Genomic DNA, 72,089 nt, shown 5'->3' on the forward strand with positions numbered 1-72,089 from the left:
CAACAAACATATGAAAGGATGCTCAACGTCACTAATCATTAGAGAAATGCAAATCAAAACTACATTGGGGTATCACCTCACACTGGTCAGAATGGCCATCATCAGAAAATCTACAAACAATAAATGCTGGAGAGGGTGTGGAGAAAAGGGAACCCTCTTGCACTGTTGGTGGGAATGTAAATTGATACAGCCACTATGGAGAACAGTATGGAGGTTCCTTAAAAAACTAAAAGCAGGGCTTCCCTGGTGGCGCAGTGGTTGAGAGTCTGCCTGCCAATGCAGGGGACACGGGTTCGAGCCCTGGTCTGGGAAGATCCCACATGCTGCAGAGCAGCAAAGCCCGTGAGCCACAACTACTGAGCCTGCGCATCTGGAGCCTGTGCTCTGCAACAAGAGAGGCCGCGACAGTGAGAGGCCCGCGCACCGCGATGAAGAGTGGCGCCCGCTCGCCGCGGCTAGAGAAAGCCCGCGCACAGAAACAAAGACCCAACACAGCCAAAAATAAATAAATAAATTAATTAATTAAAGAAAAAAAGAGCCTTATAAGTTTAAAAACAAAAAACAAAACAAAACAAAAAAACAAACTAAAAATAGAACTACCATACGACCTAGCAATCCCATTACTGGGCATATACCCTGAGGAAACCATAATTCAAAAAGAGTCATGTACCAAAATGTTCATTGCAGCTCTATTTACAATAGCCAGGACATGGAAGCAACCTAAGTGTCCATCATCAGATGAATGGATAAAGAAGATGTGGCACATATATACAATGGAATATTACTCAGCCATAAAAAGAAACAAAATTGAGTTATTTGTAGTCAGGTGGACGGAGTTAGAGTCTGTCATAGAGAGTGAAGTAAGTCAGAAAGAGAAAAACAAATGCAGTATGCTAACACATATATATGGAATCTAAGGGGGAAAAAAAAAAAAAGGCCATGAAGAACCTAGTGGTAAGACGGGAATAAAGACACAGACCTACTAGAGAATGGACTTGAGGATATGGGGAGGCGGAAGGGTAAGCTGTGACAAAGTGAGAGAGTGGCATGGACATATATACACTACCAAACGTAAAATAGATAGCTAGTGGGAAGCAACCGCATAGCACAGGGAGATCAGCTCGGTGCTTTGTGACTACCTTGAGGGGTGGGATAGGGAAGGTGGGAGGGAGGGAGATGCAAGAGGGAAGAGATATGGGAACATATGTATATGTATAACTGATTCACTTTGTTATAAAGCAGAAACTAACACACCACTGTAAAGCAATTATACTCCAAAAAAGATGTTTAAAAAAAAAAAAAAGGTCAAGCAGGAGTTGATTAGGCAGTGTGGCTGGACCACAGAAAAAAAGTCTGGGGAGGCAGGTTAAATAGACAGAGCCTGTGAGACCACATCAGGGGTTTGGGTCTGTGTGCTGAATAGAATAGGAAGCCACTAACTGTTTCTAAAGAAATGGGTTGAGGTGAGTGCGGAGCAGAAGTGAGGTGAAATTATTTGATTCAACCTGCATTTCAGAAGATCATTCTGGCTGAGGCAGTCAAGGACGTGGTGAGGCCGGCTAAATCTCTCCAGTTGTCTGGGTGAGAAATGTTGGTAACTGGGCCAAGAGGCAATACAGACAAAAGCGGATAGGTATCTTCAGAGACATGTAGGAAATAAAATTCAAAAGATTCAAAAATTTGGCACAGTGAAAATACAACTCCTTTATTATTATCATGGAGTTTATACCTTCAAATTTCTTTTTGAATTTATAGAATATTTGTTTCATTAATAGGACTGTATGGATGTCAGGAAATTAGTAAATAGTGCTCACTCACCCTTCTGGAATACCTACAGTGAAAATAAAGCCAGTAAGCCAGTTATTATTGTGACTCTTTCTTAACCTTTCCAGTGGATAGGAACTTTCCCCTCAGATAAAGAATGTATATTAATTAGCTCAGGAGTTTCTCGGAAAATATGAGACATCAATTTATCAGTCTTACTGGAGCCCTTTTGCACAGGAGTGAGGCCCTCCGGAGAAGGGCATAAACATTCACTTGAAGTTTGCCTGGAACCCTGAAGTGTGCTCCTGAGATCAGTTTCACAGATTACAACCTTAAATCCATCCAGTTACTCAGTAAATCTGAACATGGGTCAGGAGTCGAGTAAGTAATAAAAATGCGGTTAAGCAGAGCAAATCCAGTCCTGCTACTGGAGAAAACAAAAACAAAAGCAAAAAACAAAAACCCTGCAGGGTTTTTGTTCCAGTCACAGTAGATGGACTTCCTGCCATAAGTCAGCACACACGGGCAACAGGCAACGGGCCACTGAACATTATTATAGGGGGAGTCAAAGCACAGAACTTATTTTAACAGGCTTTTATTGAACTTCTGCTATATGTGAGACATGAGTTGGGGGTGGCAGGCTTAGTGATAAGACAGAGTGGTTCCTGCCTTCATGTGGCGGATAGTTTGGTTAATTAGAGTAATATAAATTGATGGATACGATAAAGTTACAAGGGGCTGCAAATATCTCTGATGGGTGTTCATTCTCCCTGGAGTTGGCGGTTAGTATCACGAAGCAGGTAATATTGTGCTGAGTCTTGCAAGGTGAGTATTTGATAACTGAAGGCAGTGGGGGCCGTGATTAAAGACAGAGAGATTAGGTTAGTGGGGCAAACACTTCCGCAGGACCCAAGCCATCGTCGTGATCTGGGATATGCTCATTTTCCAGTTTTGTTTTGTGTCGTTTTGCAAGTGATCGAAATATTTCACTGCTGTCCTCTTGGCCTTCGAAGTTTAGAGCTGGTTTTGTCTCTATAATCACATAGCTTCACTTAGCAGCTACGTAGATATAGCAGTCGTTGCAGTCTTATGATTTGTTGGATGATTTCCTTTGCTCTGTCACAGAAAGGACACAGGAGCACAAGAAGGCGGATGCAGAGAACACACACCCATGGTCGCTGGGGTGCCGTTGCCTGCGAGTGGGCTCGCAGGACGTGTATATTCCTAAACACAGCGCTTGGTTTCAAAGTGTGTTCAGTCCTGTTACTGCATCCTGTGGTGTGTCCAGTTTTTTGGAAGCAAAACCTCTAATGCTCTCCTACCTCTGTAGCCTGCCCTTTGCTTTATAAACAGAATAAGACAAGGGGGAACGTGTATGTTGGAGTGGAAACATGTATATTTCCTAACATGCACATAAAGTGGTAAATTTTAAAGCTATAACTAACGATTTCACACCAATCATTTTCCAAGAAGGCCCCTCCATTTTCCCCTATGGCAAAGAAAAGCAGCCAAGTTTCTCTTGTTCAGTATCTTGAAATGGGCTCAATTCTGATCCAGTGGTATGTAACTCTAATGCTTGTGGAATATTGCTTAACTTGCCAAGCAATCAAGCATAGCGAGTTGATTGTGTGGCGTGGGGCAGACCTTTTTTGGAGGCCTTATGTCGGGAGGGTGACTGTTCAGAGTCTCTTCTCTGACTCCCGTTCTTTTTCTTGTAACCTCCTCTTGTACCTGAATGTCGGAATGTCCACCAAGAAATAGATTCCTTCTCTTTCCTGACCAGAAATATTATTGCACGGATTTTTTTTTTTTCAAATCAAGAATTTAAAAGTTTTAGCAGAAGAAAAATCTCTCTGATCCCATTTTATTTGAGGCAGTTCAGTAAGAAGGAAGAGAGGCAGAGAAAAGGGGAAAGGAAACAAGGAAGAAAAGGAGGGAAGAAACTACCATTTATTGAGCAAATTCTGTGAAAAGCACTTTCCATAAGTCATATCTTCATACTTTTAACTCCCCCATGAAGTTTCAGTCAGTTTTGTCAATGAGTAAGCGAAGCTCAGAAAAGTTAAGCAAACTAGTCAAATAGCAAACTGGAATTCAACAATGATTTAATTGCCCCTCACACTGTGCCACCACACTCAACGAGTGTTATGATCTGTTTCAAACACCGTATTTTACCAGCACAAAAATATTCAGCTGACATACAAAATAACAAGAAAAATGATTGACATATTGAAGTAAGAACAGCTTGCTTGTGAACTGAGTTTTCTTTACTCCTCGACCAGTGGCTGTAGTGTTACGTACACACATTTAAGGCTTGGTTGGACATTCCAGAGTCATCTTCCCATTGCTCACTTCTAGCCTTCCCTCCTTCATTGTCACTCCAGTGGCAGTTCCAGTGCCAAAGCCAATCAGTCAATTTTCAAAGGACTCCAAGATTTTACATTCATTCAAACCGTCTTTCAAAGGGTGTTTATTGAGTTGTCAGGCAGAGTCCTGGCAGGAAAGAGAGCTCATCACAGATGGTACAAATGAAAAGATTTTGATGAAGGATCTACTTAATGCTATGTGGACAGGGTTACCAATAGAAACCTAGAGAAGATGCAGTACCCAGAGATTAGCAGCAGCTGGAAGCCATTACACCCCCGCAGTAGAAGGAATGAGAAGAGGGATTGCTTTTACCAGAGGATCAGAGCACCGGCAGCTCCGAGCTCCTTCATCCCTACGCCATTTTCACAGTGCCTCCCACTGGCTGGAAGAACCCGGAAGCCGTCTAGCAATGGATGCAGTCCCCCGGAGTTCACCTCCTGGGGCACAGAGCAGGGCACAGAAGGGCTGAAAATCGATCTGGGGTGAGTTGGGGATGAAGGATTACTTGTCCAAGTGCCCACCAAGTGCCTGGCTCTTGTCTATGCACTGGGGATAGAGGAATGAACACAAAAGACACGACGTCTGCCCTCAGAGAGCTGACATTCTAATGCAGGATAGAGACAAAATAGAAAAAAGACAGATGATGGGGAGAGATACAGTATGTTCCATCCTGATAAGCACTAAGAAGAAAACGGTGAAGCCAGGAAGGGGATTTTGAAGTGTGGTGGGGGTAGGGTTTTAGGGAGAGTGGCCAGAAGTGCCACCCTTCCCTGAGAAAGTTTCCCTGAAAGGCGGCATTGTTGGAAAGACCTGTAAGAGGAGGGAATGAGCTAGGCTGGGGAAGGGATATCGCAGTGGGAACAGCAGGTGCGGAGTCCCCGAGGGAGTCGGAAGCCAGGTGTGGGGAGTGTGTCTGGAGAGGAGTCCGTGAGGGGAGAGTCATGAGAGGTGAAGTCAGAGCTGGATTCACGACTTCCTTCTCCATCTCACGGCCTCTCCTTTGTTTTGTCTGTGACCAGATGCCATAAAGAGGAGGTAAGATGCTGATAGCAGAGGAAAGGAAGCTGAAAGGTGCAACGTGACTCATGCAGCACCATCCAGTAAGGGCCGATTCTCTTGTGCTAGACTAACTAATAGAATGCCTTCCTGTTTGTAGATTGATTTTTGTTGGGTGTGGTGTGTATTCCTATTAAAGTCAACCTTGGCCGGCGTATTAGGGCACGTGATAGAGCGTGATGACCAAGGTGCAGGGTACTCTTTAGAAGGGACTGTGGTATTAGTCACGGGGTCCCAGAAGAAGCCATGAAATCAGAGAGCACTTGACTTCACTTATCCTGTACCCTGGGCCTTTAGGTCTTCTTGATCTTTTAAGTAGTTTAGCTGCAAATTATAAATATAAATATTAAGTATATGTATTTTTTTTCATGACTAACCACCGTTCACCTCTCAGTATGTATATGTATGTATTCCATATGTATATATGTATACACATATTTGTATGTATGTGTATATGTATATATCTATATCTATGTATATGTATGTTTATAGATATATAGAGAGATAGATGTCTTTTATGTAGAGATAGATATTTCTTTATTATATATGTAAATGTCCTTCTCAACCTTCTTTCCCCTGACAAATTACTGTTCAGCTATAAACATTTCACAGCTCAGATATCCCCTCCTCTGTGAAACTTTCCCAGATTAATCCAAGAAGTCTCAACCAGACTCTTCTTCATGATCCCACAACCCTCAGTTCAGACATATGTTAGAGAACTATTGATGCTGCCTGTGGTTTATCTTTTTACAGGTCAGTGATACCAACTAGACTGTAAGCTTCTTATGCCCAAAGATGCATTATACTCTTTTGGGTCTCTTGTCTAAACAGAGGGTATGGTTGATTTTAGTTGCTTATAGCAGACTGTTTTTAAAGACAGACAAATGATAGATAGATAGATAGATAGATAGATAGATAGATAGATAGATAGATAGATAGATAGATAGAATGAGCAAGCCTTATTTAGGAAATACATATATATATATATATATATATTACATATATATATACGTAAATATACATAGCTTACGTTAACATGAATTTGCAGGACTGGTACCCTCAACAGTTCAGTACTGAGAGGATATGCCAGTTAGATCATGGGTAGTGGTGTGAAACTGGCTCTAGGTTTTAATTTAGTGAAAAATTCCAGAGAACTGACACCTTGAACATACTTTGTTGTTGACTATGGAAGCAGTCATGGAATACCCAGCTTCCCTCTAATCCTGTGGCTTTGCTGGACCTGTCATCTGGGAGGTCCTTGTGATTTTATCTTATCTCTATTTGAGAGTCATAAAGATGAGTAACTAAAATGTGGTTAATAAACCCCATCTGGGCATTTTCTAGGTGAATAAACACACCGGGTTTTCCACTGTTTTTTCATGTGGAAATGATGAATAGGACTCACAACTCTTGTTTTCATTATAAGTAGAAAAGTAGAAATAATATCGTTATGATACTTGAGGTTGTTATAAAGTGCTTTAGAGACACTCTGAAAGTTTCAAATAATTATAGCTCCAGTTAAATTTTTATGGCTGCCTGTGGATTTTCATGATCAAAGAAAAAGTAAACAGAGAACACTTTTAGGCTGAAAGATTTTCAGACCCTTATGATTTTTTTTTTGTTTTTGGCTCTCCTTCTATTCTTTAAAAGAGTGATTAATAGTTTCACAATGTAAAAGCACCCACATTTGGAATTAAGTAATTGAATGAAATTAATTCCTGAATCCAATCTTCGTGCACCCCAGGCATGCTGCATAACATATTATCTTGGTGATTAAAAATGCAATGAGCTAAATATAAGAGAAGGTCTTCAAAAACCGCTAGTTACCAATTTCATTCCAATCCGTTACATACATTTCAACTGTATGTTTTTTCTTTTGCTAAAAAGTACATTATTAGTACAAGTAGTGACATTTGAAAAGAACTATAGATCAGATTTTAGTACTGTAAATATTAACATCCTGATTTTAATACTTGTGTTATAGTAGTACAATTGAATATCCTTGGTTTTAGGAAATAAACTGAGTATATGAGTCAAGGGGCAGCATGTCTTTTCAAATGGCTAAGAAAAAAGACTGTGTATATATACAAACATACATATGCATACATATACATGTGCATATGCTTATGATGTATGTATGTGCATGTACACATATACATGTGTTCATGATGATGTACACATCTATATACATTGTATATAAATAGGTATATGCACACCTATATGCATGCATACATACATGCATTGTAAAACACATAATGAATATAAACATGTGAAAATATATATTTCATGTATATATAGATAGTATACATGTATGTACATATAAGGGTACATATGTATGCATATTTTACCCATTTTTTATCACTAAAACATGTTTTAGATTTTTTATGTTTTATAAAAAAATGTTTACATTTGGGGAATCTGAGTGAATAATGTATAAGAATTTTTTGCAACGTTTTGAAACTTTCCTATATGTCTATAATCACTTTAAAATTTAAAAATCAAAACATTTTAAAACATCCTTAAAAGTGCTGCATTCTACCAAGCGTGCTGAAATCATATGTGGAAGATTGAATCAGCATATGAAGGTTTAGCTTTGTGCTGAGGAAAATTGTGGTTTTGAGACATATAAATATATAAACATGTATTTATTTATTCATATAAACATATTATACACACATATATAATTCTGATCTAGAGTGGGTCCACTTATTTTTTAACTGAGGTGAAATTCATATAACAGAATTAACCATTTTAAATTATACAGTACATTGGTGTGTAGTGTATTCTCAATGTTATACAACAACCACAAATATCAAGTTCTAAACATTTTTATCACCCCTTCCGCTTCCCTAAAACAAAACTTATTCCCATTAAACAGTCACTTTTCAGCCCCTGACCACCACCAATCTGCTTTCTATCTCTATGTGTTTACCTATTCTGGATATTTCATAAAAATAGACTCATATACTCTGTGGCCTTTTGCATCTGGCTTCTTTCACTTTTTTTGAGTGAAATGTTTTTGAAGTTCATCCATGTTGTAACATGCATCAGTGCTTCATTCCTTTTTATGGCTGGACAATATTCTGTTGTATGTATATACCACATTTTGTTTTTCCGTTCATCCACTGGTAGATATCTGGGTTGTTTCCACCTTTGGTTATTGTGAATTATGCTGCTATGAACATACGAGTATTTGTTTGAGAACCACTTTTTAATTCTTTGGTGTATATGCCTAGGAGTGGAATTGCTGGGTCATATGGAAATTCTATGTTTAACTTTTTGAGGAACTGCCAGACTGTTTCCTTATTCCTATTTAATGTTAGGGGCAGATCACATGAACTCATAATGCAGAGATGTTCTCTGAATCTAGGCAGTTGATTTGTATGTTCAGTAATTGTTTAGGGGAACGTCTCACACAAACACCATGAGCAGGACCTGGAAAGAGTAGGCGGAGTTCACTGAAACCTGTACCAAGCCCTCAATACATTCTTATTTCAGTATCAAGAGATTTGAGGCAACATGAGGATTTACTTAAACAGAGGTGGAGATAAGGGAACATAGAATTACATCATTGTTTTTAAAGGATGCAATAGAGAAGAACAAAGAAAATGAGTGATCAGAAGTGAAGTATGAGCATCTATACATAATACAAACTCTCAAAGTTGCACGTGCTTGCTTTCTGAATCATTTTACGAGCCCCGTAAGGAAATCAATAGATTTCCATCTTAATCACACTTCACATGTTTCTGTTTGGTCCATTTTCTGTTGCTTTAGAGTTGGCTCCAAATGGTGTTTGGCCACTCTCTGTCCATGCCCACCCTCTCCCTGGCCCATCCCATCTTCCACTCCTGGCCCCCAACAAAACAGAAGATAAATCTCCTCTCCTGAGGAGATTCAGAAGTATGTCCTACCTGTTTGAGCAGTGGCCTTCTCGATCTTCATTTCAGTCTGTTTTGCTGGTCACACTGCATCTCCCCAACTTCTAATCATAGGAGTGTCCAAGGATTCATCTCTGAGGCTTGCCTGTATCTACTCACACTCTCTAGAAGTCATTAAGTTTCATGGCTTATAGGTACATCCCATACACAGACAACACTTAATTTTTTATATCCAACAGGATTTCTCCTCTAAACTCCAGAAATATCTGCCTACATACAAGACTCTTCCTTGAGTATCCAATTGACACCTAAAACTTAATTATGTCTAACACTGTGAACACCCGATTTTCCTTCCCAGACCTGCTTCCACCTCTGTCTTCACCGTCTCAACTGGGGACGCTTACCTGTCAGAGTCTAGGCCAAGTATTATGTCTTCTTCTCATACGTACATTTAATCTGTTAGCAAATCCATTGGCTCTGTCTTCCAAATACATTCAGATTCTAACATTTCTCATTGTCTGCACCATCCCTGCCTCTGTCCAAGCCACCATCATCTCTTACCCAGAATATTTCAATAGCCTTCTAGCAGGTCATCCTGCTTGGTTATTTTTTCAGTTTTCTGATCACATATAATCTTATCAGTGAGGTCTTCCCAAACGACCTTATTGCCTGTATGATGGTTTGAGATTTCTCACTTCTTTATTATTTTATTGAAGTATAGTTGATGTACAATATTATATAAGTTACAGGTATACAACATAATTCACAATTTTAGAGGTTATACTCCATTTATAGTTATCATAAAATATTGGCTATATTCCCTGTGTTGTACAATATATCCGTGTAGCTCATTTCATACATAATAGTTTGTATCATGTAATCCCCTACCCCTATCTTGCCCCTGCCCCATTCCCTCTCACCACTGGTAACTACTGATTTGTTCTCTATGTCTATGAATCTGTTTCTTTTTCGTTATATTCACTAGTTTGTTGTATTTTTCAGATTCCATAAGTGAGTGATACTGCACCGTATTTGTCTTTCTCTGACTTACTTTACTTAGCAAAATACCTTCCAAGTCCATCCATGTTGTTGCAGATAGCAAAATTTCATTCATTTTTATGGCTGGGTAGTATTCCTTTATCTTTATTTATTCATCTTATTGACGGACACTTAGGTTGCTTCCAAATCTTGGCAGTCATTGGGGTGCGTGTATCCTTTCAAATTAGTGCTCTTGTTTTATTTTATTTTTTTTTGGATATATACCCAGAAGTGGAATTGTTGGGTCATATGGTAGCTCTATTTTCAGTTTTTTGAGAAATCTCCATACATCCAAACAACCCTATTTAAAATAGCATCTCAGCAATCCCTAATCCTGTTCCCCCTTTGTTTTCTTCTATATACTTTACATCATTAGACAAATGTTATAGTGTACTTTTTGGATATCTCATCTCTCCTACTTAGAATGTAAGCTTCAAAAGATCAGAGATTATTTTTTCTGTTTTTCACTGTTGTATCTGTTTTTCACTGTTGTATCTACAGAGCCCAGAATACTGCCCAGTACAGAATAGAGGCTTATTTAAAATATTTTTATATGTATGAATGAATGGCAATATGTCTGGAATACTTGCAGAGTCTTCTTTGTGATAAATAATACTCACCTAAAGTGAAATTAGCATGGTTACTAAAAAAATACACATTTTGTGTATTTAAAAATATTTTAGAGCTGGAAGATTCTCAAAAACCCGGAGACTTTTATATAGGAAACATTTTCAGAGTCAAAAGATACCTCCCGAAGAGGTTTGGATTAAAGGATGCCTGCTCAAGATGATGTGTGGCCTTCAGCAGTATGATTATATACCCGCCTCTAATCCTCTGGTGAAATATCCCTGACTTGGTATCTGTAGTTCTGGGTTGTAATTGAGTTTTTGCAACACACCAGTGATGAGAAAACTGGGCAAGTTGCTTAATCCACTTTGAGCTTAAGCTGTAAGTTGGTGATGATAATAATAAAAAGGACCTCACAAGACTGTGGTGAGGATCAGCTGAGATCTTGGACATGTTTTATAAAATCTCAAACATGCCATAAATATAAGAAACCTAAAAAAAAATGCTACAAATATAAGGATAAGGACTATGTTTTCAGGCTATGAGAAAACATAAAAGTTAACAACTTCAATTCTATGATTCTCTTACCACCATATTTTTCTTTACTATCAGAGTCATTCAAAATCTGATCAAGGGAATTGTTTGAATCTGTTTGAGAGAATCCTTTAGGCAGCCTGAAAATATTTCAGTAATATTCAGGTTCCAAACATTATTCCCAAATTCTCTCAGCTGGATTGGCTTTTCAGCTATGAGTCACATCAAGGCTACTCTCTTCCTCCTCCGGCCAGGCTTACTCTGCCATTACCTTTAAAAATTAGTCTGGCAAATGCCCAGCAGGTGACTAAAGCAAAACACATACAGGATCGAATGAAAGTTTTGGGGATATTGATGCTGATCTAGGCCTCAAATCTGCTTTGGGACCTTAGTTAACTAAAATGACTATGCAAACTGATCAAGTGGGCTTTATTTCCTTCTTTATTATCATAGTCAGCATCACTTACCCATTACTGATTATCATCTTAGTGCTAAGAGTTCTACTTGGCCATTTGTGTGAGCTATTCCCTTTATACTTTATCTTGTCTCTACGAGGTAGGTATTATTATCTTTATTTTACAAAGGAGGAAATTGGAACTCAAGGGGGAGTAAAATTATTTTCCAATAAGGAGGTACAGAATCAGCCTTTAGATTCAAATCTGACTTCAAAACTTTTGTGATCATGCAATTCTCTTTTGTAATGGTCAGTCTCCTCCTCCACATTGATATGGATTTCCCCTAAAGGGGGGGAGCCTCAGAAAAAGTGGAGGAGGAAACAAAAGGACAAAACAATAGAACTGAACACAGCAGAAAGATTAAGGCTTGGAGGAAGAGGTATTACATTCTTATCACAGAGTTTTCTTTGGGCTCAGGCGTACTCTTCCCTGGTCTTGACCTAATTTTATTAAGACTTTGGCAGGTGAGTGTGATCGTTTCCCTGGCCTCCTGTGAGTTTACAGTTCGGTTGGGGTATTACCTAAAGTCCCTGTTACTATTGACTCTAAAGTGACTACAAAATATATAATCTGAAAATAAACAGGATTCTCACGTCCAAACATTCAATACAAAGGTTTGATGGATATACCCCTCTTTGTGTTTCTTTCAGACTCTTGGTAAAATCCTACTGGGTGATTTGTTCCTTTTGCACATATAATTCAGCACCGAATTAAAAGAATGTGAAGCCTTTATACACCATGGCCCGGCTTCTAGCTCACCTCTGGCCTTGCTGGTTCTTATTAATGATTCATTTCTTTTGACAGGAGCGGCCACACTTCAGGACTTCTTGGGGGGAAGAAAGTTGGCAGAGAGAAAGTCCACAGTGAGTAGTTAAACATTATATGAATTAATACCCCCGATCAATAGCTTAATGGATGAAATGCATTGATTGCTTTGAGAATTATGCTGAGGTCTACAGTAATAAGCAGAAATGTCTGATTTGACATCTTTTTTTTTTTTTAATATGTCTGCAACGTAATCTACTACCAATTACACAACAACCCCACCAAAGGAGTGCTGAGTGGTCTCACTACAGTAGTAACATGTTATAAAAGCTCAAGTTTCAGGACAATTAGCTTCTGGCTGCAGTTTATTACCCCATTTGAGATTTAAAAGATTTTTTTTCCATTGCATTCCAACAATGCTTATGTGTCTGGGGCTAACACTTTAAAACAATAATGGAATGGCAAATATCTGTCTGGCTGGAGTTTGCCCAAGAAGAAGTGTGTATTAGAGTTAAAAAAAAAAATCAAGGCAGAGTGGACAAAAAAAAAACCAAAAAAAACCCTCCGACTTCTTTAATTTCTCAAACTGCCCAGAGTTATAATGTTTTATGAAGAAAAAAATGCCTTTCATTGCTATTTTGTAGAAAATCCAAGAAATGCTTTGGAGAATATAAATATCCCTGTTTATTTAAACCAATTTCCACATGGTGGAAAAGCAGTCCCATCGATAATTCATATCCATCTATCTCTTGGGTGAGCATCACAAGATGTCTGGTCTGAGATACATGACTCCCGCCTTGAATTGCCTAGTACTACATAAAACTGGCAATCAGGGATTTTTTTAATGGTGGTGATGACAATGGAATTTATTGAGTCTATTCTGTGGCCAGGTACTGTGCTGAAACTTTATGTGAATGATCTTATTTGATTCTCCGAAACAACTCTTGAGTTAGCTCTTGAAAATAATAATGCTATTATTTTCGCCATTTTATAGATGAGAAAATTGAGACTTGGAGGGTCTAATAATTAGAGGGTTTCAAGGCTAACAGTAGGAAGTGCTTTGGAAAACTACTCTTGAGGCTTTAACCACTAGGCGGTACTACCTGATGATGGTGATGATGGTGATGATGGTGCCGGTAGTGGTGGTGATAAAGATGACAAAGGCAATAATAGACCTGGGGAAACTTCTTGTTAATCTCCTGTATGGTTTGTTACATAACTTTCTTTCCTCTAGCTCTCTGGGTCATTTTTTTTGCTGTCTCAGATACCTACTTCCTTTATCCCAATGTCCATTTTGAAATTTTTTTATCCTAATCTATTGTTTTCTCCTCCTGCCTCTCACACTCCGTGATCTCATACTTCCTGTGGTTATTCGGGAACTGAGTTGGGTGAGGTGATTCACTACAGGCCCCCACTTCTAGTGAAGGGTTGAGTGCATCACTGAGATGACTTACCTGTAGTCAATGTACGGTAGTGGTTCTGTGCAGCCTTTCTCAACTCAGGATTCCTAAACGTCTAATGGTGGATATGATCAGGCTTAGAGAGCAACCCACATCAGTGTAATGTTTTTCTATCTAAGACTGTGGTGAAACACGAATTTTGATATCCAGCATGTACTGATATCATTAAAATCCCAGCTTTTTTTACCCCTTGGAATAAGGAATGCTGTCTGTGAATTAAAATATTAATGTCCAAAAAATTACAAAAGGAACCTATGCAAAAATGAATCAAGCAAAATAAATAAAATAAGTGAATTAGCAAGGAAGCAATAATATGGCGTCGACCTAGAGTTTATAGTGCATTACTGGCTGTCTCCTGTTCTCAGCTCAGGTGAGGTATTTCCAACCTAGGTGCGTTGACACGTTAGCCACAGGGAAGGGCCCATCCCCTTCACACAGATGGCTTTCCTTTGTTTGTACTTTCCTGAGAGTCTTCAGAGCTCCTGGCATGTTGGCTTTCCACTCTGGAGTGGCTAGAGAGGGAAACAGTGCTTCTCTGCACTGTGCAGTAGTAGTGCCCTGGCCGAGGTCAGCTTTGGTTCTGTTCTTGCAGCACTTTTGTTATGTGGCTCCATTATCTCAATGGCATCAGAAGAGCTAGCATTTGTGTCTTCTGCCTGGAATGCGGTTCCCCATCCCATCTACTTGGAGAATACCTGCTCGCTCTTCAAGAGGCAGCTCCATTGTCTTCTATTCCCTGTAGCGTTCCCTTCACCCCTCTCTTACCCGCAGGTGGAATTGCTCCCTCATTCATGTTTTGCTATAACACTTTATGTATCGTATTGCACTATAAATATGTGTTTGGTATTTATCCTCTGTGAGACTGTATTCATGAGAGACTCTGGCTTATTCATTCTTTCTTTGTATCTGCAGCACAAAGCAAAATGCCAGGTCCGTATTAAGTTTATGATAAATGTTTCTTGTCCTGCACCAAGGTTCTATGTCGCTGACTCTGTGCTTCATCTCCCCAAAATCATTATAGTATTTATAATATACATACCACACAGTAGATACTGACCCAAGAGCCATGATGTTGGATTATTTGTCATTGTTCTGCAACTACTTGGATATCAATTTTATTATCTGTAAATTCAGAGGAATAGTTTAGACTTATTTGCTTTCATTCATTCATCAGCTCATGTATTAATTCATTCAAGATATATTTATCAAGTACTTTCCGTGCCCTAGACACTGGACTTTTTAAACATAAAATCCCATATTTTTTAGTTAAAGCACTAAATACTTTAATTAAAAAAAACAATAAAGTTTGTACAGCCAGTAGAGTTAATTTCACAATGCTGCTTTATTTTTTTTAATTAGTTATCCGTTTTATACATACTAGTGTACATATGTCAATCCCAATCTCCCAATTCATCACACCACCACCGCCCCACCCCGCCACTTTCCCCCCTTGGTGTCCATATGTTTGTTCTGTACATCTGTGTCTCTTTTTCTGCCCTGCAAACCGGTTCATCTGTACCATTTTTCTAGGTTCCACATATATGCGTTAATATATGATATTTGTTTTTCTCTTTCTGACTTACTTCACTCTGTATGACAGTCTCTAGGTCCATCCACGTCTCTACAAATGACCCAATTTCATTCCTTTTTATGGCTGAGTAATATTCCGTTGTATATATGTACCACTTCTTCTTTATCCATTTGCCTGTCGATGAGCATTTAGGTTGCTTCCATGTCCTGGCTATTGTAAATAGTGCTGCAATGAACATTGGGGTGCATGTGTCTTTTTGAATTATGGTTTTCTCTGGGTATATGCCCAGTAGTGGGATTGCTGGGTCATATGGTAATTCTAGTGTTTGTCTTTTAAGGAACCTCCATACTGTTCTCCATAGTGGCTGTATCAATTTACATTCCCACCAACAGTGCAAGAGGGTTCCCTTTACTCCACACCCTCTCCAGCATTCATTGTTTGTAGATATTCTGATGATGCCCATACTAACTGGTGTGAGGTGATACCTCATTGTAGTTTTGATTTGCATTTCTCTAATAATTAATGATGTTGAGCAGCTTTTCATGTGCTTCGTGGCCATCTGTATGTCTTCTTTGGAGAAATGTCTATTTAGGTCTTCTGCCCATTTTTGGATTGGGTTCTTTGCTTTTTTAATATTGAGCTGCATGAGCTGTTTATATATTTTGGAGATTAATCCTTTGTCCGTTGCTTCATTTGCAAATATTTTCTCCCATTCTGAGGGTTGTCTTTTTATCTTGTTTATAGTTTCCTTTGCTGTGCAAAAGATTTTAAGTTTCATTAGGTCCCATTTGTTTATTTTTGTTTTTATTTCCATTACTCTAGGAGGTGGGTCAAAGAAGATCTTGCTGTGATTTATGTCAAAGAGTGTCCTGCCTATGTTTTCCTCTAAGAGTTTTATGGTGCCTGATCTTACATTTAGGTCTTTAATCCATTTTGAGTTTATGTTTGTGTATGGTGTTAGGGAGCATCCTAATTTCATTCTTTTACATGTAGCTGTCCAGGTTTCCCAGCACCACTTATTGAAGAGACTGTCTTTTCTCCACTGTAGATCCTTGCCTCCTTTGTCATAGATTAGTTGACCATAAGTGCGTAGATTTATCTCTGGGCTTTCTATCCTGTTCCATTGATCTATATTTCTGGTTTTGTGCCCGTACCATATTGTCTTGATTACTGTAGCTTTGTAGTATAGTCTGAAGTCAGGGAGTCTGATTCCTTCAGCTCCGTTTTTTTTCCCTCAAGATTGCTCTGGCTATTCGGGGTCTTTTGTGTCTCCATACAAATTTTAAGATTTTTTGTTCTAGTTCTGTAAAAAATGCCATTGGTAATTTGATAGGGATTACATTGAATCTATAGATTGCTTTGGGTAGTATAGTCATTTTCACAATATTGATTCTTCCAATCCAAGAACATGGTATATCTCTCCATCTGTTTGCATCATCTTTGATTTCTTTCATCAGTGTCATAGTTTTCTGAGTACAGCTCTTTTACCTCCTTACGTAGGTTTATTCCTAGGTATTTTATTCTTTTCATTGCAGTGGTGAATGTGATTGTTTCCTTAATTTCTCTTTCTGATCTTTCATTGTTAGTGTATAGGAATGCAAGAGACTTCTGTGCATTAATTTTGTATCCTGCAACTTTACCAAATTCATTGATTAGCTCTAGTAGTTTTCTGGTGGCATCTTTAGGATTCTCTATGTGTACTACCATGTCATCTGCAAACAGTGACCGTTTTACTTCTTCTTTTCCGATTTGTATTCCTTTTATTTCTTTTTCTTCTCTGATTGCCGTGGCTAGGACTTCCAAAACTATGTTGAATAATAGTGGCGAGATGGACATCCTTGTCTTGTTCCTGATCTTAGAGGAAATGCTTTCAGTTTTTCACCATTGAGAATGATGTTTGCTGTGGGTTTGTCGTATTTGGCCTTTATTATGTTGAGGTAGATCTGTGCCCATTTCCTGGAGAGTTTTTATCATAAATGGGTGTTGAATTTTGTCAAAAGCTTTTTCTGCATCTGTTGAGATGATCATATGTTTTTTATTCTTCAGTTTGTTAATATGGTGTATCACATTGATTGCTTTGTGTATATTGAAGAATCCTTGCAACCCTGTGATAAATCCCACTTGATCATGGTGTATGATCCTCCTAATTTGTTGTTGGATTCTGTTTGCTAGTATTTTGTTGAGGATTTTTGCATCTACATTCATCAGTGATATTGGTCTGTAATTTTCGTTTTTTGTCATATCTTTGTCTGGTTTTGGAATCAGGGTGATGGTGGCCTCATGGAATGAGTCTGGGAGTGTTCCTTCCTCTGCAATTTTTCGGAAGAGTTTGAGAAGGATGGGTGTTAGCTTTTCTCTAAATGTTTGATAGAATTCACCTGTGAAGCCATCTGGTCCTGGACTTTTGTTTGTTGGAAGATTTTTAATCACAGTTTCAACTTCATTCCTTGTGATTGGACTGTTCATATTTTCTATTTCTTCCTGGTTCAGTCTTGGAAGGTTATACCTTTCTAAGAATTTGTCCATTTCTTCCAGGTTGTTCATTTTATTGGCATAGAGGTGCTTGTAGTAGTCTCATATAATGCTTTGTATTTCTGTGGTGTCCGTTGTAACTTCTCCTTTTTCATTTCTAATTTTATTGATTTGAGTCCTCTCCCTCTTTTTCTTGATGAGTCTGGCTAAAGGTTTGTTAATTTTGTTTATCTTCTCAAAGAACCAGCTTTTAGTTTTATTGATCTCTGCTATTGTTTTCTTAGTTTCTATTTCATTTATTTCTGCTCTGATCTTTATGATTTCTTTCCTTCTACTTACTTTGGGTTTTGTTTTGTTCTTCTTTCTCTACTTCCTTTAGGTGTAAGGTTAGATTGTTTATTTGAGATATTTCTTGTTTCTTCAGGTAGGTTTGTATTGCAATAAACTTCCCTCTTAGAACTGCTTTTGCTGCATCCCATAGGTTTTGGATCATCGTGTTTTCATTGTCATTTGTCTCTAGGTATTTTTTGATTTCCTCTTTGATTTCTTCAGTGATCTCTTGGTTATTTAGTAGTGTATTGTTTAGCCTCCATGTGTTTGTGTTTTTTACGTTTTTTTCCCTATAATTCATTTCTAATCTCATAGCGTTGTGGTCAGAAAAGATGCTTGATATGATTTCAATATTCTTAAATTTACTGAGGCTTGATTTGTGACCCAAGATGTGATCTATCCTGGAGAATGTTCCGTGCGCACTTGAGAGGAAAATGTATTCTGCTGTTTTTGGATGGAATGTCCTATAAATATCAATTAAATCTATCTGGTCTATTGTGTCATTTAAAGCTTTTGTTTCCTTATTTATTTTCATTTTGGATGATCTGTCCATTGGTGTAAGTGAGGTGTTAAAGTCCCCCACTATTGTTGTGTTACTGTCGATTTCCTCTTTTATAGCTGTTAGCAGTTGCCTTATGTATTGAGGTGCTCCTATGTTGGGTGCATATATATTTATAATTGTTATATCTTCTTCTTGGATTGATCCCTTGATCATTATGTAGTGTCCTTCCTTGTCTCTTATAACATTCTTTATTTTAAAGTCTATTTTATCTGATATGAGTCTTGCTACTCCAGCTTTCTTTTGATTTCCATTTGCATGGAATATCTTTTTCCATCCCCTCACTTTCAGTCTGTATGTGTCCCTAGGTCTGAAGTGGGTCTCTTGTAGACAGAATACATGTGGGTCTTGTTTTTGTATCCATTCAGCGAGCCTGTGTCTTTTGGTTGGAGCATTTAATCCATTCACGTTTAAGGTAATTATCGATATGTATGTTCCTATTACCATTTTCTTAATTGCTATGGGTTTGTTTTTGTAGGTCCTTTTCTTCTCTTGTGTTTCCCACTTAGAGAAGTTCCTTTAGCATTTGTTGTAGACCTGGTTTGGTGGTGTGAATTCTCTTAGGTTTTGCTTGTCTGTAAAGCTTTTGATTTCTCGGTCACATATGAATGAGATCCTTGCCGGGTAGAGTAATCTTGGTTGTAGGTTCTTCTCTTTCATCACTTTAAATATATCATGCCACTCCCTTCTGGATTGTAGAGTTTCTTCTGAGAAATCCGCTGTTAACCTTATGGGAGTTCCCTTGTATGTTATTTGTCATTTTTCCCTTGTAGCTTTCCATAATTTTTCTTTGTCTCTAATTTTTGTCAATTTGATTACTATGTGTCTCGGCATGTTTCTCCTTGGGTTTATCCTGCCTGGGACTCTCTGTGCTTCCTGGACTTAGGTGGCTATTTCCTTTCTCATGTTAGGGAAATTTTCGACTATAATCTCTTCAGATATTTTCTTGGGTCCTTTCTCTCTCTCTCTTCTCCTTCTGGGACCCCTATAATGTGAATGTTGTTGTGTTTAATGTTGTCCCAGAGGTCTCTTAGGCCGTCTTCATTTCTTTTCATTCTTTTTTCTTTATTTTGTTCCATGGCAGTGAATTCCACCATTCTGTCTTCCAGGTCGCTTATCCGTTCTTCTGCCTTAGTTATTCTGCTATTGATTCCTTCTTGTGTATTTTTCATTTCAGTTATTGTATTGTTCATCTCTGTTTGTTTGTTCTTTAATTCTTCTAGGTTTTTGTTCTTTAATTCTTCTAGGTCTTTGTTAAACATTTCTTACATCTTCTGGATCTTAGCCTCCATTCTTTTTCTGAGGTCCCGGATTATCTTCACTATCATTCTTCTGAATTCTTTTTCTGGAAGGTTGCCTATCTCCACTTCATTTAGTTGTTTTTCTGGGGTTTTATCTTGTTCCTTCGTCTGGTACAAAGTCCTCTGCCTTTTCATTTTGTCTATCTTTCTGTGAATGTGGTTTTCCTTCCACAGGCTGCAGCATTGTAGTTCTTCTTGCTTCTGCTGTCTGCCCTCTCAACTCAGTTTTGAATATAATTCAAACTAAGATAACAACAGTTAGCTTCTGAATCACATTTATTCCTCAAATTATACTATTTTTTATCAACTAATTAAAAAAAATCAGTTCCCCCAGTGATCACAGATCAGAATTTCTGGGTTCCATCTCAGTGTTTGTTTTACCTTTATAAATCAGTCAGAATACTGATTAATGTGTATTACATAAATTTAAACAAATGGGGAGAGTCTTTGGACTGAAAGAAATCTCTGCATTTGTTCAACAGATATTTACCGAATGCCTAATATGTGCCTCCTCTTGTCGCATATGCCCAGGATAAGAAGATCAACAAAATAGGTCTCTGCCTTTGAGAGGTTGATAGATTTATGGGGAGAAACATGGATGTAAACTTGTCAGTGTTAGAAGAAGGGCTCTGATGGAGTATTCAGGTACATTTACAGCCAACAGGAAGAAATGTGCTCAGGTGTGGCTGAGGGCAGGATGGAGATAGGAGGCTTGTCAGAAAAAGATTTCATAGACTCTCCTGGCTTCTAGGCTTGGTTCTTCATGTCAGCAGATGGCCCTTGAGGTGAATCTCAGGAAATATGTGTGTTCCTGCAGTCAGACAAAACTGGGGAGAGGGAGAACTTTCCAAAACAGAGAAGCAGGGTGAGCATGAGCAGATAAACGTGAAATACTACGTCATATTTAGGCAACTAGAAATATACGAGTATATGGTGAGAGAGAACGGGACAAGCTGGGTTTCAAGGAGACCTGAGGCCGTGGAGTCAGCCTGGGCAGCAGCATGTCACCTCTTGGCTAAGATGCAAGAATAGCAACTTTATCCTGAACCTGGAGGGAAATCCAGGAAGGTCTTATGCAGCAGAGCAACTTCATCATTTTTCAAAAACTGCTAGACACTTAAATGTGATTTAAAATATTTACTACATTTTAAAATCCAAATTTGGAAACTTAGAAACATTTGGGTTCTCTTCTATAAGCATTTTTGCTAAATTATTATTTTTTCAACAAATGGGAATTTAATACTCAAATGAGATCACACTTTAAACATGAAAAAGGGAATGGGATCTTTCATTCTATCGACATCTCCTTTCCATACTTGAGATTAGACCTATACTAAATTACTAAATTCTACTTTTTACCCCTAGAGAGATAGTGATTCAGTATTGACGATCTCTTGTTAATGGAGTTCAAAACAAAGGCTTGGCTTTTGCTCCTCAGACTTCAGTTTATGAATCTGAGGAAGAAGAAAACAAAAACATACAGATTGAGATTTTTAGTCAGGAAGGTGAAGGTTGATTGTTATATTAGTGTCGAGTGAAAATACATTGATTGTTGACTTTTTTAAAATGCAAAAACCACAGCACCTGATCTAGCATAAATTGTTTGGTTTTTTCCTAGCAATTGTTCAAGGGTTATTTACAAATCAATAATAAATGGGAAACACCAAACTTGAGAGTCCTTCTGAACTAATACTGCCAACTCTGTTGACCGTATGTTGAGAGATTGTATCAGGAAAATATGTGAAAACTTTCTGAATCTTTCTTCAAGAGGGAAAAGAAAAACAGTAATAGAATTTCATCATAATGCCTTTCATTGGGACAATGTTGTGTCTTCCTAACTGGTTTGCTACTTTAAATCTTTTCCTATTCAACTGTATCCACACTGTGTTACCTACAGATCTTATCAATTTGAAGGCACACTAATCTTTTTTAATCTTGGCTCTGCAGGTTTCTTACTCTGTGGTTCTGCTCTGCTATCTGTAAGACTGAAATAACAATGCCCATTTCAGAAGAATGAGAGGTGCTGAAAGGATTAAATGGAAACTTAGATGTAGGGTCTTGTGCTTAGTAGGTCTCCAATACCTATTTATTAAGTTTAACAATGGCACACTTCAGTGAATGTTTAACTTTTCAACTAAGCTTATTATTTATGGTTCTGAGCTAATTGCACAAAATAAGATAGATCCAGGCATGAAAACAATTTCATTTCTAATAGCTGGATTGTAAAAATCCTCAACTTGTTGGATGTGGAACACTATGAATAGAAATATTTTCAGGACGTCCTGAAGCTCTAAGGCTTAATATTAACACATGTGTACTTGTGGAAAATTCAACTGCTTCCAAAAAGGAGAGCCAGAGCTATTCAGAAGTAGGAGAAAGCACTTCAAACAAGTGATGCCCTCAGTAGCTGTCAAGGCAAACTGGCTTTGTTTTTGATGGATTGTGGGGAATATCCCCTGCCTTTTACAAAACAATATGTAATTGTCATTAAGAAGCCAAATGGGAAAAGAAAAGGGAATTATGTACCCTTGGGAACTGGGGAAATTAGTACAAATACGATATTGAAAGCTGATTACCAGTAATTATAATGGTTTACTGCTAGATCCAGCCGGATTCAGTAATGAACCTGGTGAACCTTGAGCAAAGACTGAGTACTTGGACATCCATCCTCCAGGATGTCTTTGAATTCCCAGTGTCTTCTTCTAAGCTCTCTGTTAGTATTACCAACAGAGAGAAGAAGTAGAAACCATTCGCTTTAAAGTAGTGTTTCTCAAACTTCTTGGTCCTGGGACCCCTTTATACTCTTAAAAACCTTTGAGACCAAAGAGCTTTTTGTTTGTTTGGGCAATATCAATTAATATTCATCATGTTAGAAATTAAAAGAGAATCTTTTTTTTTTAAATTATTTATTTATTTATTTATGGCTGTGTTGGGTCTTCGTTTCTGTGCGAGGGCTTTCTCTAGTTGCAGCAAGCAGGGGCCACTCTTCATTGCGGTGCGCGGGCCTCTCACTATCGCGGCCTCTCTTGTTGCGGAGCACAGGCTCCAGACGCGCAGGCTCAGTAGTTGTGGCTCACGGGCCCAGTTGCTCCGCGGCATGTGGGATCTTCCCAGACCAGGGCTCGAACCCGTGTCCGCTGCATTGGCAGGCAGATTCTCAACCACTGCGCCACCAGGGAAGCCCTCAAAGAGAATCTTTATAAATATTTGTTAATGTATTTACAATAGCAATAACAAATATTTACATGCCAGACTATGTAACATATTTTTAATGAAAAATGACTATATTTTCCTCCCCAAATAAGAAGATGGCATTGTTTTACATTTTTGGAAATCTCTTTAATGTCTGGCTTAAAAGAAGACAGCTGAATTCTCACATCTGCTTCTGCGATCATTCTGTTTCTACATTTTGTTTTGGTTGAATTATAGGAAGAAAATCTGGCCACATAAAGATGGTATCTAGAAAGGGAGGAATAATTTAATAGCCTTGTCAGATAATTATGGGTATTTCTTCTTTGATACTATACCAAGACTCTAGAAGAGGTAGTGTCTTAAAATTTGATTGCAACATAGAGTGTGAAATAGTATCAATAAAATTTTTGTACAGTGTTCTATAAAAAAAATCATTGAATAAGACCTTCTAGCCCTCCAGGATTTTCTAACATTGTAGATTGGTCATAAGGAGAACATTGGTTCACCAAGTTATGTGGATCCTCTAAACAATGACATATTTTATTATATTAAATAATCACATCTGTTACTATTATCACTGATCACATCAAAAGAGTATTGAAATATTGGGAAACTGACATGCTCATGATGATGGAAATAAGTATTCCAAAATTCTACTTCTTGTTTGAGAGCTTACATTTTATCGTTGACAACAGATACCACCTTTTGTTTTTCTTGAAGTGACAGGTTCACTTAACAATACAATACAATACAATAACAGTGTTGTTATATATAGGTACAATGTTGTACAGCAAATCTGTAGAAGTTATTCGTCTCATTTAACTGAAATTTGATTAGCAAGCCCGTATTTTCACCTCTTCCTAGCCCATGGCAACCAGCAATTTATTCTTTGCTTTTATGATTTTGACTATTTTTAGAACATGGAATGATGCAGTGTTTCTCCTTCTGTGACTGGTTTATTTCACTTAGCATAATGTTCCTAAGATTTATCCATATTGCAGGATTTTTTTTTAAGGCTGAATAATATTCCATTGTATGTATATATCACATTTTCTTTATCCTCTCATGCATCAATGGACAATTAGGTTGTTACCACATCTTGGCTATTGTGAATAGCACTGCAGTGCACATGGGATTGCTAATATCTCTTTGAGATCCCAATTTCAATTATTTTGGATAAAGACCCAGAAGTAGGACTGCTGGGTCATATGGTTGTTCTATTTTTAATTTGTTGAGAAACCACCATGCTATTTTCCCTTGTGGCTGCACCATTTTGTATCCTCAACAAAAGTGTATAAGGGTTCCAGTGTCTCCACATCCTTGCCAACACTTGTTGTCTTGTGTTTGTTTGTTTGTTTTGTTGTTGTTGTTGTTGTGGTTTGATAATAGCCATTCTACAGACTTGGGATAAAATTAGACCCTTTTCTTACACCATAACACAAAAATCAACTCAAAATGGAGTAAAGACTCAAAGAAAAGACCTCAAACTTTAAAACTCCTAGCTGAAAACGTAACAGAAAATCTTCATAACACTGGTCTTGACAATGATTTCATGGATATGACACCAAAAGCAGAGAGAACAAAAGCAAAATAGATGTGGGACTATATCAAACTGAAAAGTTTCTACACAACAAAGGAAACGAAGGCAACCTTCAGAATGAGGTAAAATACCTGATAAGGGATTAGTTTCCAAAATATATAAGGAACTCCTGCAACTCAGTAGCAAAACAAACAAACAAGCCAACAAAAACTAACTAAAAACTTGATTTAACAATGGGCTAAAGGCTTGAATAGACATCTCTCCAAAGAAGACATACAAATAGCCAATGGACACATAAAATGATGCCCAGTTCACTAGTCATTAGGGAAATGCAAATCAAAATCACGAGATATTGCTTCATTCATTTTTTGACAAATTGTCTGACAAATACTCAAGTCCGAATGGTCATATTTTTAAGCCTTTTTTCAAGTAAAAATGGTGTTTATAAAAACTAGTGACTAGTTCGGCTCATAACTCAGAGAATCATACAAGGGTATTTCCTTTCCTCTGTAGACAGAAGGCTTTATGCCTACCTCCTATTTCATCATACACATTATTAAAAAGACATGTTTGCCAAATTCTAGATTTAATAAAATTAATAATTTTTATTGCTTCATGAAGGATTTCTTAAATGATCCTGGCCTTTTCTCTTTCTTTTTTTTATTATGAACCCGTGGCAGGGAAAAGTATGATAAGTATGGTTTGATGCCACTGTCTGGACGGTTCACATTTAGGTGCCAGCGCTGCTTCTGCACTGTCAAAACAAATGGCGACACAGGCGGAAGAGGCCAGTCATTTCTTTACATTATCATAAAAAATACTTTTGCTTTCTCAGACAACTCCAAATGGTCTCAGGGACCCCTAGGACACTGAGCACCCTAATTTAAGAACTGCTGCTTTAATTTGCAAAGCCATTTCACAAAACTGTATTATTCCTTCTTTACGTCTGGTCATTTTATAGATGAGGATGGAGTACTGGCAGAGTTAAGGGATATTTTAGCAATTAGTATATATTAGGAGCTTAAAAATCTTTGTGATAAGAGTGAATAAGCTAGGCATACTTAAAAGGCAGGTCTCCTGACTTCTGGCTCTGTGTTCCTTCGACTGAAGATTTAACTTCTTTTAGATTTGGGGGGGTACAAGGAATAGGAGACACCTAACTGAAGTTAGGAGTGAAGCAGGAATACCTAAATCTCTAACCCTCACACTGTACCACAACCCTGAATCAACTTGTATGGTAGTAGTTACCTTGACTTGTTACATACAGAACTTTCTGGGGTGATTTCAGTTCAATTGGCTTCAATCTAAGGTAGACCATGCTCTCTGTGATACCAATTTCTTTGTTCCCAGCTGGCCTCCCACTAATCTCCTGTGAAAACACAGGCACCTCTCCTGAGAAAGGAGCTCTTAGAACTTTAAGTGTAACTCCTTAAAGAAAGCAGGGGGCAGGGATGAGACAGCAGGCCAGGGGGCAGATTCAAGTCAAATTGGCTTAGGACAAATACTCTTAAGTATCACACAGGTGCTTTCCCTATTCCCAGGAGGTACTGTCCGCATGAAGACAAAGCAATGCTTGCCAATGGTTGTCCCCAGAGGGAAGCCAGAGGACTACAAAATAAATTATCTTCCACTGCTAGTTCAGCCAAATCAGAACTGTAGAAAGTCCAAACTGTGGTAGGGTGAATTAGCGTATACTTGTTCTGTGAACACGTGGAAAACTTAAGTTTCCAGAGAGGTGCTTTTGGCACCTTACGTGAAAGCCAAATTAACTCAGGGAAAAGCTGATAGTGACTAACAATTCCTACAAAAGACTATTTTTAGAAGCAAACCTGGTGAAATCATAATGGTCAGTCAAGAGAAGGACTGGCCCAATGACCTAATTACCACTTGGTGGGAAAACTGAAACCAGCCCTGGAAAATTGCGTCAATATTATGTCCTTTAATGGGCACCATTTTTAAAAATACCCATGGCTATCCTAAAAATTTTCCCTTTCTTTATGAGTAACCGCATACTGAGAGCCCGTTTCATTTCGAAAAAAAATAATAATAGTGAAGTTCTTCAAATTTCATGACAGTCCCACCAAAAGCTCTAGTCTTGAAATGTTAATCAGGTAATTAATTAAATGAGCAATCATGCTCCTCCTTCTGATACATCTCTTGGACCCAGATGCCTGTGAACTTCTCATTAGTTAATTTAATGCCAAGTAAGTGAGTCCCTCCATATTTGAAGGTCAGAGCTTTCTTAGAGATGCATTTTTGTATACTGCTACATCTAAATGCTCTAGTAGTTGCCTCTGCTCTTGACAGATGCCTTTAAATTTCTTTTCTTAGCTGCAAAAAAAAAAAAAAAAAAGAAAAAGAAAAAAAATGCTACTTAAATAGAGTGAGAAGTTACCAAATGGACTTGCCTCAATTTTAGTGTGCATTTGTGGTCATAGTTCCAGAACCTCATAGGGAAATTCATCTAATTAAAGGAGATGTAAATCTGGAAAACACATGGACTGGCAATGAAAACTAATTAATCAATTTATTCATTCAATCAACGGTTCTATAGTAAGCGTGTACTACATCGTCCTTATTGAGAGGACACATCATGAACAAAACCAGAGATGACCTCAGCTATTCAAGAGTTTAGGATCTAGAATCATTCTGTAAATGCTTGCTAATTTTATTTGACTAATTCAGTATATTCCAGGCATAAATTATTTGGCTGAAAAAGAAAGATAACAGGGCAAATGTTTTAAGTGAGTTTAATTACAAGAATAATAGCCTAAACCCAATCATTTAGCCAAAGCCAAAGTTGCTGGATATGAAATGTTGGTGGGAAATAAATCATTCAACTTAAATTTCTACTTTGATTCTTCAAACAGTTTGCTTAGCTTTTCTTCGTCTTCTGCCCAAAGCCCCTCCCCAAGGTACAGCTTTCATCAAGACCTAAGCAGTTATTCACAGTGAGAAAGCACACTGTTTCAGCCTCCCTGTCTCTCATGGCTGATTAGAACAATTGGAACTTCTCAGACATCCTTACACTCCCTTCCAGCTGCTTGTTGTAAACGGGATCCTACAGCTGTTCACAGGGGCTTCCCCTTTCAATTCTGCACCATCGTTCTGATACATTTCTTTTTCACTGACTATCTTACTCTCCCACAAGCCCCAGAATCCCTTTTGTTCGAAGATATGTTTGTCTGGGCATAAAGGCAATGTGCATGATTTCAGAGCATATAGTTTGAAGTATAAAGATTCTTTCAGAGTTTTTATCAAAGTCCTTATTGTTGTGGTCTGTTTTCACAAGCCAAGATGGCCTTCTAATTCCTCAGCTATCTGCCTGCAGTTGCAACAAACTTTTCTATTGGCGTTTTTGAATTGTAGAGGCCCAGTTAAAGGTTCAGCTTAGAGTCTTATCTTTTAACTAGTAGCACTTCTGAAACGTTATCAGTAAAGCAGATTATTTCTATGAATTCGAGTACCTCTAGATCCAGCTTTTTCATATTTAATGTCTGTTTCCATTTTACCACTGCTCTTTTATTCCCTTTCATCTCGTAAATGGGTCAACCTCACCAGATTTTGCCTAACTGTTATGGTGATGAAAAGAAAGAGAAGTTACTTGTTAAATCGTATTTTTCAGGGACTAAGGCAGAAAGGGGAAGCCTCTTGACGTAGGTGACACAAATGCTCAGGATAGTGGGTCAGTTCACTGGAGCTTGGGCCCTACTGCCCCCTTCCTTTATAGAAAATTGAAAACTGTTCTTATAGTTCATCAAGGCCATGGGTAATGTTCATGTTGCCTCTGGGTGAGGCTCACAGGGGACAATCCTAAAGCCATCTCTATATTAGTCAAGCCTAGTATTGCTTGATCTGGAATATTTTTCTCTTTATATACTATTTGTTCCGTGTTACTCCAGATAAGAGTTTAATATAACAATAAAGAGATCTTCACTCCTCTCTACACTAGATATCACTAGATTTCAGCTCGACTTTCTGAAAGATATGGTTTTTACTTCCTGTTAAGGGTTGAGAACACATATACCAACATTCCTGAATGGTCGGTGATTACATTCCAGCAGAGGCCAGCAATAAACATGTAATCAAATAAATGTTAAGGTAATTTCAGATGACGATAAATTTTAGGAGAAAAATAAAGCCAGATAATGGGGTTGAGGGTGAGCCATAGGGAATATGGGTGTGGGTGGGTGAAAACTTTGGCTGGGAGGACAAGATGAGAAACTTTCTCTGAGGGGGGACATTTGAGCTAAAAGCGTATCAGATGATAGGTAGGCACCAGATGTGGAAAATTTGTGGGGGGAACATTCTAGGGAGAAAGATGGCAAATACAAAATCTTGAAGCTAGAAGAGAAGTGGCAGAAAACCAAAGTGGCTGAACGGTAGTGAACGAAGTGGAAAACTTTTGGGAAAAGAGGCAAGAGAGGGAAAATGTATTTTCTAGACTCTAGTAAGGATTGGGGATATTTTGGCAACTGCAATGGGAAACCACTGATCCTTGAAGCATGTATGATATCCTGTGAAATTTCTCTCTATGAAGTCCTCAATATTTTGCTTATAAATTATCTTCTCTAGTTAACTGAATACAGCAGTAACACCAGCTTTATATTGTATCTGCTGATTAGGAGTCATGCTGCTTCTCCTTAATTCTCGGTGTCTTGCTTGGGTTCCCGGTAGCCATTGGTCAAGTCCAGCGATGCCAGAATGCAACCCATGTGCTCCATTTTTAATTTTCCATAAACTGACATTGAATAACTGAAACTTCTAGCGAGCTTATAAACTAGCTAATAACATAGATGGTCTTATAAACTTGCCTTCTGTTTCCCATTTTCATAGCACATACACACACATAAAAGTTTAGTGACGATCTCTCATTTAAGAAATGTGAGGATGAACTCTTGTGATATCAAATTGCTGCAGATTTGGTGTTAGGGCCTCCCTGAGGAAAAGTATGAGAAGGACAGTCCCAGACAGTCCCTTATATCTTTTGGTAGTAAAGAAATTTTGTCCTGTCTTCAAATATCAGTGGCACATGGTTTTGGTGAAAAGCTGCTGCTTTCTTTTTTTTTTTTTTTCATTTTCTAAAACAGCTTTATTCACACACTATACAAATCTACCCATTTAAAATGTACAATTCGATGGCTTTTAAAAAATTTTATATTGGAGTATAGTTGATTAACAATGTTGTGTTAGTTTCAGGTGTACAGAAAAGTGATTCAGTTATACATGTATCTATTCTTTTTCAAATTCTTTTCCCATTTAGGTTATTACAGAATACTGAGCAGGGCTCCCTGTGCTATACAGTAGGTCCTTGTTGGTTATCTATTTTAAATATAGCAGTGTGTACATGTCAACCCCGAATTCCCAAACTGTCCCTCCCCGCACCCTTCCCCCTGCTAACCAAAGAGTCTGCTTCTGTTTTGTAATCAGTGGCTTTCAATTTATTCACAGAGTTGTCTGTCTTGCTTAGGCTGCCATAACAAAACACCATAGACTGAGTGGCTTAAACAACAGAAATTAATTTTCTCATAGTTCTGGAGACTTGACGTCAAAGATCAAGGTGCCAACATTGTTGGTTTCTGCTGAGGGCTCTCTTCCTGGCTGATGGATGGCAGTCTTCTTGCTGTGTCTTCATGTCGCAGTGGGGGAGAAGACAGCAAGCTCTCTGGTGTCTCTCTTTTTTTTTTAAACATCTTTATTGGAGTATAATTGCTTTACAATGGTGTGTTACTTTCTGCTGTATAACAAAGTGAATCAGCTATATGTATACATACATCCCCATATCCCCTCCCTCTTGAGCCTCCCTCCCACCCTCCCTATCCCACCCCTCTAGGTGGTCACAAAGCACCGAGCTGATCTCCCTGTGCTATGTGGCTGCTTCCCACTAGCTAGCTGTTTTACATTTGGTAGTGTATATATGTGAATGTTACTCTCTCACTTTGTTCCAGCTTCCCCTTCCCCCCGCTGTGTCCTCAAGTCCATTCTCTGTGTCTGCATCTTTATTCCTGTCCTGACCCTAGTTTCATCAGAACCATTTTTTTTAGATTCCATTTATATGTGTTAGCATACGGTATTTGTTTTTCTCTTTCTGACTTACTTCACTCTGTATGACAGACTCTAGGTCCATCCACTTCACTACAAATAACTCAATTTCATTTCTTTTTATGGCTGAGTGATATTCCATTGTATATACGTGCCACATCTTCTTTATCCATTCATCTGTTGATGGGCACTTAGGTTGCTTCCATGTCCTGGCTATTGTAAACAGAGCTGCAATGAACATTGTGGTACACGACTCTTTTTGAATTATGGTTTTCTCAGGGTATATGCCCAGTAGTGGGATTGCTGGGTCGTATAGTAATTCTATTTTTAGTTTTTTAAGGAGCCTCCATACTGTTCTCCATAGTGGCTGTATCAATTTACATTCCCACCAACAGTACAAGAGGGTTCCCTTTTCTCCACACCCTCTTCAGCGTTTATTGTTTGTAGATTTTTTGATGATGGCCATTCTGACTGGTGTGAGGTGATACCTCATTGTAGTTTTGATGTGCATTTCTCTAATGATTAGTGGTGTTGAGCATTCTTTTATGTGTTTGTTGGCAATCTGTATATTTTCTTTGGAGAAATGTCTGTTTAGGTCTTCTGCCCATTTTTGGATTGGGTTGTTTGTTTTTTTGATATTGAGCTGCATGAGCTGCTTGTAAATTTTGGAGATTAATCCTTTGTCCGTTGCTTCATTTGCAAATATTTTCTCCCATTCTGAGGGTTGTCTTTTCATCTTCTTTATGGTTTCCTTTGCTGTGCAAAAGCTTTTAAGTTTCATTAGGTCCCATTTGTTTATTTTTGTTTTTATTTCCATTTCTCTAGGAGGTGGGTCAAAACGGATCTTGCTGTGATTTATGTCATAGAGTGTTCTGCCTATGTTTTCCTCTAAGAGTTTGATAGTGTCCGGCCTTACATTTAGGACTTTAATCCATTTTGAGTTTATTTTTGTGTATGGTGTTAGGGAGTGTTCTAATTTCATTCTTTTACATGTAACTGTCCAGTTTTCCCAGCACCACTTACTGAAGAGGCTGTCTTTTCTCCATTGTATATTCTTGCCTCCTTTATCAAAGATAAGGTGACCATATGTGCGTGGGTTTATCTCTGGGCTTTCTATCCTGTTCCATTGATCTATATTTCTGTTTTTGTGCCAGTACCATACTGTCTCGACTCTAATGGATATTATACTTCCTGCCTAGGACTCTTCAAATGGAAAGTCATGGGGTTCCTAGCTAGGTTTTCCTGTTTACCAAAATCAGCAAACATTTATTGAGCACTGTATTCTATGTGGAGCACTGCTGGGCATTGGGCCGGAAAAGAGATTGCATTCATCTGCAACAGCATTGCATTCCTAAAATATAGCTGAGATGTCAAGCACACAAGGAGAGCACGAGTACCCTTCCCTTCAGCCTTCAATTCACTTCACTCTTAGTGAGCCTCTTCTCAGCTCTCTTCTACAGTCCTCTCCAAGCTCCGTATCCCTACAAGCCATCTCTTAGAATCTGTGAATAACCAAGATAGTATTTTTGTTCATCTGGTTTGTTCTGTTTTAGTGTCACCTGAATTCTGCCTCTTCACTCTTAAAACTTGTTTGGATAAGGAGGCAGCAGCTTGTCCTTGGGAACCATGAGGTCTACTGTCAAAACCAGCACTTAGAATTTGCAGTTCACACTTCTTGCGAAATGTAAAGAGACCTTCAACTCAAGTCTTCTTAAAACGTGTTGAGCCTACTTTAAGGAGGTTGTCCTACTATGTATCTGCCCTCATCCAGTATTTTCTCTCTGAATTTTAATCTAATATCTCAAGTTGAAAAAAAACCCAATGCCATTTATGCTTACCTCTATACTCTTGGAAACACGGTGCCCGTAAACTTTTTTAGATGCATTTGTAAACTCCATCTCTAAAGACTTTGAGAAAAAACAGACAGAAAACACTTCTATTTTGTATTTCATTCAACTAGTGGTCCTCAACTGTAAGTGATTTTGCTCCCTAGGGGATGTTTGGCAACTAGAGACATTTTTGTTGCCACAGCTTGGGGTGGAGGAGGGGCATTGCTGGCATCTTCTGGGCAGAGACTAGGGTGACTGCTGCTGTTTACAGTGCACAGGGCAGCCCTCTACAACAGAGAGTGCTATTAGTGCCCAGGATGAGAAACCCTGAACGAGACTCATCCCTAGGAATCTCACAACCGATGTGTCTTTTACTGATCAATAGTCACAAGGCTTTAGTGTAGAATTTGTCATTATGCCGAAATACTGAAATTTTGTTAAATAATTTGTTAACAATCTGTTAAAGATTTTAAATATAATACTTTAATACTTAAATCACTCTACAGTATTGCAGGTTGCATTTCCAGTGATATAATTTTGTTATGTAATAAAAATCATGGTGTTTACTCCAAGCCTGCTAAAAATCCTTTGCCAAAGAAGGCTAGTCTGAATATGTTTGAAAGATTTAAAGATGCTACTGGTGTTCTAATTAGAACTAAGTTGTGTGTAAACACACACTCATGCTCACACAAATATATGTGAGTGCCGTATTTCCATCAGTAATCTTGCATTAAAAGGTATTTATAACCTTTATGGTTGATGGCAGGGAAACCAGATCAACTGTTGAAATCTACAGGATGAATCACAAAACTCTCTAATACCTAAGTTCAAATATTTTCCTAGTTTTATTTGTCATTTGAAAACAAAACAAAGCAAACAAATAAACAAACAAAAAGTTCTTATAACATTGGTTTGTCCGCAGCTCATGTGTAACTGTCATCATGAGAGAAAGAGGGAGAGAAGGGATGAGTCATCAACTTGAAATGTACTTTCCCAGGTCTTGTTAATTGGGTTCTTTTCCATTGCTTGTTTTCAGTAAATAAGTCAATTTTCAACATAAAATGTCAGGAATAGCCTAATGTTTATTATATGAATGTGTTTGGGGGTTGGCTTTTCAGAAGGGTTGGTTTACCTTAAAGGGTATAATTTCATTTTCTGCGTAGCCCTACAATAACCAAAGAGACCAAAAGACTTCTGACCAGGGTGCAAACTTCTTGAGAAATCCCCAGAATACCACAAATGATATTGTTGATCATTTCTACCTCTTAGCCCCATGTTACTTGTGCCCTGTGAACAACCACTGTTGCCAATATTGTTTCAGGACTATGGTTAAGCCATCAGAAATAGAGCATGATGGTACAGAAATGGTGGCATTCAAGACTTGGTATTTACAATAAGCCATTTCCCTGGAGGCAGATTCCAACCTCCTGTGTGGATCTATTTTCCCAGTGGTCATCTCTCCTTCCCTCAATGTATTCTTGTGTTTGCTGGACTGGTTTGAAGTGTGAGGGTTAATGCACTGGGTGTGTATGTGGGAAGAAGTCCACACCACTACCTAGAAGCTGTTAATCATTCTGATTATTATTTTAACACTGAGAATATACTCTATCTCAGAGAGTAGAGCCTGCACACAGGAAGCAGGCAACCAATGTTTCAAGATTGGACTATACAATCTTATGAGCCAGTCAGCCTTTTTCTTGTCTTAATGATGAGGCTACAAGATCAGCTCTTTGAACATTACTGTGTACTCAATTTGTATACATGACATAGATTTGTATAACAAATTGGTTACCTGAATTTATTAAATTTATAAGATGCTTATATATTGCCAGCAGAGACAGTTGCTTGATCTTTTGGCTTCAATAAAGCTAAAGAGAGTAGAAGATAATCGTGGTATTAATGTTGTTAGGTTTTTCTCTTTTTTATTTCAATATCCTTCATCCAAAGAGGTATTGATATATATGTGCTTTGGGTCACATGTCTCACTCTTTTGATACCAAAAGTTATTTCGACGTTAGTTATATCACTAAGTTTTACCAACTGCCTGTGGTTGGACCTGATACCGACTCTCAGTGCTTGGTTAAATAGGCTATGTACATATGATATGTGTATATTCTTTTCAGAACTAATTTACTTTTATTTCCAACTTGTTTCTGGGAGAAGAGAGAGCTACTTGTCCCTTTGGTCCAAATACCTTAACTCTGGTTTTTTTGGTCCCCTTTCAATACTGACTGCTCCCTTGAACCTCATATACTCTCAAGGACCCAGTAGCAAATGATCAACGTTGCATATTTATATCCCATTCCAAGGGGATGTTAGAGGACAACAAGATGAAGGGGTGAATGGGGGGCTTGCTTATGATAAATGGTGGCTTCTTGGCTAAAGTATATTTACTAGAATTATTAAGTACTTTAGTAAAAGATAACTTTATAACTGAAGAGGCAGTTGAAAGTGTACATACATGGATAAAATCTGGGCAAATTATAATCTACCTTGCACTATAAAAAATGTAAACAGGGACTTCCCTGGTGGCGCAGTGGTTAAGAATCTGCCTGCCAACGCAGGGGGCACGGGTTCGAGCCCTGATCCGGGAAGATCCCACATGCCGCGGAGCAACTAAGCCCGTGCGCCACAACTACTGAGCCTGCGCTCTAGAGCCCACGAGCCACAACTACTGAGCCCTTGCACCACAACTACTGAAGCCCATGTGCCTAGAGCCCTTGCTCCGCAACAAGAGACGCCACCGCAATGAGAAGCCCGCGCACCGCAACGAAGAGTAGCCCCCGCTTGCCGCAACTAGAGAAAGCCCGTGTGCAGCAACGAAGACCCAACGCAGCCAAAAATAAATAAATAAATAAATTTATTTATTTATTTATTTATTTTAAAAAATGTAAACAGAAAATACCTGATATGACACCATGAGCTCAGGAAACAAGCCTTTATGCCATCTCTCAGTGCTATTGGCTGGATTCTTTCAGGGGCAAGACAGTTACTCTGAGATACCAAGCCTGCTGACACACACCTGCAGACAACACATTAGAAATGGATGACGTTAAAATATTTGCAGGTAAAAGTTTGAAAATTTATAGTGGAGTGCTAAAACAGTGTTTCTGTTTTTTCTGGAAAGCTTACCACTCCCAGTGAGGAAAACTTGATATGTATGATGAAATGGAAAATACTGGCGAAAATTCACCCTGTGTCACTGTATATGTGTATGTGTGTATGTGTGCACACACACGTGTGTGTATGTTTGTATGATTGAGGGGTGCTTTTAACACCTCCTTCTAAGACACATGTATCTTGGATTTAACCACAGTTGGACTGGTTAACAAAATAATTTAGTGGAGCCCTTGCATTTTTCTTTCTTTTTGCTATTGTTCAAGGAAAGACATTCCCCGATATATGAAGGTAAGGGGTGTTTGATGAAATGTACCAAATGCTAAAGTTTGACTCTGTATTCAGTCTTTCAATAGTGGTAGAGTTTGTGGAAGTGTCACTGTAACCGAGGGTAGGGACTTGAAGGAGGCATTCTGTTGTCTATGGAAAGAGTAATTGATGAGCCATCTAGGGCTGGCTGCTGGGATACTTGATCTATAAAGGGAAGTATGGCATTCTAATGCTAACACTGAGTAGAGGCAGGGACCAAAGAATGGGCCAGCTGCTCTTATTGGGAGGACGTGGTATCATAGGCCTTTCAGAAGAGTGATCAGACCTCAAGGGAATTTTGTGCCTCCTGGTTGGGCTCTGGATATGGTCTAGAAGCTTGACCTCTATACTGCTCTTTCAAATGCTAGCTATTAAAGTGCGACAACTTATCTGTTATCTACCTTGCAATGTGTATCATAAAACCTGTCTCAGGAAGAGAATTTTGAGAAAGGATGGACAGATGGAAAGATTGGAAGATGGGCTCATGCATGAAGGAAATGGCCAGTTTGTTCTATAGCTTACAAACATACACAAGAGCAAACATGAGTTCTAGACTCATATTAGCTGTAAACCCCAAGTCCTTTATAGGAAAGAGGCCTCAAGAGCACACTGACCATCTACTTAATAACAATATTAGCATCAGTTCGGAAAAGCAACCTTAGACATAACATTTAAGAATGAGATTTTCTGGAGCATAAAATTACAATTGTTTTTCTAGTAAAAGGATAAAATAAATGTCTATTCAAGCTAATTACTGTCCAACTTGTGCTTTTGTTGTTGTTGTTAGCATGTAATAAACCCAACTCATTTTATTATAAAGGGCTATGAAACAGTTCCTGTATAATATTATAAAACCTGCAAAGATATGACAGCAGCAAATTTTTTTTTCTGGCCATGTTCACTTTAACTCAAAACGTCTGTAGTCAGAGACCAAAAAGTAAATACACTGAGAAAATGAAAGCCATCTAGTTCAATACTAGTTTTACTTTAGGATTTAAGCAATTTTTAGAACGTGGATTTCCAGGTGATAATGAAAAATATAGGGACCATGGGAAATGGAATAACATATTCCTGGGATAGAAAATCATTATTGGAAGGACTGGAGCCATGGAGTTAACAGCTGAGAGGTGATGATTGTGACACCAGACCATTAGGATGACTTTTTTGCCATATTATTTCTAGAGCTCAATTTGATCTAGTCAAGCTGTCAGGGCCTCATCTTAGTTTGCCCAGGACTTCCCCAGTTTTCAGACTGAAAGTCTTGTGACTCAAGAACCCCACAATCCTGGGCAAACCAGATCTTTCTTCACTCTAACCCTGGGGAAAGCAGCTAGCTTCTTTGGAAGCAAAATGCCTTAGAAGAACACATGCCTTTCTGCATTAGACGCTCTCTGAAGCCGAGAAATGAATAATGTGCTTCTCACTTTCAGGATACCAGAATTCCTTTGGTACCTGAAATTAGTTATTTTTATTAGTATTGCTCCAGAAGGAGTTTCTTTGCCGTTCAAATATTCATTCCTTGGTCCTAAAGACTATCTACTCATCTCAGCTCAAGTTGAGGTTTTGACCTAGACATTTGAAGTATCCTCCATAAGTTACTTTCTAGGTTCAGCTTAAGTGGAACAAGGTTATATGTTATCTACCCTCCCAACTGACAAAGGGCACTTTGTATTCAGTGGATGAAATGGATATCCTCACACCTTTCAAAGCCTCTCTTTGCTTTGATACAGTGGTACCCACGGGAGGGGGAGGAGACTAGCAAAGATAATCCCCAGGATAATACTTTTTATTTCAGGAGTAGCACGCAGTTTTTATTATGTGAGCGTATTATGTTTGCTTGGAACAAAAGCTGCCGCCAAGAACCGGACAACCCCAACTCTAGGCATCTCACTTGGGAGGGAAGACTCAGTCTGCGGGGGGTGGGGGGGGCAGGTCACCAGAGGCAAAGTGCAACGTGCCGTTTCTAAGTCAGCTCACTGTTGAGGTATCCGTGCAATCTGGGGTTACGGCATGATCCACCGTGTACCAATTATGCCGTTAATATGCTTCATTTACTAGATACACACATCAGAACCAGAGTTTTTCTCAAGGGCAAAACCCAAGTCAGGCCGCCAAAGCCACAAATCACGTAAGCCTGCACCAAACACCCACAGAAAACAGTGCAGCATGCGTGTGTGCCTGTGTACGTATATTTGTATCAAAAGCTAAAAGAATGGCCTGGACTGAAGTTAGGGGGAGATCAAGACAGTAAAGAAGACCCCAGATAGTTGTCATCTTGGAGGTAAAATTGGACAGACACAGTTAGAAACCAGAAATGCAGTCTCACCCATTCACCTAGGAATTTTTGACAAATCCTGAAAGATATTGGTATTATGTCCTTACACTATGAGCTTTGAGTTGTGCGTCTTTTTAAATGTACTCTTTCACTCTTGTCCTTTTATCCGAACGTCAGTGCCTTCGATTGCCCTACCTTATTCTTTTAACTAATAAGTCATCAAGCTCTTCATTTGTGTTAAGTTTCAAATGACTAAGGACACTATAAAATTATGTTCCTCATATATATCAAAACCTGTGAGAAAAGGAAAGAGTTTAGGAAAGTGGAGTTTCAGACATTAATTAGGAGATGAGACGGGGTTTATTCGGCCATGGAGATCCCTGGCGCCAAGAGTTGAAGCCCTAAGTGGCTAGTCCCTCGCCGCCGGTTCTGAGGGTGAAGGGGCTGCATCTGAGAAAGCATGCTGAAGGGCTTCGGAGAGTTTCCCTTTTAGCTTGAGTCAGATGCTCTTTATTTTCTAGGTGGAGGAGGTGAGAATAAGGTGTTGACTACAATTTTTGTATGATACTGACAACGTCTCAGGGACAAATTTGATTTCATAAAAGGAAGGTGGGATTGAGAGAGGACACGTGGAGGTTATCAATCTCCTTTATCCGTCAAATCTTTATTCTTAAAGATTTGATCTTTCTTTTATGAGCAAGTACTCTGTATTTGATAAAATTACCAAGACAAAAATATTTATTTTGTTCAAAAATTTAGAAAGCTGTATATCAATAAATTGGCACTGGTATTACTAAAATGTAAGAAAAAATTCTATACAATTGCCCATTTCCAAGTCACTGACTGACACGATTCAGATTGGTCAGGTGAGATTTTTGTGAATTGGTGAGTGTGTGTATTCCTAATGGAAGCCGCTCTTATCTGTTTCTCAAATCATTCCTTATGTGAATACTACACCTGTATATGTTTGTAATCAATAAATGACACACCAGAACACCCAGAATATTAGAATAATGAGAATCAGATGCCTCTTTGTAATAAAGCAATGCCTTGTTAAAAGGTTTTAGAGGATGGTGCCACAAAATTTTGTGTCTTTTGTAATCATAGCTGATATTTACTGGGTGCTTGCTTATGATAGGCATTGTGTTAAGTGCTTCACATACATTGTCTCATTTTATTCCTAAAACAACCACATGAGAAACGTACCAATATTATTTTTTTATAAATGATAAAACAGGCTTAGAGCAGACATTTCCTCAGTTTAGCATGACATTAGTTTTAGTAAGTATAAATATTCAGTGACTAAAGTTACACTATGCTTCTAATGGATATATGAGTAAAAAAAAAGATGCAGTTTTAAATCTATATACAAAGCAATGATATAAAAACTGAATTTGTCCCAGAAAATTAGGGCACTCTGCATTAAAATTGAAATTTTAAAAGTGTAGTTATCAAATAAGGATACAATTTTTAACATTCATTTATGAATGAGACAAAGCACATTTCTTTTAAATAAAACAACATATTCTTAAATTACTCTTACAGTTGACCTAAGAGTATAGAGGTCACTTTTTGACTGTTGAAGAATGTAGGTCCATATAATGTTCATGATGTCTAATTGCACAATCATGCCAACAGAAAAACACACAGTCACAGTAGGCACTTTATGAGTATTAGGCGCTGGGGTTTATCAGTTGATAATTGGGTCTAAATTATTTGCAACTAAAATTTTTAAAAATTTTTATTTACTTGCAACTAAATTTTGAATCACTTGAGTCCTGCTGTTGCATAGAACAGATTAACTTTCCAACTTTGCATGTGTCCCTGGCCTGTAGCTGAGAACATGAGGAAGAGAGTTATCCTGCCCTCTAGGGGTGCCTTGGAGAAAAACGTCCCGAAGCACAGCTACCCCAAACAAGGCACTCTGCTCATTCCTCACCCAGCACGAAAGGGTGGGAGGGGACACCTGGGCTGGAGAGAGGCAGTGGAGTCCTCCTGCCTCTGGGGTGTGCCTCCACGGGCTCATTCTTGGAACTGTTCCATCATATCTTACAAGGATCCTAACTGTACCAAACCCTCAATTATTTTGTTATTGAAAGGGGAAGTTTACAGCATGCTGTCAGTGTTCAGCTGCATGTTATGTTATTTCTTTAGCCTTCATGTTCTAAAATGACTGTTAGTGGCTGGATTTCCACCTAGGAGGGCAGGATCCATACGGGGGCCACCCCCCACACCCAGTCTGCTGCTGAATACTGGGCAATGCCTGAAGCAGCCCCTCAAAATAACAACACGTGTTTCCTTATAAAGAGCTTGACTTTCTGAGAATCAGCCTCTCTTTTGAACATAAACAAGTTCCTAGGGAGAGATAAAGAGTAGGAGAGACTCATGGTTGCAGCAACATCAATTCAAAAATAGTTGTTGATGGCTGAAAATAAAACACAGAGCCTGCCCTGTACTGGGGATAAAAGTATGCATGGGGAGGTAACACTTACTGCACAGCATAACTGTCAGGGAGTACACTAAGCAAATTATATACAGTAGCTTTTTTAGTTACTGACTATACTCCTAAAAGGTGGTTTTTGTTATCACTATTTTTTTTACAGAATATAAAGGCAATTCTAAAACGATAACCTATTTAGGGTCACACAATTAGAAAATGGCAGAGAAAAATTTGATCTTTGATCTTCCTAACTCCATTTCCTGTGCTCTCTCCGATTACCATAACCTCCGCCTTATAACTTATAACTTTGTTGTGTTTGGGGAGAACAGAATAGTGTAAAGGAGAAGAGAGCTAATGATAACGTTTATAGCACCATCTAATTAAAGCTGTAAAAGAATGATATATAGAAGGAAGTGAGAGCTCTCAGTTTGCTGGGGAGTCAGAGGCTTCAGGGAAAAGAGAGAATCAGAATTAACATTAAAGGTCTTTAGAGAAACTAGGTAGGAATAGAGGAAGTAGGGAGACTTCAGGAAGAAAAGGGAGTGAGGGACTTCCCTGGCGGTCCAGTGATTAAGACTTCACCTTCCACTGCAGGGCGTACAGGTTCGATCCCTGGTTGGGGAGCTACGATCGCACACGCCTCTTGGCCAAAAAGAAGCCAAAACATAAAACAGAAGCAATATTGTAACAAATTCAATAAAGACTTTAAAAATGGTCTGCATCAAAGAAAATCTTAAGAAAGAAAACAGAGGGAGTGAAACGGCATGAGCTAACTCATGATTTATCATTTTTCATGTAATATTGCAGATGTGTTTAATCAGATTGCTGCTCTAGCTCTATGCTGTATGGTAGTTTCAAATCTGATTAGAAGGAAGGGATCAGATGAACAAAAAACGTGGCAAGAAAGATTTTTGAACTTGAGTAATACTGAAAGAGAGCAGCCGAGACAAGGCACTGCAATTAAGAACTCTGACTAGTTTAAAAAGTCACGGGGATCCTGTGAAATGGAAGAAATTAAGTGTCAGAAGCAAGAGTAGCTGAAGCACAAAAATATTATTGAGTGGGCTTCAGTCAAATTTGGCCTTTTCCCCAGTTTTACTTAAGAATTTGTTTTCTGAAATGTATAATTTAACATTTATCCTCACAATAATGTTTTGCCTCCCTGGAATGATGAAACAATTATAAAGTAGGGAAGAACATTTTACAAGGTGTTGGTGGCATAGTGTGTCTTGATGACAAACTCAGGAACGCAAGGCAGACCCAAGACTAGCCATGCCCATTAATAGAAAGTGTGCGTCAGGCTTGTTTAGTTTATGTCATGGCCAAGCCACACACATGCATGGTTTAAAGGGAACTATGGAAATAGTTCAAAGTTATCCCTCCTCCAAGTGGAAAAAATAAAAAAATCTTACTTGTCACTTCTTGCCAAATTTTAGCTGCCCTTCATGCATGCATGTAAAACCGATATTGTCAGTTGCTGGAGGCAAAGTACATATGATAGGCTTGGAAAGGAAGTATAAGAATGGTGCATAATATACAACAGTAAGATGCGTCAAACTATTTCACCCTTAGAAATGGGAGGAAAACAGGCTTCGATCTATGTAAGCAGATGGGCAAAAACTCTTAACTCCCAATAAGCAAATTTCTGCTTGTGCCATAGGAAGAAGAAAAATGTCCTTTCCGAGCACATGACCTAAAAGGAAACATAAAGATTGGGTTGATCCTTTGGAACTGTCACGATAGTGACACAATCACTTTGACCTTGGCATTTATGTATCTAGTTATCTGAAAGCTTATATAATTAAATTCCCTCTCCCCTGCCTTCAAAACTTACTTTTCCTTCATTATCAGTTTTGGAGCCTTGATTCTTTCGGATAATGTTGTGAATTCTCCCCTTTGTGTTGTCCATAATGACATTGCCTAAGAGAAAAATCAAGTTTCGGGCTTAGTGCACGTTTAAGAATTCACTTTCAAGATCTTGATGTGAGCCAGAGGTCTGCCTAACAACAACACAGATGAATGCAGAAGGAAATTTAGGTTGACAAATACCAGTCCCACCTGTGTTGGTTAATAAGCAAGACTCCAGCGCAGCCAGTAATCCTCTGTCATTTCCATGTATCCAATCAGTTGCCTGGGAATTATCCCAATAAAAAGAATACAGTGTGTCATTTATCAGGCAGCCAATTAAAGGGCCTCTGCAGTAGTAGGATAGCTGGAAGCCGGTTCTCACAAAGGAAGCAGGATGGGGCCAAGTCAGCATGGGCCTTGAGGGAATTCAAGAAAGTAAGTTGTGGCTGATTCATAGAGGGACCAGATTTACAAAATATTAGAAGGAGTTGGTAACGTCAATTATTTCTTCTTGACAAGAATTTATTTAGGACATCAGTGTGCAAAAAGGCAACGAATAGCCTCAGGTGATCTTACCAAAATGGGGCTTTAATTTTTGTAGCTATGAAATAGTTTTCATAGAGTATTTCCTTTGATCTCTAAGCCCTATTTAGCATTAGAAGTCTTGAAAACATGAAAGGAAAATAAATAAATAAATAAATGAAAATTAAGTACAAAAATTCCATGAGTTTATTGGGCATCTTTGACCCTCTCCTTAATGAAGGTAGTCAGCAGAATGAACAAGAATTGACAGGGACCTTCATAATCCCACTTTTGGAAAATGGAAACAATTCTATGTCCTCAAAACCCTGCTAAGTCACAGATTTCCACCCTCATGATCACCTTGGCTGGTGAAAGTTCCCTATAATAAAATTTTAAATCCAAAGATTAAACACTTTCTAGTCCCACTTTAGCCAGTTTACTAATCTACAACATTGATTCAGTATCTAGACATGTCAGGGAAAAAAAAAAAAACCATGTAAATGTATTTCATGGATGCCAGGATAGACTTTTTTCTTACATTTTAACATCTCTGAATCTGGGACAGATCTAACAATTGATGTGGTCATAAAGCATAGTACAATAAATTAATTGTTGGTATTTTTAATTGTTTAGCCCTAAATAAATTAATGATATGTCATGAAGTTTGGAGTATCACAGGGTGAAGAAGCATGGAGCCTTTGGTGCAGGGAATCAGCGGAAACTCTTTCTTGGAAGAGTTAAATTTTAAAATAGTTCAAAAAAAACCCCATGAATCTAGGGATCTGTGTCTTGGTTTTCATGAGATAGACCTCAAAAGCCAATGTATAGAAGAATCAACCTAAAGTGAGTTGTTCAATGAGCCCAGTCACTCATTTTCTGATTATCTTACTTAAACCAGAGGTAACTTAAAAACCATTTAAGGCTCATCTAATCTGTTGCATGGTATCGATTGTCTGTAAATTATTTCAATAAAGAAAACAACCGAATGTTTTAGGAGGCACTTACAGTTTAAATATTCAAAACAACTTCGCTCTTGGGAAGGATTGTATTAATTATAGAAGATAGTCATATAAATCAACATGTTTTAGTAGATACTATAAGATTTCGCTCTTAAAATGTGTCTCGTTAGTGTTCAATTGAAATCATCAAGAATTAGCTGAATACTTAATGTGTGCACTGGAATATATTAGATATAGCCTGAGATTTTGGTATTAGACAAACTTGAGTTCAAGTTCTAAGTGCGATATTTACCATCTGTGTGATCTTGGAACCTTACTTCGCCTCTCTGAGATCCAGTTTCTGTTTCTTTAAAAAGGAGACAATAACACTTGACTGAATCAGGTTTAGTTTCAAACAAATAAGATTCTATTGTGAAGTGCTTAGAAAAGTGCCTGGTACACAATACACTTTCAGTAAGTGACAGCTATAATAATACTTTTTATTACAATTAGCACCCTACTATTGGACAGCACCTGTGAATCTAATTCAGTTAAAGAAGTTGTTTCTCATTTCTTCTGCCCAGAACAAATTAAAGCCTGAGCATTGTGACTCTGTCCTGAGACAGTGTGTCTAACGTGACTTGGCAAACCACAGATGGGTTCCAATTTTATTAGCTGTACAGGAAATTTCTGATTGATTTAACCTCCAAAAGACAATACCATGTAATTAACATGTAACAAATGTCAACTCTTGTTATTGCTGGAACCGACAAGCCCTCCAGATCTCTGTCCTATTCCTCGCTTTACTATGCATCAATGCATTTTTTTCCCTCTTTCTTTTCTTTTCACTTTCCCATAGCGCCTCGTTGCACCCAGTTCCCTTTGAGTGATGTTGGGGACAATTTCAGTTGTAGTTCTTCCTGAGAGTCAGTTATTTTGAAACATAAAGAGACATAAAGAGATAAACACCACCTACCTCCTCTGTTTTGGATGGCCTAGAGCCAGAAGTGATGCAACTGGTGTGAAGCTTCATCAAGAGTGTTTTTTTGAGGATTTTTTTGTTTTTGTATTTGCATATCTTAGTAATTAAGGGATTGTTTTCCCCCCAGAAGCAATTTGTCTAAATCCTTTAAAACAGCATGATGGGAGGAGGGTCTCTCCTCGTTTAAAATTATGATATGATGGAGATTAAGACAGTGTGGTGTCAAAATATACTGTGCTTAGGGTTGAGACTGCTGAATCTACCACTGAGATCCCGGGCCAATCACTTTACCTCTCAAAGCTTCAAATTCATCTTTTTCAAAAGGATTCCCTGAAGTCCCGTTTAGTTTTTGTATTCTACGATGAGAAATATAGATTGTTGAGTGGCACTGCAAGTTCAGCATCCTCTTAGCAAGGTTATCAATGGGGAGAAGCCAAGACAGCTAAGGCATGCATTGCCCTTTCCCTGTAAAGATGCTGCTTCTGATCTGTAGTATGTGGGGTGTGCTTTTCAAACTTTTCCATTAATAGAGGTAGACCATTGGCTGGAGTTACGGCTGGAAATGATTTCCACTCTCGTAAGCAAATTTGCTTGCTTTTATCAGCACCAAACAGAGAACTTGGCCATATTAATACTGAATTCCATTGGATTGACTCAAACATTGAGTGCTGATGACAAATATAATGAAAAAGAAGCAGAAAACAATTTTTGAAAATTATGATGATTTAGTGATCTTAGTCTCTGTGCTGTTCCCCACTCTACTATTACCCCAGTTCATTGCTCTAGCCCTCCACTAACTACACACACACACACACACACACACACACACACACACATATACACCTCACTTTTACTTTTGTGTTTAGAGATTAGCTTTCATTCAGTTGTTCATGCGATAGATATTTATTGAGCCCTTGGCAAAACTTTTAGTAAGAAACCAGAAGAGATCCTAATAGTTAAGACAAAAAGATCAGAGAGCCATTCACAAAGAGCTTACTCTCCATAAGGAGAAATAGGCGACATACATAAATAACTAGAGTATAAGGTAAAGAAGAGAGATTACAAAGTGATATGAAAAAAGATATATTCATAATGAGATAGGAATTCAAGGAAGGGGAAATTACATAAGTGGTTTTAGAAAGAGTTTGTGGAGAGGATGGCATTTACCAAGGCTCTTGAAGGATGGGAGAATTTGGACACAAAAAAGTAGGGTTGAAGAAGCAGTCCATGAAGTTGGAACTATGTGAGAAACCCTACAGTCATGAACAAAGAACCCTAGTTAGGGTAGAGTCAAGAATTTTTACAGAAGCATCATGGGGGCTAAGGCTGGAGGGATATGTGATAATCAGACCATGGAGGGTTTGGATGACAGGACAGAGATTGGAAATGTATCTGGTAGGCACTGGGGAATTAAAAATAGGTCCAGCAGAGTCTTTGCAGGTATCAGCTTGGCTGGTTCCATCTGGCCTTCAGGTCTTAGGTCAGTGCTACCTCCTCAGCAAGACCTACTTAGATTAAAGCAGCCACTTGTATTTCTCCTCGGTTACCTTCATTACGTATTACATTGCTCTATTTTGATCTGTTAATAAAAATTACAATCTAATTGCCATGCTTCTGTGTTAATGTCTTTATGGTCTGCCAGTACCTTCCAGAGTGTGACTTTGATAACAGAGGTGCCTCCTCATCTTCGGTCATGGCTGTTACTCAAGACCTGGCACATAGTAGGTGCTCCAGAAATAATTGCCCACGGGGGTGAATGAATGAACTTGAACACATTTAATAAATCCTCAGCTACGGATATCCTCAGCCTACAGATATATACGTTTTTCTTGTCTTTGCAGAATCTGGTAGAGGGAATAAAAATGTTTTTAATAATAAAACTCAGCTGCTGCCAGCCTGAATTAGTGGTATCCCCAACTACTGTAAGGATCTCTGTATTTACCGCGACTCTTCTCCCAGATGTTGTTGATGCCTGCTTTTCCTTTCCAAGTACAACTCACACTTCTCATGTGTTCCAAACCACATGGAAGTGGAACGTTAAATCTGGGGGTGGGCATGTCTGTGTAATTTCCTTCATTTCTATAAGGTTTTGGTGGCTTTTTCTCCCCCTAGGCCACAGATTAGCTTAACAATTGCAAATCAGCTTCAGAGGTTTTCCCTTAAAGAAAAAGGAAAAAAAAAAAAAGATAGCATGTTTGAACAGGCTAGGCCTGGTGAAAGTCTCTTTGTTTTACATCTTAAACTGTTCTCTCAGCTTTTAGCTTTTCTCTTTTCTTTGAATAAGTAAAACTCTCTCTCTATATATAGTATATATATATACACAAACATGTATAGTTCTCGTATATGTAATATGAGATATGTGTCTGATATATGATACATAATCTGATATATATGTCTGGTCCCTACATATATACACTCATATATACATTTGCTCCTTCAAATTGTCACAGGAACCAGAGGACGTGATGCGCCCTTCCTTTATAATCCCTACCAAGACTGTCCTGCACGCGCACGCCGTGTGTGTGTGTGTGTGTGTGTGTGTGTTTGAATACAAACTCCCAAAGGAGGGAGGAAAAGAAGTGTAGTATAAATAAGCAAACAACCAATTGACTTAGCAAATCCTTATTTAGCTGGCCTCTGATTTTATTTTTGAGAACCACTTTCCTTGTTTTGATTTGAAATGATGCCACCCAAACATATTACAGAAACATTGAGCTTTGCAAAACAGAACAAGTTAAATGAGCCTCCCCAAGTGTAAACAGAAATCTTGTTTGGATGAACTGTTTTTAAGAATCCAAATTAAACCAAATGGCGTCCTTTTAAAGTGCATGTGTGTTCCTCTTAAGCGCTAAAACTGTATTATGTTCCTGCAATTCTTTTTTATCCCAAATGTTCCAGTTAGGCTGTGGTTTTTTTAAGTGTCCTGACTATAAATGGTTTTCATACATTCAGCAAACATGATTCTAGAGTGACCAGTGATAGCAGAAGGCATCTGGGTGTTTCAGCACCCTGGGAACTGACCTTGGTAACACACAGCTTGGTGGAAACCAGTTGGGTGCCACTGTGAGTAAAGATGGGCGAGTTCCTAGCATCTGTTGCCCAGTAATTAGATCAAGTCTGTGTTTTCCCACCCTGAGTACAATTTACTTAAGTACCTGTATCATGCCTTCCATCACACATATCGTGACTTTTCCCTTCTTTGCAAACCATTATTGGTGATAGCAACACATTTTGAGTTTAGGTTCCTGGGCGGAACATTACTTGTTGTTAACCTCTGAGAAGGTAAGCTGTGAGTAACAAGTCCAGGCGTGAACATATTCCAAAGAAGCCCAGTTGTCTTTTCTGGATTGACCGAAAATGGAGATAGGGTGTTCTTTTTTCAGCATTTTATCAAATCAGCTTGTGTCTTGAGAGTCAAAGGAATAGAAAATTAGTCTCTTTTGCAAAAGTCCATTGGTCTGTCTCTGCTTGTCTACTTCGCACTTGGAAAACAAATTTAGTTGCCTACTACACATGAGATTGATCCTCAGAATGAAGTGTGAGTGGAAACTATCCCTTTCCTTTCCTCACTGGCCCTCACTCTTCCACCCCCGCCCATCCCCACATACACAGCAAACACAGAGGGCTTAGCCCAGTGCTTTTAAGCAGAGCTTGTTATTTGGAGACCTACCGAGGTGGCGAATGGAATTTGCATGATGTTTCTCTGAGATAAATTTAGTTCTGGCTAATCCTGCCCGCCCCCCCCCCACCCCCCCCACCCCCCCCCCGCAATCTGAAGCTAGTTTAATGTTGAGCAAGGTCAGAGCGCAAGAACATAATTTCTGGCTGCCTTGTACGTGACTACTAGTGAGTGTGCCTAGTTAGCTTGCCCCCATACTTGTCTTTTGTGGACCAAATGGTATGAAAAGAGACATGGGGCAAGACTAAAAGGTAAATAAATCTAGTTATTTTAACAGACGTCACCAGCTACACATCCCCATGGGTGTCCTCACCTTCAATTCAGTCCCTTTGAAAGTTTATACAATTATTCATAAACATTTTGGACCTCCCCTTTTCAGAATTGCTCCTAGAGCCCAAAGCACATTCCTTAAATATTTAAATATTTGAGGGCGTATTTGACTTTGGCTGCAGTCAATTATCTTTCCCAGCCACAGCTGGGGAATACCATTTGGATCTCAAAATTGTAGCTGCAACTACAGAAAGTCATGGGACTAGTAGTTCTACGTGTGTAATAAAATGTTTCTTAAAATCCAAGAGAATTGTGAATGTGGACGTGTGAATGTCTGTGGTTTTTTCAACTGGCATCACTGACATAAATGCAGAGATTCTCTGTGTGATTAGTCTGGGACCTGAACACGCATTGGATGGGTACATGTCAGGTCAAGTCAGCTCTGCGAAGGTTCAGTTGTGTTTAGGGGTGGGGTCAGCACCTGTGGTAGGATAATGTCTTCCTGATATTCCTAAGTGCCTATGGGGATAATGATAGACACAAGGAAAGGGAAATAGGACACAAAGAAGAGAAGATGGAGAGAGAGAGAAGGCGGGGGCTTTGATAGCATGGCAGGGGGAAGGGGTGGATAAACGGATCAGCAACAAGCCTTTGGGTCTTACTCAGTAGCACTGCTTCCAAGCAGTCCTCCCAGGATTAGGGGAATGGTTTGTGTGATGGTTAATTTTATGTGTCAGTATGACTGGGCCACAGGGTTCCAGATGTTTGGTAAAACATTATTCTGGGTGTTTCCGTGAGCGTGTTTTTGGATGAGTTTAACATTTAAAGCAGATTGCCCTCCCTATTGTGGGTGGGCCTCATCTGATCAGTTAAAAGCCTGAACAGAACAAAAAAAGTTGACCTTCCCCTGAATAAGAGGGAACTCCTCTTACCTGACTGCCCTTAAGCAGGGACATCATTTTTGTTTTTGTTATTTTTCCTGCCTTAAGATTCAAACTGGAACATTAGCTCTTTCTGAGTTTCAAGCTTGCTGGACATCAGACTGTAACCACCCCGTCAGCTCTCCTGGGTCTAAAGCTTGCAGATTGCAGATCTTGGAACTTGTCAGCTTCCATAATCATGTGAGCCAATTCCTTATAACAACTCTCAGATATAGATATAGATATAGAGATGTATTATAGCTATAGCTATAGATATAGAGATGTATTATAGCTATAGCTATAGATATAGAGATGTATTATAGCTATAGCTATAGATATAGAGATGTATTATAGCTATAGATATAGATATAGAGATGTATTATAGCTATAGCTATAGATATAGAGATGTATTATAGCTATAGCTATAGATATAGAGATGTATTATAGCTATAGATATATTATAGATACAGATACAGATATAAATATCCTATTGGTTCTGATTCTCTGAAGAACTGACTAATACAGTTTGGCTACTTATGATGACCTTGTATTCTGGAGTTTTGCAGACCTTGCCTTTCATAAATCTCCATCACCATATTAACGAATCCTGACAGATGAGAAACTCTGATCTCAGTCAGAAGTGGATGCGGGGAGTGGGGAGACCGGCAGCAGCTTATGGTGGCTGCGTGTCTGTGCCTGAGGCTCCCGGGATTAGCACGATCCGCAGGTGGCTGGGGAAAGACATCTGATCCGGAAGAATCCTCTCCTTCCTCACTCTCACCCTCTGCACCTCTATTCTGTTGGGGATCGTTACAGATTTTTAAACTCTAACTGTGGAAACGAATGCAGCTGCTCTTTGCAGTTGTTTGTGAAACTGAGTTAAAGGGAGGTCGCTGTGGCGCTGCAGGTGCAATCATTAGACACATCTATGCTGTGTAATTAACCTCATTTCCATGTGAATGTCCACGGTTGGGCACTGCTTAGAGAACTCACGCCATGATCATTACACTTACAGTCAATCCAATTAGACAAAGGTTCCCACACTTAGAGAAGGATCAGGACAAACCAGAGGGTAGGCCTCTCTCAAGGTCTCTAGTTGAATGTCTCAAAATAAACAACTGTGGCCTAATCAATTGTAAGGCAGGCCAGAGGAACACGCCAAGGCGCTACTTATGTGTCTGGAGCCCAATCCCAGGGGCTGCTGAATAGAATCTCCTGTGTCCACACTTTCAGTACAGTTGGGGGAAGGAGGTCCGGTGGCTACCCTCCACCCTCTCTCTCATCACAAACTCCGGTTGTCCAAAAAGATATAAAATAGCTTTATTTTGGTTTATTTTATCCCCTTTATGTTCTTAGAACAGTTAGGAAAAAAAAAAAAAATCCACGCATGCTTCTCAAAGAAAGTTGGTGGAGCTGGCAAAGGTTTTCCACAATATTTTAGCAGAGCTGCAGCTAGAGGGCACCATCAGGGATATTTTCTCTGCATGTCCCAGATTTATTGACTCTTTTTTCTCCTAAAACTCTCTAATGCTGCAGATGGGACACCTTGTTCTAAACGTTTTGTCGTAAGGTATGTGCTATGCATGTCCGTCCTTTCTCAAGTTTGTAGTTAGTTCCTTGAAGGTAGACAGCATGTCTTAGAATTCTGTTATGTCCCCAGAGATGGTTAGCACCATGCTGGCCACTTCAGGGGAGCCCAGTCAACGCGTGGGGTGTAACCGACTAGATGGAAAGAACCACGGTTTGTCAAATAATGGCAAGAATCCACCCGGGCTTTGTATGTAAGTCTCTACACGGAACACATCAGTGACTGCACCTCAAAAAATGCAGATTAAAAATAAAGGAAGTTAGGAAAAAGCAAAAAGTTAGGTAATAAACTACAGTCCCTGAAAGAATAAAAGCACATGATATTTTTGTGCTAAACGTTACAACCTGGCTACTGAAAGTGTAATCCATGGACCAACTGCGTCCGTAATCACCTGGAGTTTGTTAGAAATCCAGAATCTCAGGTCCCGCCCCAAACCTACTGAGTGAAAACCAACACTTCATGAAGGGCCCCAGGTGCTTCTTACACACTTTCAAGTTTGAGACGCACTGCCTTAGCTACGAGTCAGCTCAGCACTGAGTGTCTCACAAGACTGCCGAGCTGTCCTGGTCCCTCACGGCTCTTGTTAACTGTTCTTTTCCTCTCCTCATCTTCTGCCGCCACTCTATAACTTTTCTTTCTTATCTCTTTTTTATTTAAACCTGAGACCATATTTCAAAGAAATCGATTTGGTATCTCCCCCTCTTTTTCTCCATTACTTTCCTGTGTCTGTACCCTCTTTCTTAGACTTCTGTACTGAACTCAGGGGTCCCTTCTTCTAGGAAGCATCTCCAAGTCTTTCAGGCTGGTTCAGTGCCAAATTTTTTTCTATTTCATTAATAGCACTTACTAGATACTATAAACACTTATTTACTTATTTAAATGTCTGCCTTCCTCATTAGACTTAGAAAACACAATGATTAACATGGCACCTGGCATATCAACGATTGTAGGGTGGGCGAAGGAAGGAAGAAGGCCCTTTGATTCCAAGCCTGGGATGCTGCACGTTCCACAGACAAATTAGTGTTCTTGGATGTTTTGATTGGCTGTAATATTTTCTTTCCTTCTTTCATGGATTCAAATGTTGACTGCAGGAAAAGATGTATAAAGTACAGCCTCTGTCCTCAAGGAAATTAAAAACTCATAGAGTTAGGCTCCAAATTTATTATTTTTTTTAGAGTTTTGGCAGGGTTTCTCAAAGCTAGCTCACTATATATTGAAATTATTTGTAGAGCTTTTAAAAAACACTGATTTCTAGGACCCACTCCAGAACAATTAAAATGGAATCTCTATAGATGAGGCCCAAACAGGCATTTTTAAAATCTCTCTAGGTGATTCTAAAGCACTTTTGGGAGGGAATCACTCACCGAAAATATTAATAGGAGTTAAACTATTATAATTAAAATAAGCTTGGACAGTAGTTTCTGACCATGCATCTCAGAGTTTTAGGGGTTCCATGGCTTGTGTCTCAGAGCCTGTGTGTTTCACAGGGTGGGCTCAGGAGGAGGCTGAATTGGCTCTGGACTCCTCACCCCCACTCTTAACTTGAACAGCATCAATTTTAAGGCTTGATGTATTCGATTTCTATGAAAGATTTCTTTGAAGAAAGGATTTTGCTGCTGTTGGGAAAAAAGACCCCTCAGAAGCACTAATGTAGAGAATATCCAAAGATGATATACTATAAATTAATTTATCACTTCCATTTGTATTGTTTTCCTTTGTCACTCTTCTGATTCAAGATGTTGTGTTCTTAAAAGAACAACTGCCTTTCCCATCACTCAGCTCTTGAGAGCTTATGGGAGGTTTAAATGACCCTTTCTCAGTCAGTGGTTTGAAGGAAAAGAATGCAAAGAACTGAGTTGATGTCAAACAAACAAAATGGTTCAGTGTAAAAACAGAGAATTAGGAATTAAATAATAATAACACAAGGTAGTTCATAAGCTATTCTATTTTAATTTATTTTTTCTATCAACAGTTAAGCAACCGTTTAATATATAAAGTATGAAACTGACTTTAAATGTACAGTCTTATATATAATATTATATAACTGATGTTATATGTGTACATATATACTATATAACATGTGTAATATATCGTATGTGTACACAATCTAAGCACAGTTGACTAGAAGTGAGGCTCTGTCCTACTGAGAGGAGGTATTTCCAAGAATCATACTTTCTCCATATTTCTTTCAGATACCTTTTTAAAGAATATTTTTGAGGTATCTGAAGCAAAAATGGCAGAAGTTTTTAAACTCCTGGTAGTCAGTAAAATGTGATTGTTGCATGATTTTCTAGATAGTTAAAATAAATAACAAAATAAGAGAAACAAAAGAGAAACAACCAAGGAAGATTTATACTGGCATAATATTGTTAAAAAAAAAGTTTAATCAGACCAGCCATGTTTATCCATCTAGTGTGACGACTGTCAGTTTCTGGCTGACTGAAAGTCTGTAACCTGCTGTTGAACCTCTCCACTTGTTCTGTCTGTGGGAATACTCTTCTGCAGGACAAGCCAAGGCAAGTCTAGGGTGATCCCTGTACAAGAGTTGAGGACTGACTGTAATTTAGGGAAGTCCGAACTCCCAGCCAGGCAGTGCAGTGCATGCCCGTTAGGAAGGAGAAGCATGGCATATGCTGGCTGTTCTCTGTTTCCCCTCCCTAGTAACTCGTTAGCCTGCTTCTCCATACTTTCGTGCCCCAGAAGGCAGCCCTTGTAGTGAACTTAAACAACTGGAGCACCGTTGTCCTCTGGAGAAGTCTATTAAGTCAGAAACTCAAGTATCCTATTAAATTTGATAATTCTTGTAAGGTGACCATATCCCCAACAAGGCTCAAAGGTGTTCTGCAACAATACCTTTAACTTGGGACTTAAGCCATGGAGAGTGTGAGGTCCAATTACTGAAAGTACTAATTACCTTCATAAACTAGTTGGGGTTCAGGGCAGGAAAGCTAAGGGTAGATATAATTTAGTTTCTTTCCATTGGCGCATGTAAGGCCCAACCTGGGAAAACATAAGCTAGGCATCAAGTCTCAGTGGGTCCTAATATTTCTTTCCTGATCCATAGTTGCTAATTCACTTAAGTAAAAACAATATTTGGTCTCACAGGTGCCAACCCAAGTAAGCTATTGCTTTGCTTGGAGGGGCTGAAAAAGTACAATTACATTACTGTCATGAGCATTTCTCCTTCTTGAAAGAATGCAATTAACATTGGAAAATGACTTGCTGCTGGATAATCTCCGTCTCTTAGGTGTAGGAAAAAAATGTCAATAATAAGACATACGTTTCTGAAAGCACAGAACTGTATCACATAGAGACCTGGTCTAGATATAAAAAAATCAGTATTAATCATAACTTTGGCCTGTTTTAGCTGAAACATCCTGATACCTCCTACTGCAATAATTTGTGAATGCATTGCGTCTGCCCGTCCACTCGGTCCAAAGAAACGTCCACTCCTTTAGGAAACAAATTCCCTCAAACAACAGCTGCTCCTATTGGTACTCTTATGGTAGAAGGTGTTATATTGCCTTTAGCACATGTCCCTAAAAGTCTGCATTTTATAAGTTGTATCACTTCATATGATAATTGGATCTGAAGTAAGATTGAGCAATAATGCTAGTATTAGTTCCTGGGTTAATAAAGCCATTTTGGAATTGGCATTCACAGAGAGGGAGCCGACATTTTAAAATAAGAATGTTTAAACAAGTTTGCTGGTTCTATTTTTAGACTAATACATTTATGTCTGTATTAAAACTGCATCTCTCATTAGGAAATAAATCGGGTATGAATTATGCATATGAAATTCTCTAAGAGCAATTAATTAGGAGAAAACAGACACTTTATTTGAGGAATGACCACATGAACATATATATTTTTTTCTAACCATAGCTTTGCTGTCTCATTGCTGGGTGATCTATCTATGTCCAAGTCTGTCTAATCTATGCCTATATTTGTATTAATAGGTAAATATACATATATATATATATATATATATATATATATATATATACTATTTTAAAACAAGAAAAACTAAATTCAATGTCATGAGTAGGAGGAAAAGGGATGAATTTTTAATTTCTTGTAATTACTTCATTATGTTCAGGCAGACAGTGAGAGCCAGCCTTCCACAGCAAATTCAAGTTCTGAATCAAATCAGAATAATTTACTGTATTAAGAAACCCTGTTCGAAGTACATTTATTCCTTGGCAAATCTGACACAAATGTTCAAAACACATGGGCCAATTTTTTAGCAAAGTAATATACTTATAGCATTATTTAAACAAGGCTTTCTGTAGATGAGGACAAGCAAACGAGAATAGGAAACTTCATCACTTTTATTCTGCGTTGCAGGCCAGGCGTGTATCTCCTATTCATGATCATGTATGTGTGTGATTATTGGTTAATGTGTGAATATTCACATTTGACCAATGGACTGAGAGTAAGTCTAGATGAGAACTGGAAAATTTATGCATAATCAAACAACGTCTCATGAACGGATTCATCTAGATACTTACTGCTGCGAAGGTAGGGTGGGGAGCCTTGTGTTTATCTTCTCAGAATCTCTATGAAAGCCTTGGGCAAACATTTAAGGATTTTAAAAAGAAGCATGTTTCAATGATTTTTCAAATTTATTTTTGATGAAAGATTTTGAAGCTAATTCCAGCCATCATTTTACTTATAAATACGTCAGTATTGTGTGCACATGTTTTTCAAGGCATTTAGTACCCTGGCAAATGCTTATGATATAATTCTAATGGACTATGCTAGCAGAGTATGGATTCTAATACTTAGGAAACATTGACAACTGGAAATTTGGAGAATCTGCTATTTCAATGTTACCACAAGGATCAGGTTCACTTTGGGGGGAAGACCGATTTTTGCAATGTGGAAAAGGAAACATACTTGCGTGGAATCTTAGGTGATGCTTCCTATGAAACAGACATCTCCAAGTGAGAAACATGTATCTAATATTTTCATATTTGTGGACTTCTATTGCTAATTTTGACAACGTCTTCCTCATTCCTGAGAAGCATTATTAAGAATATCCCAGTATTGTTCGCATGAACTATCAAAGTAGCCAGTTACCTTACATGTGAATTATCTCCATCAACATACTAATCATTCATTCGTTTAACATTTTTGAGGACTTTTGATGCAGAAAACTGTATTAGGGTCTAAGGAGGCAAAATAAAACATTGTTCCTGATAAAAGCACTTCATACTATACTGGTTATCAGAAGCATATAAGGAAATTATTATGACACTGTAGGCTTCATTCTGTTGTATTAATCGTTATAGAAACAAATGGTAACACAAGACAGGATTTTGACTCGACCTGGAAAGGGGAGTCCAGGAAAATCTTCCCAGAGAGATGTCATAGCTGATTTCAAATATACCGTACAGCACCTTTCATATAGTACAGAAGCAGTAAGTATTTGTTAAATTGATTTTCTTCTAGAATAATATAAAATGTATAAATTACATGTTATAACCAAGTCCATATGCAAGATTTGCCTGGTTCAACATTTTAAAAATGTGTTTTAAGATCAATAGCTTTGCAAATGGTTCAATGGGGTTTTCTCAGCATACATGATTTTAAATAAGGATGTGGTCAAATTTTATTGTTAAAAGTGTATTGGCTTTGGAATAACAAGACTGGCAGACTGAAGATAGAAATTTAAGATAGTGTTCTAAAAATGCAGTCAAAGGACTTGTGATTATTTTGTCAGTGAAGTGCTCTTTGTTGATTAATCCTAAACTCTAAACCTGGGACATTATACATTCTCATTTTGGTATCCTGGGTTCATCCTGATGTGCTTATTTTTCTGTGCACTAGGCTTGCAGCAGCTCTATTACACCTCCCCAAGAAAGAGCAACAGCTGAGCCTCATCATAACCCTGTGTTTTGTGTGTCGATTCTTGCATTAGTGACATGACATTTATTTGCTTGGTGAGCTTTTACCTGCAAGGTTAACAAGGTCAGTGCATGTCAAAAGCAGTTATTTTCATTTGCGATTTATTTCCCTATGGATAGCCTTAAGATATTCAAGTTACTAATGAGGGCATTGAAGTTAGGGCTTAAGTATATTATTAGGAGAAACATAACTACCTGGAGAATAGCCGTGATACATATTTCAGCCACATCAGTACCCTTTTAGGAAGGCAGGAAGCATAAGTGTATGAATCTGTGTGTGTGTGTGTGTGTGAGAGAGAGAGAGAGAGAGAGGAGAGAGAAACTCTTGTGTATGTATTCGTGAACATAAAACCAAAGATCTATACTTTACTTTTTGATTTGTTGATCTTTCTCTAAGACAGAAAGTTCTGTGTTGGTTTTACCCTATTCTAGCACTAACTTTAATCTGTCTAAAATTACAAGATGATTTTATTCTTATTTTATCTACCAGGTTTGATCTAAATAGATCTGTCTACATCACTAGACTACACGCTACTAAGAGATGAATGTGTCACTTTGGAATATTTATATCCCTTATTTTATCCCTTCATACCCTCCTTCTCTGTCCTTCACAGTCTTGACTTGCATATTGTAAACATTCAAACTTGAAGCACTGTGAGTGGTGCTTCTCAAACTTTCTGTGCACGCAGAGTACCTGGAAATCTTGGTTCTGTGAAGATCTGGACTCAGGAGGTTTGGGATGGGGTCCATTTCTAACAAACAAGCAGGTCACGCTGATGCTGCTTAGCTATGTTTTCAGGAGCAAAGGTCTACAGTGTACCCCACTCTGGGCTCCCTGATTAGCTCAGGTCCATTTCTACCATGAAAATGAAATCATTCATGAAAGGGAGTGTAATTGTTTGGGATAAGATTTGGATTTATTAAGTTTGGGTGTTAATATGACTTAAAAATAATTATATCAGGATTCACATATGAATATTAGTGTTGTTCCCTTCAAAACAATGACCAACTATTTTTCCAGCGTGTAAACTCTGCTTTTAGAATTGTCCACAAAGACTCAAAGATGAGGATACACTCATTCATTCGCTCACATTATGATTCAACGAATAGCTAAGAAGTACCTAAAAAGTCCTAAGTGCTGTACTGATGAACATGGGAAAGCTGATGTCCTTAAGTGCTCAGAGAGGTCAGAGAGGAGACAAGTAGCAAACAAATAATTATGTTTGAACATAATAAATAAAAATGTGTGTGCTTTGAGTGTATATGTTTTCTTAAACCAAATAAAAGCCACTTAAACTTGGTATCAAGTCTGGTAATACAGTTTCTGATTGAAAATAAACGTGGATATCAAGTAATGAAATTTTTTCTTGAATATCTTATAACTGGGTCAGCATGCACTTAGAGCTGTGTTAGGAATGGCTTATGGAATATGTATATAATGCCCCCAAATAACTTCTTTAAAGAAATCTAACCATGAGTAGCCGTGTAATTGTGGCAGGATTAACTCCATCATTTCGTATTTAAATATATTTATCTCACAAGCTATGGATTTGGATGCATGTGTGTCTGCACACACACACACACATAATGTCTTATACCAAATTTAATAATATTTAATAGTTCATTCTATATATTACTGGTTTATACAAATAAAAGACTAAACTTCAGGAATTCTTAACCCACACCTCATATATAGCTTAAAGGTGGGCAGCCATATAATTTACTATCCAGACTGAGATCCTTGAGAGTGGAAAGCAGCACTATTAATAGTTACTCCAGGATAAGAGGCATAAATGGGGACTATTCTGGGGAAACCAGGACATAAGGTCATCTAACAGAAAGGCCAAAAAATACTAAATAAAAATATTCTCTGCTCTTTTAGCTTTTAGAATTAAGTTCCTAAAACATTATATTTTTTCTGATTATATTTGATAAACTTCTGTCTATATTTCAGAAAAATGATGCTGGTGGGGGAGTTCTGAATCTTACTGGTTTTCCTTACTGTCCTAAGGAATGAATTTTGTCACGAAGTACGGGTACTGGGGCTTTCTGTAGACAAGACTGCTTTTTTGGAAACAATAAAAAGGCTTGATAGGGGAAAAAATCTCCTGCATTTAGCAATTTGTGCTTTGAATTTAGTAGTCACTCTTTGGAATATGAGTACTGGCTTAAAAGTACTCATTTCTTAAAAAGAAATACTTTTTTTTAGGAAAAAATCTACAGTTTTTAAAAGTTAGAGGATGCTTCTTAAGGATATATATATATGAATATATATTTAATGGTTTAAGCAACCTATCTGGAAGACTCATTTGATCAGTGGTTATATTTTTTATATTTATGTGTGAACGGTTTTATGAATGCAGGGCATTATTTTATAATTTACAGCTGCATTTGGCCAGACATTCTTGAAAAGGGGTGGGGTATGGATTGTACAGCTCTTTCATTAAATCTTGAAAAAAATTATATTGAAATACATTGAAAGAAAGAAAAAAGAATAATTCACTTGGGTTTAATACTTTATTTCTGTGGGTATAGAAAGAAAAAAAATGTTGAGGCTAGTTTTCCCCAGACTCTGAATACACAAAAGAATGAAACCTACATTTTCAATTGAAATTGAAATTCAAATTTCAGTTGAAAAGTTGTTTTGCTTTTAGTTCTAAATGGCCTTGCCTTTTACAACCTTCTATTTGATACTAATTTTTCAGAAAATTAAATTCCCCCGTTATTTGAATTTTCTGTTTGTCCCTCTGCTGTAATGGGACTGTGATACTTAAACAGATTATTTTTCACTTTTACTTTTGAAAAAGTGCTACCCTTATGTGGTTTCCTCTATTTAAAACAAAACAGATTAAATAAATGATTAATTAAAAATACCAACACATAATTAACATCAAAAAGACTCTGTTGGTTGATGAAATCTTGTATTTCTAGTTGAAAATTTTCAGTTCAGTCTCTCCTACTATTATTATAGTGCTTTTTTTCTTTTCAAATGTCAGTACTTAGTCAGACTTCTGGGTCTTATTATCCTTTATCACTTTTTCGTTTTTAATTATTTTATACTTCGGATCTTCTTCTGTTCTTTGGAAATATAATTTCCTTTAACAAATGAAGCTGGTCAAATTTTGTCTTATTGTTTATCTAAAAGTTTACTTTTCTTTCAACTTTTCTTATCTTCAAAATACTTTACAGTTTTGTTTTAACAATAGATTTGTATACAGTGTATAATACATTTGTATTAGGCATACATGGGAAAATTATCCAAACTCTCTATATAATTGGTACTTTTAATTATGGGTAGTTCAGAACCCATATCTCATAGACTCTGGTTTTAAAATTAGTTGAACATAAGAAAACTTGAAATGTGTGACTAAAACCATATTTTTTTAATTGAAAGAACTGAAAAAATAATATTTTGGTGTGGCCTCTACCTATGATGCTAACTTCTATAGGATTTGGGTAGAAAGATGTTTGTTCATCAGTAGACCACAAGCATTGTAAACTCTCTGAGTTATTAACTTTGTTTTGTCTGACCCTTGGAACTCATTTTTCAGTATTAGATTTTTATTTAAATTTAGTGAGATGATGCAGTGGCTTTTCACAGTTTTCCAGCTTTTTTGCCCTTTGTAGAGACACTTACATATCACAAAAGATGATGAAATGTATTTATCTAAGAGGGCCGTAAGTACTTGAACTAGGAAGTCTTTTTTAATATAAAATTTTTTAGAACGACGACTTTCAAAGCATGGACAAAGAAAGAGCTCTTAGTAATTTGCTCGAGTAGTTTGAGATTTGCCCAGAAACCCCTGGGAGAAAAGACACTACATCAGACTATAAAAGCTAAACTTTCTTATGTTTGTTTATTATGTCATCCCAGTTATCCCAAAGTCAAGGCTCAGTTATTCCTCATCATCTGTTCTTGAACGCTGACCATTTTTATGCAGTTTGACCATTGACCTTGGAATACGTCCTTCAGTTAACAAGGATTCTGTTTTGAAAAAGACAGTCTCCCTCCTGAAAGCCCCACATGCAGCCAGGTTAACAGACATGGTGTTTTTCTGGGCGCTGCAGAGATAGACGACAGCAAACCCCACTCGACCGGCACAGGGCACATCCTACAGGAGACGAAGCTTGTCTCCTCACCACCCTTCTCATTCTGACATGACCCTCCAAAATCACACCCTGGTCTGCACTCTAATAGCCTTAAAAGATAATATTCCCAATTTCCCAATCACTGAAATTATTCTTTTCTCTTTTTTTCTGCTTTAAAATACCCTTTATCCCAGTGTCCTTTCCTTGGAAGACTGTCCCTGAGGACGGCAATTTGCTAAGTGTTTCTCAGTTCTATCCGTGTCCCTGGTCAACATCACTTACATGGTATCCTAAATCATGGTTTGATTTTGATGATGCTATTTGAAAACATAACCTGTGTGTCTTGTGCTAGGCCTCCCCAGTGTTACAGTGATGTCTAGAACTCTTTATAGTTTTGAATATAGATGTGAAGTGTCAACTCCCTTGCTTTGTTTTTTTTTTAATAATTACTTTTTAAGTCCTTTATCTTTTTTTTTTTTTAATTTATTTATTTATTTTTGGCTGTGTTGGGTCTTCGTTTCTGTGCGAGGGCTTTCTCTAGTTGTGGCAAGCGGGGGCCACTCTTCATCACGGTGCGCGGGCCTCTCACTATCGCGGCCTCTCCTGTTGCGGAGCACAGGCTCCAGACGCGCAGGCTCAGTAGTTGTGGCTCACGGGCCCAGTTGCTCCGCGGCATGTGGGATCCTCCCAGACCAGGGCTCGAACCCGTGTCCCCTGCATTAGCAGGCAGATTCTCAACCACTGCGCCACCAGGGAAGCCCTCCCTTGCTATTTTATTATGATTATTTTACTACTGTGTGTGGCAGCGAACTCCATGTATAATCTCTTTCCTCATCATTAATGAAACAATCGATCGAGTCTAAATTTAGGAATTCCGTTAAATAGAAAACAGAGATACCAAATTACATAATCAATATTTTATGTTACCAGAAAATGTTGGACTAACTTTTCAGACTGTAATACTCATGACAATAAATGTACATTTTACACATCTGTCAAATACTACCTTTTATCCAAGGAACTTTACAAACACAGATTAATTTTGCTGACACTCTGAAGCCAACTTCATTCATTTTACAGGTGGGTGACATATACCTTTATGATAAATTTATTTCTGAACATTAAATAAAATACACAGGAAATTCATGTGTCAAATTAAAATGCAGATTTTGACAGAGGAGGTCAGGGGTGGCATCTGAGACTCTGTATTTCTATCAAGCTCTCAGGAGATGCTGCTGCTACTGGGCAGCTGAGCCAACCCTCTCTGCCCACAAATTTATTCTGATTCTGCCAACCTCAGCATGTATATCTTTAGCTTGCCTGAGAGCCAGTAGCAATGTGCTGGTGTTTGGGGATTCAAGGATAATAATACCTGGTCATTGCCATTAGGTACTCAAGTCAGGATGAAGCTTTGTGCATACAGCCAAGTAATTCCAGCTAAATTTTGTCAGTCAATATGGAATGAAGACACTTTTTTATTCCTGCATGGCTCCTCAAGCCTAACACTGTACATTTGAGACTGACTCTCTCTCTTTATATATATAAGGAATGAATTTTGTGCAAACTGGGGCCACATATACTGGACCAACTGGATGCCAACATTTCCTCCAAACAAGGCTACAGAGTTGAGAAATTATTCAAGATTAACCTAACAAGAATATTTAAAGGAAAGGAAAATCTAGTCGTCATGGTGATCATGGACATCAAAAGGGAGCTATTGAAGAGAAGTCTTTTGCAAGAAAACAGAGACTTTGCTCTGGGGGTTGAGGATGGATATAAAGCACCAGTATCTGCATCTTAGTAAATGATAAAGTGCTTATGATGGTTAGTTATATATGTCAATTTGGCTAGGCTATGGTGCCCAATTGTTTGGTCAAACAATAGTCTAGATGTTGCTGTGAAGGTATTTTATTAATGATTAACATTTATAATCAGTTGACTTTAAGGAGAGGAAATGACCCTTGATAATGTGGGTGGGCCTCATGCAATCAGTTGAAGGCCTTAAGAGCAAAAACTGAGGTTTCCTGGAGAAGAGAAATTTTGCCTCAAGACTGTAGCATAGAAATCCTGCCTGCCTTTCAAGCCTGCCGAGATGACCTCAGATTTCAGACTCAAGTCTGCAACATCAACTCTTGCCTTGGTTTCTAGCCAGCAAGTCTGCCCTACAGATTTTGGACTTGCCAGCCCCTGCAATTGCATGAACTCCTTAGAAATAAATATGTATATAATCTCCTATTGGTTCTATTTCTCTAGAGTACCCTCACTGATATAGTGCCCACCTCTCCTTAACCTAAGTCTTAGGCTTCTTCTCCCTTCATCCTAATGTGTGATTGGTTTCCTTAGAATAAGTTAATTGAAATAATAACACTTAGGTTCACTAAGGAATGTATGTGGTATCATTCTGCAAGTAGGGTACCTGTTACTCTGCATGAGTGATTACTGGTCCCAGAACACCCCAGAGAGGTATAAGTCCTTAGGGTATATTCAATAATTGGAGGAATGAGGAAAGATGAATGAGAAAAGATAAAATAATACAAAGAATTAAATAATCAACTGTTAAAGTATATAACCAAGTGTTTAGTATCAATTATAAGGGCTGTAACTGTGTAACTATGGAAGGAGAAATCTAGTAGCACAATAGAATGGAGGATCGACTTGTGGCATAACATTGGCATGGGTGGCATTCAGATACATAGGAGATTGTAGGGATTAAGATATTTAAAGCACAGGCAATGGTATGAGTCAACAAATAGAGGTAAAAATGAGATGTTACTCATATAAAGGAAATCCAGACTTGTCAGATAATCATGCCGCAAGCAATATACACCTAGATCTTGAGCATCTGTTACGTGTACAGAGATACTCCTCTGTGACTGTGCAGAGAAAATATTTCGTGACAGTTGGGCCTTCCAAGAGGGAGTGTGATTTTAACATTTCACAAGAAGGTCCAGATTCAGCAGTTTTTTCATGGTAACCCAGCACAGAGTGATGTGATGGGAATTAACACCTTAAAGTGTGTGTGTGTGTGTGTGTGTGTGTGTGTGTGTGTGTGTGTGTGTGTATAAAACAGCCCCAGTTGGACATTTTAAAACCTCTGCTTCCTGCATCGTGTGACTAAGTGTGGTTAATTAAGCCAAGATCACTTTTTCCACTCCACCCATGCTTCATAAAAACCTGTTGTAATTTTTTTCTTGATTTATTAGCTCTTTTGTATTTTTCTTTTGCCATTTGCAAAAACAATAATGATTTCAAATGAAAAGACTTTCATATCGATAGGTGACCTGATGATTTACTGATCCTTTTAACACTGTGAAAAGAGAAATCCATTCCATGCTGGGGTGGAAGGGGAACAGACAGGAGGGCTCCTCACAGTGGTGTTCTGTATTTATAGCGTTGGTTGGGCTTTGGCTCCATGAGAGGTTATTGGGGGCGGGTGGTAAATGATACTCGTTTGTACATATCAGCCATATTCACCAAGAAAAATGAAAAATTGATTTGTGGAATCCATTAAGATATAAGCATGGGACTTTAAAATTTCCTGAGTTTTAAAATGCATCATATTTTGCAATTTCAAAAGTATGTGTTCCAAGTGGTGAAATCCATGCCTGAATCTGACCCATGAAATAAAACATTTAAACCAGAAACCTTATTTACTTTGGCTTAGTTTTGGCCTTTTTCTTTTATCTATCAATGAATCAATCAATTAGCATTTTAGGGAGTCGACTCTGGGCCCAAGCTGGTGATGAGGCATATGGAAGAAGTAAGGAGGACATACATGTTAAAACTAACAAAAAACTTTGGGATTCAGTCCAACTCTTTTAGGGTCAACCCTTCTCTTTCCAGTTGCTCCCCCAAATATCACCTAATGCAATAACTACTTCTTACCTCGTGTTGCCAGATTTAGCAAATACAAATGCAGGACACCTACATTTATCTGGCAACTCAACTATCCACGCAGTCCTCATCATCAACACTTTCTATAGCTTTCTACTCTAGAATAGATTACTACAAAATAATAGCAAACACTGATAAATCTTAAGAATGAACATAATATCTGCCAATGATTTTAGACTTGGAGTTAAAGTAGGAGCTTATTCAGTAATGTTAGTGGTAAAGTCAGTAAAATGGATAACACTTACTTTCTTTACCCTCTATTTCTTTTCCCCCTTTGACCCTGTTTCTTTGAATTAACACTATCTTTACTTTTCAATGCTAATGAGAATAAGGTGAGATTATAGTCTTTGGGGGACTTTTCAAGCTTCTCCAAACCAAATCCATTACTTACCACATACTGCCATGTTGCCTACACAGAAGCCAGGGCTTTGAGAGATTAACTGACATCCAGTTGCAAAGACAGTACCAGAATCTTTTCCCGTTTCCCATTTTTCATGGCAAATAAGCTTCCGCTCAATTCCCTGGCACTCTGGCCCATGTATGGTTACAATCCCAGACTGTGGCAAAGGCAACTGCTGTTTTTTACCGAACATCTCAGAGCTCTTAGAGTATTGGCTGTTTGGGACTATGAGTTAGTCCTAATCGAAATTTTCAAAAATTTGTATTTCTGTAAAGGTAAAATCATACTTTTAGAAATCAAAATATATTTTTTATTATCTTACAACCTCTGTCTCTCTCTCTGTTTCTCTCTGTCTCTCTCTCCTGTACCTTTGTTCTCTCCTCCACCCCTGCTTCTGAAAGTACTAGCCAGCTAGAACCTGCTTAGAGTGTGAAAATATTCACTCACCCAGGTATGACTACCAGGCTTTGGGAAAGCTCTGCTGCCAGCCCAACACCAAGGCCGGGGAAGTCTAGGGTTTCACTGACGTTTGCTCACCTTTCAGTATATATAGGCCAAGCTATGATTTCAGACGAAAATAGTGTGATACGTGGTCATATGTGCCCCCAAACCATGCCTGGACACATGGTTGATGTTTAGCTTTGCACTGTATTTGGAGGAGTATGCAGAGAACGAACTGCAAGCACAGTGGTGATGGGCAGCCTCAGGTATGCTGGAGACCTCGCAGTGGCTTCCCAAACCTTTCTAGCCTAAATGATATTTGCCGTCTGTTTCCAAATAGCATGGCCATTTGCATTTTAGATTTTTTCCCCCTAGAAGGGACCCTCATCTCCTGCAATCAGTATCTTATTGTTTCTTCAGTAGCACAGAACTGGCTTTGGAGAATGGCAGTTCCCAAGAGAATGTCCTGCTGACTTAGCAAGACCAAGGATTTTTAGCGTGGTGTTTCTGGCTACATTGAACATGTGGAAACTAAGGTACTGGCCAGAGCTGTTTCAGAGGAAAAACAAATGAATAACCATAGTGTTCCTCCAAGTTGCTGAGAATTTAAGGGACCATCTCTGTCCTTACTCAATCATGAGAGCTGATTGAACATCCTTAGATGATGATATTAAGGCAATTATCTTAAGTACAAAGGAGCATTTGACTCTGGAGTCCTTATTCCAGAAATGGGTTTAAGCAATTTTCTCAGTTGCTTAATGGACTACTCAATTCTAGGCAGCATTCAATAAGTGATGTCAGGGCTCCAATGTAAAGACTTAATTTCGAGCTCAGAAATGCCTTTAGGGTTTCTAGGTTAGGATAATCAAAGGGTCTTTGCGAGTATGAGCACCCATCAGAATCACTTCTTTCCTTGTTACTTCTGAGTGTGAACAATGAGCAAAAAATTACACACCCTGGGGCTTCCCTGGTGGCGCAGTGGTTAAGAATCCACCTGCCAATGCAGGGGACACGGGTTCGAGAGCTGGTCGGGGAAGATCCCACATGCCGCGGAGCAACTAAGCCCGTGCGCCACAACTACTGAGCCTGCACTCTAGAGCCCACGAGCGACAACTACTGAAGCTCGTGTGCCTAGAGCCCGTGCTCCGCAACAAGAGAAGCCACCGCAATGAGAAGCCCGTGCACCACAACAAAGAGTAGCCCCTGCTCGCCACAACTAGAGAAAGCCTGCACGCAGCAACAAAAGACCCAATGCAGCCAAAAATAAATTAAGTAAATTTTAAAAGAAGTATACACCCATTACTCTTCTGAAGGAAAGCATCTCCTTCCATGAAGCTTGGGCTAACAGTCCTTTATACTCTGTTCAAAGGGAAAATGAAATTTCCTAAATATGTAGAACACTTTTTTGTTTTTTCTTTTCTTTCTTGGAACACAGTATGTAAATACTTGAAAAATTACATTGGATGTTATGGAGGTGGAGTATCTTGATTCCAAATGTCTCAAATCACAGAGTTGAAAACATATAACAGACTATGTTGGTTAATTTTGGGGTGTTGTCCCTGATGATTTCCTATGTCAGAGGTTGAAGAAATATGAAGACTAAGGGGATAGGGACTATTATTGTAAGAGGTGGTGGTTTGTGATGGGATCCCAGGCCTGGAACTACCAGGCCTAGAACTACCTCCAGACAGGACTAAGGTGCCAGGCTGAAAGTAGCATTAGGACTGGCACAGTAGTATAAACAAAGCAGAATACTGTAGTGTTTGTGTTTTCAATGACTTGGCTACCTTCCTTGTCCTTCTCCTTCCTTTCCTTCTTAATTCACCAGATTCCTGACTTCCCCACCAGGAAGACCTTTGAATTCTTCCTGGTGGAGACAGAAACCTTGTTGGTAGACAAGGAGATAAACAAACTAATAAAAACAAAAACAACACATAACTGGAGAAAGAAAGCAAATGTCTCCTGTGTGACTACTTTGTTACAAATTTTAGGTACTTGCATATGTAAATTCATGCAATTTTCCTGAAAACATCAGAGGCTGGCATTTTAGCTGAAACTTAGAGAAGTTAGTTGACTAGTCCAAGTCACATAGTGGCTAAAAAGTGGGATTGGGTTTCAGATCCAGGTCTGTTTACTAAGACTGTCTACCCGTCTACAAAATTATACCTAAGTGTAGTGAAAATGGCATTTCAAAAATTCTACTTAAAGAGATATATGTACATTTTTCATAAACCCCAATTCATTGCTTCATTGTCCCATCTCTCTCTAAAAGAAATAATTTTGCTCAAGTGACAAGAAGCAAAGGACTTTGATATGGTCTTTTTTTAAGTCCTGAAAATAAACTCTTGAGAGGAGTGGGAAGGAATGGATGCAAGTTCACACCAATGATAAGCCTCAACTGTTTCCACACTAAGGGTGATCATGATCACGAAGACCAATACTGGGATAATCACTGTATGTCAAGCATCGTGCTATATTCTCTATATGTGTTGTCTCATTTAATCTTCACAACGACCTTATGAAGTATCTACCATTAATTAATTAATTAAAGATAGGTCAATTAATTCATGCATGGGCATGTAGTCACATAGGTTTATCTGAATCTACATTTTCACCCTTCACCACTATGTGCTGGATTATGCCCTTTACATTTGAATAAAACTAATAAGGTTCAGCTTAATTTATCAATGGCATATGATTTCAGAGAGATCTCCATGAGCACTTGATAATTTCTGTATATTTTGGCACTACCATCAAAATCAGCAGAGGCAATCATATGCCTTGGCCTTAAAGGATGCCAGGTCTTACCTAAGAAAATACATGTTAATGGAAAATCAGCTGTTGGACTTAGAATGAAGTGGCTCATCTTAGCCTATTCTTTTGCCTGCCATTTTAGTGAATTAGGCAGACTGAGTATGTGGTCTTGGGTTTGTTTTTTAATTTTTGTATACTGATGTCTCCACTTAATAGTGATACAGAGAGGAGGGCATTGGGAGGAAAATGGGGACGTATTATTGACAAAGTAGAGATGAGCAAAGACAATGGTAGGTGAAATGTTTGTTGGCAGAAGGATTTTTGCGCTTGTCTCCAAGGACGAATTCAGAGAACTTAAACCAATACACTCAAAGTATAGAATTTCAAACTAAGAAGTGGAAGGCAGAAGAGAACAGAATTTCTTAAGATCGTCTGTGTTATGTCTCCTTTAAATGTATGCTCTCACCAGGTTGACATTGTTTTACTCAATTTATAGTCTCTAATATTGCAGGTCAAGTCTAAGTAACTTGCCTAATGTCACATTTTTAGCGAGTGAAATATCTCGGATTCAAAAGCATGATCTTTCCAACTATAAAACTCATGTTCTACTTAATACTCCCATGTTGCCAGCCATGTTTCAGCAAACATTTTAAAGTTTGCCTTATATGTAAGAAGTTATATGTAAAGTGCTGCTTTTTGGATGAAATTGCCTATTACCAGAAAAAAATATTTAAAATAAGATTGTCTGTCTGTTTGGGAGATTTGAGTGCTCATTTGTTGAGGGCAGGGGGCTGTTAAAAATGGCTTCCAGAGAGAATTTTTAGATCTCTAGGAATTGGATTCTGATTAGGAATCTAGTGCTGAGATTGGAAAGAATAGTGGCTTAAACAACAAAAAATTCTTTTTCTCTTAAAAAACTAAGCAGTCTGGAGGTAGGCGGTCTACATATCAGACTGTATGCTCAAGTCTTCAGAGACCCAGGTTTCTCTCCTTTTATCTCCCTGCTCCTTTAATCTCTGAGTTCCGTAAAGTGTGAGGCTTCCATAATTAAGTTCATCTCACAAGCCAGGATGACTACTGGAGTTCTAGCCACTGGTTCTTTACTCTGGGCAGGAAAGAGAAGGAAGTTTGAGAAGGGTGAAAGGGCAAATGCCAATTATCTGCCCCCCTCTTCGGGGGCTTTCTCAAAAGCCTCAAACACAAATTCCAAATTATGTCTTATTGGCTACCCTTAGCAACAAGGGATTTTGCAAATAAAGTCTTTTGGCTGGGCACCTTGCCACACAGATTATATTTGGGGTTCTGTTACTCAGAAAGAATGGGATAATGGCTATTGGATAAGCTACTTGAAGTATTAGCCTAGCCACAATTAGCTAATCAGGTACTTGCTCCCAGTGACAGGACTTCCAATATACATTCATTAAAATAATGTCCTCCTTGCCATGTGTGGTCTGGGATCATTAACAAATAATTGGATCGGCTGCCCACTCAAGGGAGAAGCCATGGAACAGTAGGCTTTGGAGAGTGTGTGTTTGAAACCATGCCGTCTGAGGACTGTCACCGTGGATTGGGAAAAGAAGGAATGACTCACAAATGTTAATAGAGCTTAGTCATTGCCCTTCTGGATCTGTGTAAACCATGTACGAATCAACCAGGAGAAAGACAGCTATGTGAAGCTACATTCCCCATTGGCTCCAAACCAGATTGAGAGTCCCCACCCAGGCATCCTTCTAGCTCATTTCTAAGTATTGCATTTAAAAATATTTATTTTATTATGAGCAAATAATCATGTGATCAAAGAACTAGAAGGAACCCAGGATAATTTTCTAGTGGACGCAGGACCACATCTATACTTTCCCCAGGTAGCTTTTCAAAGTAGGTGTTCAGTCAATCACCCTCCAAACTCTAAGAGTTTGGACTTATTAAACGATTTAAGAGTTTTATCCATCTACCCTTGAGTTAGTTTTAACAACCCCAGAGATTTTTCTGTCTTTCTCGTCCCCGACTCCTACTTCCTTCCAAGGTTTGTGACAGTCTCGCTAGAGGCAGAGGCGTGGCTTGAATTGCCATCATGCAGCCTCCCCTCCAATCAGCCATGTTATGGTGGAATTTTTATTGGTCATAAACTTTTTTACTGGCTAGATTAATGTGATTGAAAGCATCACACCCAGTAAATACTGTCTGCTATTTGCTTTAGCAATACCTGTGGAAAAGGGCAACTTGGGACCCAGGCACCGTGGAGCTGGTGAAACCATTGGCTGTGCAAAACTCATTGGGGGCCCCTTTGACTGATGACCAGAAGTTGCTCTTAGAGGGAGGTCCGCCCAGCAAGAGGCTCCATTGGTGCATGCCACTGCCATGTGTAGCCATGATTCACTTCACTGACTATCAAAGCTTTCTACAACTTTGCTTGCTGACTTTTGACCAGAGGTTCCCTTTCAACACGAGGAAAATCTGCCTAGAGAGAGAAGGAGAGAAAGCACATTACGGGGAAATAAATGGCAGCCGTGTTTCTGGCGGTCTTGGTTTTATTGCCCAAGGAGCTTCGGCTTGAGTCTGCCCTGCGGTGTTGCCCAGTGGATGTGTATTGTGGCATTTTATGGAGCATGGTTTATATCAGCATGGATTATTATAACAACAACAAGGGGGATATTCAATAAAACCTTGTTTGATGGCAAATGCTCCCACACAAAACACCTCTCATAGGCCAAAGAAATGAGTGGATTGTTTATAAAAGCACTACCCTCAGAAATCTGCTTTCACAGAAAACCGGTCTCTGAAACAGGTTTTGAAAGAAGGTGTGGGATCTGGGAGCCTATGGTCCCCATCTGTTCTCTCCCCTCTGACCCTTTGTTGTTTGACTACACGGTCATGACCCTGTATTTAGTGGGGTAGATGGTCTGTAAAGATGTTCGTGCAGCTTCACCCTCATGCCTCCCAGCAGTGCCTGAAGCCCTCTTGCTCCTTCCTTCCTGGAAGAAATGCCAGAATTTCACTTCAAAAAAAAAAAAAAAAAAAAGTTAGAAAAGAGAAA

Source organism: Eubalaena glacialis, chromosome 19 (assembly GCF_028564815.1).
Source record: "Eubalaena glacialis isolate mEubGla1 chromosome 19, mEubGla1.1.hap2.+ XY, whole genome shotgun sequence".
Taxonomy (NCBI): domain Eukaryota; kingdom Metazoa; phylum Chordata; class Mammalia; order Artiodactyla; family Balaenidae; genus Eubalaena; species Eubalaena glacialis.